Source organism: Globicephala melas, chromosome 2 (assembly GCF_963455315.2).
Source record: "Globicephala melas chromosome 2, mGloMel1.2, whole genome shotgun sequence".
NCBI lineage: Eukaryota > Metazoa > Chordata > Mammalia > Artiodactyla > Delphinidae > Globicephala > Globicephala melas.
In genome coordinates this window covers 29,642-90,589 of record NC_083315.2, presented here as the reverse complement: position 1 = coordinate 90,589, position 60,948 = coordinate 29,642, and the positions used below count along the sequence as shown (strand labels likewise).

The window sequence follows — 60,948 nt, the reverse complement described above, 5'->3', positions numbered from 1 at the left end:
GCGAGCCCAGACTCTTGCATCTTCCCATGAATAGAAAAGTGCTGAATTTTAACTTGAGATGTCTTGTTGTCTTTAATTGATGGTCATCCTTTGAAGTTCCAACTACCTGGTCTTTGTTGCAAAACCTCCTATATATCCTGGCTCTTCCCTTACCTCTTGAGAGTGGTCCCTCGGAGCTATGGGAGAGTCCTGTCTCCCAGGCTTGAAGTCCTCAGACTATCCATCAAATAAAACAACTCTCAACTTTTAGATTGTGCTTTTATTTTTCCAGTCAACAGCTTCTAGGAGAACACAGGGAGACAATTTTGTTTTTTGTTTTTTGTTTTTGTGGTACGCGGGCCTCTCACTGTTGTGGCCTCTCCCGTTGCTGAGCACAGGCTCCGGACGTGCAGGCTCAGCGGCCATGGTTCACGAGCCCAGCCGCTCCGCGGCATGTGGGATCTTCCCGGACCGGGGCACGAACCCGTGTCCCCTGCATCGGCAGGCGGACTCTCAACCACTGCGCCACCAGGGAAGCCCTAGGGAGACAGTTATTTTAAGAGTCACTATGAACTTAGAAATAGCACAGATCAAGAGGGACAAGAATGTCACCGGATGAAACTGATTTGCTTAAGTTCATCAGCTTTTTAGCATTTTAATCCTTGTCTATCTTTGAAATATGCACTGCTTTTCTTATAACTGAATGTTTCTTTTCTCATCTTCAATCTATTTTTTAAGACAGCAAAAATTTTATTGTTGCTGGCAGATGCGGCTTCAGTGAACAGTAAGTTTCTTGGGACCACATAAACCAAACCAAGAATCAATCAATCTCTCTCTCCTCTTTCTCTCTCTCTCTCTTTTTCTCTCCCTCTTTCACACACACACACACACACACACACACACACACACACACACACACATTTTATTGTGAACCATTACCTACATCTAAAATGTACATGTATATTTTAACAAATACTTAAAAACCATATGCCGGTGCAACCATCACGCAGGGAAACAGAAATGTTCTAACACAGCAGCAACCCACCTGTGTAGTCTTTCCCATCCCCAACCCCTCCTTTCCATGAGAGGACACCATTTATCCAGACTTTTATGCTAATCATCTCCTGCTTTCTGTTATATTGTTATCGTACATGAATGCATCCATAAATAATGTTTACTTTTGCTTGTTTTTAAATTTCTTAAGTGGGATGATATATTTTGTCTTGCTCTTTTCTTAATTTTTAAAATAAGATGCACCTATATTGTGTGCAGCTGTAATTCATCCCATTTCATTGCTATGAATATTTTACTTCATAAAATCCCACAATTTCTTACTCCTTTCTCTCAGTGATGACCATTTGTATTGTTTCCAGTTTGGGGTAATTTTATGAACACTGTTGTGAACATTCTTGAATATGTATCCAGGACATAGCTAGGAGTGAAATTTCTGAGTCATACCTGGTAGGCATATCCTGACCCTAACCATACAGCGTTAAACCATCTCCCAAATTGTTGTACCGGTTTAAACACTCCTTCATTCTACGTGTGAGTTCTTGTAGGTCCACAGCCTTGCCAACTCTTGGTATTGTGAGACTAAAAAATTTTCAGTCATGTAGCAACTTATATATTGCAGCCAGGAGGTTCAAGGAAAAACAAAGTTGGAAGGGAAGGGTACCATTCTAGCAACTTTTCTGGAAATTCAAAGTTTTTATCAAAAAGCTGTCTATGCTCAATCCCAGCTCACATGTTCAACCAGTGGAGCTCCACATACCATGTGTCTAGATACTTAAAAGGGATAAGTCCATTTTTAGGGCTTTCTGTCCTTTTCTCTTGGTAGAAGTTCTCTAAATGTTCTGAATACTAGTTCTTGGTCAGTTGTATCGTTTTTAAAAAGTCTTCTCCCACACTGTGGCTTGTTTTTCACTTCTTCTATTTTTTATTTTAATGAAATTCTTAATTTCAATATAATTGAACTTATAAATATTTTACTTTAGGTGCTTTGTTGTTATTTCTCATGTTTAAGAAATTCTTCCCTAGATAAATAACAAGGTTCTACTGTATAGCACAGGGAACTATATTTGATATCTTGTAATAACCTATAATGGAAAAGAATCTGAAAAAGAGTATCTATATATCTATATATATCACTTTGCTGTATGCCAAAAACAAACACAACATTGTAAATCAACTATATGTCAATTAAAAAATTTAAAATTAAACAATAACAACAAAAAAAGAAATTCTTCCCTTTCCTGAGGCAGTGCAGACAGTCTCCTTTACTGTCTTCTAAAACTATAGTTTTACCTTTCCCATTTTGGTCTTAATCAGATTGAGTTCAATTTTAGTATATGATGTGAGGTTAGAGATTCAGCTTCATTTCATTCTATTCCATATGGATATCCAATTACCTCAGCACTTTCACTGAAAGAACTTTCCTTTCCTTCTATTCTGCCTACCACTTTCATACAGCAAGGTCCACATATGCATAGGACTGTCCACGAGCTCTCTATTTTGATTCAATTACTATTCATCTATTGCTGCACTAATAGCAGGCTTCTTAACTAGTAGAGCTTTGGAAATGGTCCTGATATCTAGCAGAGGAAATCCTGACACCTTACACTTCTACTGCAAGAATATTTGGCTACTTTTGGCCTTTTAAAATTTCATATACATTTTAAGTTTAGGCTTTTTTCTTTTTTGTGTAAATTTTGGAATCAACTTGTCAAGTTTCACAGACACACACACACAACAACCTGTTGGAACTTTTCATGATATTTCACTGAAAAAAATATTATTGAGTTTGTTTTGAATCTACAAATCAATTTGTGAACATTAAAATTTTTGCATTATTGAATCTTTTAATCCATGAACATGGTACTTCTCTTCATTCATTTAAATCTATAAATGTCTCTTAACTTTTTCATTTCTTCCTCTAAAGGTTTTGTATATCCTTAGTGAGATTTATTCCTAGATAATTGACTTTGTTTGATGCTATTGTAAATCATGATTTTAAGAATTTGCTGCTTTATGGAAATACAATTGGAGTTTGTGTATTGATTTTAAATAGAGCTACCTTGCTAAACTCTCTTATTAACTCTAATATTTTATTTGCTTATTATATTGTTTTATCTACAAACACAACCATGTCATATGTGAATTATGCCAATTTTATTTCTTCCTTTCCAACCATCAGACTTTTGTGTCTTTCCCTTGCTTTATTGCCTGCCTAGGAGCACTACTAAAATGCTGAACTGAAGAGGTGATAATGAACATCCTTGTCTTTTCTTGAACTCAAGGGAAACTTCCAGTGACTGACCATTATATCTGAAGCTTATGGAAAGTTTTTGGGTCTACAAATAATTTTCCTTCTATTCCACAATTGCTGGGAGTTTTGAATCATAAATGGAAATGAATTTTATCAAATACATTTTTCTGGATCTGTTGAGGTTATTATAGGATTTCTTTCATTTGTCAGTTAATTACATTTATAGATTTTTTTTTTTTTTTTTTTTTTTTGTGGTACGCGGGCCTCTCACTGTTGCGGCCTCTCCCGTTGCGGAGCACAGGCTCCGGACGCGCAGGCTCAGCGGCCATGGCTCACGGGCCCAGCCGCTCCGCGGCACGTGGGGTCTTCCCGGACCGCGGCATGAACCCGTGTCCCCTGCATCGGCAGGTGGACTCTCAACCACTGCGCCACCAGGGAAGCCCTATTGATTTTCTGATGTTAAATTTGTCCCTTCCATATAAACCCTCCTTGGTAATGATGGATTATCCTTTTTACGTGTTACTCAATTTGATTTGCATGTGACTTTGCTTTCCTGTATTACCCACGTGAGGCTTTAGTATCAAAGTTAGGCTACTCTCACAAAAATCAGTCTTCCCTTTTCTTATTCCTGTTATCTGGAACATTTTGTGCAGATTGGTGTTCTTCCTTCCTTTAATTCTCGGTAGTCCTCACCAGTGACATCACAGGGGCCCAGAGTGTTGTGCTTTGTAACTATTTGACTGATATGATTTCTTGGATTTTAAAAATTGTTTATTTGATGATTATTAAAGTTTTCTCTTCCTTTTTGAGTTTGTTTTAAGGTTTGTTTGTTTGTTTTAGGAATTTGTCCATTGTTTTCCTATGTTTTTGGCATGATGTATATTTTGTTTTGTTTTATAATATCTTTTAATCTATTTCATTTCTGTAAATCTGGGAGGTGTTTCATTTCCATTCTTGATCACTGATAACTTTTCTTCTTTTCTTCAGTTGGTGTTCCCATAAATTTATCAAATTTATATCTTTTTAAAAAGAGTCAACTTTGGTTTTTTAAAATCCCCTCTGTTCTGTTGATTACCCATTTTATTTTTTTTTCTTACTTCTCCTTGATTAGATTTATTTCAATGGTCTTTTTCTGTTTTCTTCTGATGGAGCCTTATTTCACTGGTTTTCAGCATTCCTTCTTCTCTATTATATTCCTTAAGGCAAAGTATTTCCTTGAAGGCTACTTTAGTTGTATCCCATTATATTAATGCCTCACGTGAGTTGTCATGACAGTTTAGAATCCCAAGGAGCCTTATCCACAGATCAGGTCTGCACCCACCTGTCAACTCTATCCCACGGGCTTTCACTGAATATGCAGAGGTGGTAATCCAAAGCCTGAGAGCTGAAACTTCTGAATGTTTCGTTCAGTGCAAGGCATGGCCTGGCAGCTTCCTATGGCTAAGGGAAGTCAGAGGGCTGAGACAAATCCCCTACTGAGTGCACTTTCCAAAGCCTGAGGGTAGGCTGCAGAGAGACCTCGTGAGGCCCTGATTGGGGTCATAGTTGAAAAGCAAAGAGAATTTCCCATGGACACAAAAAGCTGGCAGCTAGAGAGAGATCTCCCAAGCAGAGAGATATCTCCCATGGTTTAGCAAGTTGGTAACTTGTCTATAGAACATAAAGAGATCTGTAGGGTCCCAAGCTCTGCTAAAGGGAAAATGCTAGTTCTTCCCTCAAAAAATTTAAAGCTAGTGATGACCTGAATCTAACAAACCGGCAACAAAGTCCACACTCATCCCAACTACAGATTAGATGAGCTCAGTCCCCTACGCCAAGAGCCTGACTGAAGAACTGAAATGCACTTTTCTGGGAATAAATATTATTTAATTTCCTCTCCATTTATCTTTTCTACACAATATCTCATCTAATTGCAAAAATTATGACATATTTAAAGAAGCAAGAAAATATGAGCTAGGGTTGAAAACAAGGAAACAGTCAATAAAAGCAGATCCAGAGAAGACCCAGATGTTGGGCTTATCAGACAGGGACTTTATGTAACTACAATAAACATGTTAAAGGCGCTAGTGGGTAGAAAATGCACACTGCACAAGTAGATGGGCAAAATCCACAGAGAGCCGGAAGTTGTAAGAAAGAAACAAATAGAAAATATCTAACAGGTATGGGAATCATTCGGTGAACTTAGCAGACTGGACACAGCAGAGAAAACAATCATTGAGCTTGTACACAAGTCAGTTAAAACGGTCCAAAACTAAACTAAACAGAGGTTAAAAATAGATGGAATCTGAGTTCTGCCAGACAATAACAATAATAGCCTAACATTGTACATGTAATTGAAGTCCAAGGAGAGGAGAGAGAGTGACACACAGGAAAAATTTGAAGAAATAATGGTTGAGAAATTTCTTCAATTGATTATGATATCAATCCACAGATTCAAGAATCTCAGTGGACTCCAAGTGGGGTAAACACAAAGAAAACTGCTCCTAGACGCATCAGAGTCAAACTTTGCTAAAAAACAAAGACAAAGAGCAGATCTTAAGAGCACCCAGATGGGGAAAATCTTTACTTTCAGGGAAACAATGATAAGAATGATGGCTGAATTCTCTCAGAACCATGCAGACCAGAAAACACTAGAACCACATCTTTAAAGTCCTGAAAGGAGAATTAGGAAAAAAGAGCACCGGCAAGCTAAAATATTATGTCCACTGGAAACACCCTTCAAAAATGAAGGCAAGGGGGCTTCCCTGGTGGCGCAGTGGTTGAGTCCGCCTGCCCATGCAGGGGACGCAGGTTCGCGCCCTGGTCCGGGAAGATCCCACATGCCGCGGAGCGACTGGGCCCGTGAGCCACGACAGCTGAGCCTGCGCGTCCGGAGCCTGTGCTCTGCAGCAGAAGAGGCCACAGCAGTGAGAGGCCCGCGTACCGCAAAAAAAAAAAAAAAAAAAAAATGAAGGCAAGGTAAAGGCATTCCAGAGTAACGCTGAGAGAACTCACAGCCAACGGTCACTGCAGAAAACGTTAACAGGTTTTAGGTTGAAGGGAAATGATACCAAGTGGAAGCAAGAATCTTAGGACAAATGAAGAGACCAAAAGCTAAATATGTAGCTTTAGACTCACTCGGCGTAGAAGCTTGGCTTTGAAACCCATGTCACTGTCACCAACACTCTGCCCTAAGGGAAGGGGGGCTTCTCCACCCAGAGTGTGGGCTCTCCACCTGCAGTAGAGGTGGCCACCGTCTCCAGCTCTCCGGTGACATTTGGGAAAGCCTCCCCCCTACAAATGTTGTTCTTGGGGCTCTTTATCTCTTTCCTCTTGACTACACTCTTTAAAAAAAAATCATTTTATATTGAAACAGATCACTCCCTGCCAGCAGTGTGCCAGAAGTTTTATGTATCAGAAGTCTAGACAGATACGGAAAGAAAAGAGAGGCTTGGCAGGGCTGGGAGTGGGTAAGTGGAGTCGCTCTGACCAGCTTACAACAGAGCTCATACACAGAAGCCCAGCGGCTGAATGCCTCTTTGGTGTTTCCGTCCAAGAGAATTCCTTGTTCTAGGCAGGCCATTGAGGAGAGTCAATGTCTTTTTCCTTATTGCTGTTATCCCTGCTGCTTTAGTGTAGAATTCACAGCACATGGAGCCCCAGAATGTGTCCCTTAGACCACCCCCAGTGACACAATACTTGTCAGTGTACTTGCCTTTCAGCTTTGTAAACAGCTATTTTCCCCCTTTCCAGCACTTTTTCCAGCTGTTGGCCTTTTGTGTATCTTCTCGGGTATTTTAATGAGAAAGTTAGAGAGGTCACATCAGGTAAGTCTAGCCTGTTTTTTGACAACTTTTTATTACTTAAATTTTCATATATACAGGAAAGTTGAAAGAATTTTACGGGGAATGTCCATACAGCTTCCACCTAGATTCAATAACTAAAGTATGGATTTTGCTTATTAATGATAAATTTTCATTTTGAGACACACAAAAAATAGAGTTTAATTTAAGCAGATTGTTATTATGCACATTCTCAGGATGTATGAGCATTAAATATGCTTTATAATATTAATAATAAAAATATTTAACCAGAGGAATAAAAACTGGACTATAAATAATTTTTTTCTATAAATGATATGTCAGCATTACATTAATAAATGGAGAATTTAAGTAATCATTTTAACAGCTAATGTTTTAAAAATTTTTGTGAGAGTCACTTGAATAGTTTTTTACAACTATCCACCTCATTCTGTAGATTAAAGTTGGTTGAATGAAGGGAAAGTAGAAATAAGTGAGCTTGATGCCAATTTGGGCCTATGTTGTCCCAAGTAAAAATTTACCTACACTATAAATCAATTTAGAATTCAAGAAATCTCCTTTCGTAGCTAATTTTTAAGAGGTTATTATGTAGTCATGTAGTTTCTCACCAGATTATGGGAACAAGACTGAGAAGACTGCTCACCTTTGTGATTCATCACCTTCCAGCACTTTCCTGATTTGGGAGCAAACAGCGGCAGTAACTGGGCTGGCTTCTTGAGAAGCTAAAGGATGGCCTCAAAGTCCTTGAAAAGGAGTTCTAAACTCCAGTCTTCTATAAAGGCTATGCTTTATACCAAAACTTTGTTGTAATATTCTTCCACTTTACATTTTTCTCCTTGTAATATAGCATTTTAAATATCCCAGCCACAGGACCATAAAGCAGTCTTAGCTCTTACATAACAATTCCCTGCATATTATTATTATTTTTAAAATTGCATTTCTCTGGCACACATTACAAAGAAGTTTTCCTACAGATCAAAACCAAAGGCTTGGACTGAGCCCATGTTTGTTTCAACTTGAATCACCACCCATCTGGGCCTGACTCAGGCTGGCAGTCCAAAGGGAAAATACTGCCTCAGTGTATTATAACCTCTGGATCTGTTCCCCTGCTCAGGAGCACAGAAACAGATTAACTGGGGGAGGTGACAGGGCAAATCTGACTGGAGGTGAATTCCGGGAGGCAGCAGTGTTGAGGGCAGCCCAGCCATTTGGCGAAGAGTAAGCAGAAATGACTTCTGAGAGGAACAGTTTGAGAAAGAACAAAGTTGCCCATGATTCCTAAGCCAGAGTTTGCTGAAGCGTTTTTTAGCTAGAGATGCTTTCAGGACAAGACTTTTCCTTCTGGAGAAGCTTAAGACCTGAAAGTCAGCCATCTTTGGCTATTACAAAACTTCACAGTGTATAAAATTTTAAAACAAAGACTTGTGTTCAAGAATTCACTTAAAAAGCAACTAGAATTGATCTGTTCTTTGCTTCTAGAGGTCCCTTCCAACTCTAGACTTTTATTTATTCTAAAAATAGAATCCTTCTTCAAGTTAACTTTCAGGAAAAGGAAGGGGAGTTTTATTAGATAATCATTGTTCTTTCCTTTTCCCCATCGACCAGGGTTTGCCCGGTGAGTAAACAGTGTCAGTCGGCTGAGTCTTTCCAGCTTTAAATACCTGTAGTTCTCTAAGCCTCCAGGATATCGCTTATCAAGGACAGGCATTGACTACTCTCTACCAAAGGGTCTAGCAGCGTGGTTGGTCTCCTGAAAAGCTGGCGAGGGGGAGGCGTTATATGTCTTATTCGGGGTTAGTCAAGAGTCCAGAAGCCTGGGAGGCCATACTGGCTGCTCTTGGAGGTTTTATGGATGTGACTGGAGAAATACGATAGTGTTTCCAGCTGCTCCATTTAGTGGCCAGATAGAATGGGACAAGTTACTTAATCTCTAAGGCCCGTTTCCTCACCTGTAAAATGGGGCTATTGGTAACACCTACATCACTGCACTGTTTTTTGGATTAAACGATATAGAAACAGCACAGAGTAAATGTTAAACATATGGTAGTCATAACTATCAGACATCTGTGTGTGTGTTTGACTCATGTAGCTGCACCAAGACCAGATTTATTTGTGCCAGTAGGACTGCATTGTCAGCTTTAGTCAGATATATCGTGTTTTTAAACTTCTTTCATGATTGTGAAAAGATCACCAAGAGGAAGCAGTGAGCTGACAGCGGAGGCAGAGGGAGAGTTGGAATTCCTGGAATGTTTGTTCCCAACCTCCTTTCCAGCTCTCATCACCAGTGAAAGCTACTTTTTTGGACCAAGAGAAAGCACTCTTGGGAGCCTCTATGGAGCAGGCTTTGTGTGTGTGTGTGTTTTTAAGTTCTTCAATAAATACATGGGTCCACAAAGAAAAACCAGTAGAAAGAAACATTGTGGATGTAAAAAACATCGTTGAGACCGCACTAATGCTTGGGTACTTTTGCTGCTTATATTTATGAAGAGACCCTTGAAATTACCCAGAAAAGTGACCCAAATAGTCACAATGTGACCGTGCTTTTAATTTCACTAGTGTTCATGTGGCTACAGCTTAGTTTCAGATAAATTCGCAATAAATGAAATTACAGAATGCAGTTTGTCTCCCCAAGGGATGGTTTTATTCCTTTTGCATCCATTTTGCTAAGTATGTTTTCAAAGTAGAGGCCTGTATACCTAGTCATAGTAAATAAAATCATTGGATATTAGGAAATAGGCATCACTGAAAGATATTCAGATTCTTGGAAATTTTAGTTTTTTCTTTCATATCTTCTATTTTCTAAAAAAAAAAAAATGTAATTAGTTTTTTGCTTCTATTGCCGGAGAAGCACAGGAGAACTCTATTTCCTTCCCATTTGAAAGATGTAATATCACAATCTCGATTCTGACTCCTGTTCAGACATTCTGAGCCACAGGGGAACCTGCCCACATTCAAATTCACAATGTGGGTGCTGATATCATCGGGAATTATCTTATTGTTCCATTTCCAATAATAGAGAAAAAAGTCAGAAATTCAATATGACTCTACTAAATAGTAACAACATCTCTCAGCATTTATAACACATTATATTCTGGTATCACCCAAGGTGCTGAAAGAAAAGATTTTTTTCCTAGCTTACATAAATTCTTGATTTTCATCTTCTGAGATGTTGCAATGCATGCAGATGTCTCATAATATTATAGGTATCTTAATTTTATACACAGACAGTGACATGAAACTGAAAGAATTTAGTCCAACCACTGTTGTGAATGTATTTCCATATAAATCCCCAATCTAGTGTTAGACTAATTTCTGCCATAATGTAGACACTTCAGGGAAATGATAAAACCAGGGACACGTGACTTTGAAAGTCTAATTGGTGAAAGAGCATTAGTTTCTTAAAACTGGAAATGCTCTACTTTCTTTTAGACATATTTTACCTGGAGCAATTTATAACATTAACACATTTCCTAATCATGCTCTACAACAAGAAGTCAGTGCCTTACAATATTCATGGAATAGTGAATCTTTTACAATTAAGGGGCCAAAGTTACAGCGGATTGTCAATTGAGGACGTTAACATCAAGTAAAACCCAACATCATTTCATCTCAAACATAACATGTCCAAAAGCAAGACTCTTGATCCCTTCCTGCCAACACAAATCCATTTCTCTAGTGTTGTCCAGCTTAGTAAGTGGCACCCCCATTCGCCCAAAATATTTGCTCAAGCCAAAGGCTTGGGGGTTATTCCTAACCCCTTTATTTCTCTCATACTCAAAATCCAGTTTAGCAGCAAATTCCTTTGGCTCTACCTTCTCCAATTATCCCAGGTCCAATCACTTCTTACCACCTTGATCTCCAGCACCCTGGTCTAAGCCGCCATAGTTTCTAGCCTGACCTACAGCAACAGCTGCCTAGCTAGCCTCTGCTTCCACTCTCACACCCGATAATTAGTCTATTCTCCACACAACTGCCAGGGTAACCCTCTTAAAATATTGATTAGATTATTTCACTCCTCTTTGCTCACAATCCTCCTATGGTTTCCATCACGCTAGAAGAAACCCATATTCCTTCCATGGCTTACAGGGTTCTAACTGGTCTGGCTCTTGTCTTTCCGAGTGAATGCTATTTTCATTCTTCCCCTCACTCTACTCCACCCCAGCTAACCTCCTTCCCACGCCTCACCAGGACCTGGCCCGTGTGGTCCATCTACCTGGATGGAAGCTCGAGATGTTCTTTTGGTTCACTGTCTCTCTTCATTCAGATCCCTCCCCACATGACCTTGTCAAAGAGGAGAGAACACTCACCTAAAATAGCATCTTATGTCACTCTCTAACCTAGTGGTCCTCAGCTCTGGCTGTGCATTAGAACTTCCTGAGCAACTTAAACTTTGTGATGCCCAAGCTGCACTTCCAGGTAACTGAAATAGAGTCTCTGCAGGTGGGACTAAGGCTTCAGCATTTTTTAAAGTGCTCAGTTGTTTCCAGTGTTGAGCCAAGGTTGAGCCCCACTGCTTCAACTCATGACCCTGCTTCATTTTTCTTCATAGCACTTATTACCACTGATATAACATTATATGTTTGTTTTCTAGAATTTGCTCTATGTGTTTAGAGACTTTCTATGTTTTGCTCACTGCTAATTCCTTAAGACCTAGAACACTTTGCAAATTATAGGGATTCTTAATTAATTTCTTAAGAGGAAGGACATTCCTTCCCCAAAAAACAGAAGAAAAAGATAGTTTCAGAAAGAAGAGATGGTCCTTTCAAAGAAAGAAAAATTGACTTTACACTGATTTATTTTTTAACTTTGAATAAAAAAATTGTATTGATATATTACATTGTGTGTTGTGTGATGACTTTCCATTAGATATGGGTTTTTTAATGTTGTTTCTTATAGCTATCTTTTTTCTTCCAGTTTTATTGAGAGATATTTGATATACAGCACTGTATGAGTTCACAGTGTACAGCATGATGATTTGACTTACATACATCATGAGGTGATTACCACAATAAGTTTAGCGACCATCCATCATCTCATGTAGACACAAAATAAAAGAAGTAGAAAAACATTATTTTTCCTTGTGGTAAAAACTCTTAGGATTTGCTCCCTTAACAACTTTTATATGTAACATACAGCAGTGTTAATTATAGTTATCCCATTGTACCTCACGTCCCTAGTACCTATTTATCTTATAACTGGAAGTTTGTGCCTTTTGATGCCTTCAACCAATTCCTCCCCCCACCCAACACCCCTTTCCTGCCTTTGGTAACCACAAGTCTGATCTCTTTCTCTATGCTCAGTGCTAGTCAATTGTTCGAGTCTACCAATTTGTTTAATTTGTCCCTTGTTAAAGAATATCTATATTATATTGTTTCCAGGCTCCAGGCTTTCACTATTATAAAGAATGTTGCATTTCTTATATAATCCTCAAACTCTATGAGAGGGGAACAGTTTAATCCCATTTTACAGATGAAGACTAGAGAGAGGGATAGGGAAATGAAGTAATTTGCATAATCTCATGCATGTAGTAAGTGGAAAATGTACAATTCTAATCCAGAGCCTGCATTCTTTACTACCTTCCATTGTCTTCCTGCCAACAAGGGGAACTGTATTAGTATTTATCTACCATGTTAAGTAAGGTATTGGAGGCATGCTGCAGAGTGTACAGACTGGGGCTTCAGGAGTGTTTGTAATATGTTATTTCCTTAGCTTAGGTCATGGATTCGCACGTATCTATTTTTGTGGTTTGTTTTTGAAACATAAAGCATTTGTTTATTTTTGTGTTTCTTAATTTACGTCAATGTCACATATGAACTTTCATATGTATCATCTATTACACAATTAAAACTGTTAAAAATCCCAATACTGGTAAAAAGTTGTGTGGGTAAAATCTAAGGACAAGTTCTTCAGATTGCTTTAAAATTTCTGACCTATTCTTACATGGCTGGGGAAAGGAGAGATTGCAATGGTGATTTAGGAACCCATGGAGAGCAAATCTCAAATCTGGTCACATAGCGACCACCACGGCAATTATTCATCTGACATCCCTTTTCTAGGAACTATTCTTTTCCCAGTATTCATGGTTATGGTGGGAGACATAATGATCCTACTTCCTGGATACAGTTGATTGGACCAAGAGAGGACCCTTGGGACAAGATATTGTTTCTCTGGTAATTCATTTCCTGGCCTGAGTCAGCTGGTCTATAAGCAGTCACATGACTCAGGCTAAGCCAATCAGTGTCCTTTACCTAGAATTTTAGAACCAGAACTGGGAAACTATTAAGATTCAAACTCAAATCTGCTAGTAGACTTTTTTTAAAAAAATTTTTTGGCTGTGTTGGGTCTTCATTGTTTCATGCAGGCTTTCTCTAGTTGTGGCGAGTGGGGGCTACTCTTCATTTCAGTGCATGGGTTTCTCATTGCGGTGGCTTCTCTTGTTGCGGAGCTCTGGCTCTAGGTGCGTGGGCTTCAGTAGTTGTGGCGCACGGGCTCAGTAGTTGTGGCTCACGGGCTTAGTTGCTCTGTGGCGTGTGGGATCTTCTCAGACCAGGGATCGAACCCGTGTCCCCTGCATTGGCAGGTGGATTCTTAACCACTGCGCCACCAGGAAAGTCTCTCTGCTAGTAGACTTTTGGAGAAAATTTCATTTGCATTAAAAAGAAGGAATAAAAGGCAGACAAAAAAACAAAAAACAAAAAAACCGACAAGCCACAGGGAGTCTTGATGGCATTCAAGGCTTGATTCCAGATGTTCCTGAGGCCCAGCTACACCCAAGACCTTCCAGAGCTAAGTTGTTTTGTAAGAGTCCCACAGTATCCATTTAATAAATTACTTTTTTTCTAAAGTACTTTAAAAAAAAAGTTTCTGTTTTACCTGAGAGAGTTCTAATTTCCTTAGGTCAATTAATCAGCAGGTGGTGCTGCAAAGGTATAAGCAGACAGCTATCAGGACAATAAGGACTTCCTGTGCTAGCCACTGAGAGTTTAATTGGTTATAGACCCACAACAGGTATTTATACTGAACAGCCAAAAGAAAATACAGTTAGCAAACAAAGAAGTATACCCTACTGGTCATGACAAAAAAAACCAGGCAAAAGTAAAATCACCAGAGTTGCAGAGCTTCCTTTGCCAAAAAAAAAAAAAAGAAGTTTTAAAAACTAAAAAACAATTGAGAGGCAAAGTAGGAATAATGGATCCCAATCAACAGGAATAAACCATAGAAATTCTTCTGTGCAAATGCATCAGTTTTGTGTAAAATAAAGGAGGTGGACCAGATAACTGTCTACCTCCTTATTACCTCTAAAATTCTTTAGCTCTGATGTTAAAAACATTAATAGCAATTTACAACTTTTGTAAAGTCCTGAAAATATGACAAAAATTATTTCACATTGAACATCACTGTCAAAAATGGAGGTCTTAGCTGACTTAATACCAATGATAAAATCAGACCAAGTGGTTCAGAATATGCTTTATTGGCTAGTTAACAAGTTTGGGTGACTTGTGAAGTATCAGATATAGCCCATGCTCTGTAGATGCTAAAAATATATAGAAATGTTGTGTAAAGATCCAAGAAGGCAAAATCCAATCCCTATCATTTTATTTCTCCGTGGGTTTTAAATTAAAATCACTACTCAAGATCCAGCTCGTATTTATTTCCATTTCAAAGTCTAGTTTATTTTTCCTTTCACACCAATGATTCACTTTATCAAGAATAGTTTCTTTATTGTGACTTAGTACTATATATATATGTATATATAATTAGAGTAACGATTACAGAATATTTTTGACAAGTATGGAAAAATAGTAGTTAATGTTTTCCATCTGTTTGCTGCATGCTATGTCACCAAAAGAACCACTGAGCCTACAGAATCAGGAAACGCCTATGCAAGTACATGACAGAAATATAAATGTCTAATGAATTAATTTTGATCACTTACACATTTTTGTAAATGTTACCATATGTTGTTTAAATTACCCATTATCAAAATTAGTGCACAAATGTTGTCTCTTCCAGAGCTTCACTCTGGGAAGTTTTAAAAATTATTTAAATTTATTTGTGTAAAATGTATTGTCATTTACTTCTAGATATCTATTTTCTAAAATTAAAGTTCAAGTTCTGAAATCTTCCTCATAAGAGCTTTAGTGGTGCTGTCGCAAGTCTTCTGTTTGGTAGATTTAAGTTCTCCAAAAAGTAAAAACAAAGAACTATATCTAATGACCTCAAATTCAAACTACATCTTGCAGAAAGGGAATGCAGAATGTGTTACAATTTCAATCTGCAGGCTTGGAAGGCATTGCAGATTGTTCGTGTTCTAGGAAGTCACCATAGCTTGGTTTCATGTTGGGACCCGTCCGTCCCCATCCCACCCCATCCTTCTGAGGGATTGTGCTGGAGGAAGAGACCTCAGTCAGAGCAACACAGAGAAGTCTAAGAAACCCTTTCTGGATGAATCTATTTCACCAACCTGGCACAAAAATGGAGGTCAGAAAGCCTTCCCATAACCAAAACAACTGTTCTAAATATTATAAATATTGGCTTAGTAATTTGTTGTTTGTTGAACAACGATTGAGCAATTATAAAGCCAGCACGTCCTAAACTCCTTGGAGGCAGGTGCTCTAATTATGCCCACTTGACTCGCCCAAGGTTACACAACTAAGAAGTTGCCCCGCTGGGGGTGAACACAGGTGTGTCTGACTATGGAGCTGGTGCCCTGACCGGTCCATAATGCTCCCTCCAAATAACCAAGTGTAAATGGCCAGATTTATTGGTACAAATGACACAAACATAACTTCCCGCCTTCTTGTCCTACGCTATGTTATCAGGGATGTAACTAAGCAGACTTTCTGGTCTGAGATTTTTAGTCTTATATTAATGTTTACAGAATGTGGTTTATCCCAATTAGTACTGCACATGCAAATTCCACACAGTGAAAATTTAAAGAAAAAGTAGGCCTGAAATCACACGGCTCTCCCACTTGCAGTACTGGCAGAATAGGAATCAAAGAATCTGCACTGCTCTCCATTCACCAAACTGCTGAGTCAAGGTTAAGTCCAGGGGATAAGTTTTGGAAACACGAAAAACCTTGAATACATGCACACATGTACACTGTGCCTGAGGAGAGGTCACATATTGGATATTCGCATCCCAAAACATGAAGAACCATTGCACTAAAATCTTTTAAATTGTAAAATTGTGATTTCCCACATAACTTATATAGCAAGAATGTTAATCCATAAAAGAAAACCTGGCCTGTTTGTTATATTTCTCATGATAAAGTAATAAATTAGTATTGTGATTTACTCAAAAACAAAGTTAGAGAAAAACTAAAAATGGTTGCACTAAGGTTTACAATGCACATATGATACAACTGTGTTAAAAGAAGCAACACTAGATTGGTGTAACGTGAATTGTTTCATCATGAACACATGTCTTAGAGTCTCCGAGAAATCTTTCCTTCACTCAATCCTGACAGTCAGAACATAAAAGGTGACTGTTCATTAAAGAAAACCAGACATCTCAAGTTAAGGAATTTAGTGCTTTTCTGTGTATGGGAAGATGCAGGAGCCTGGGCTCACTGAAATCATCCCTTTGACGTGCACCTCAGTGATCTGGGGTCAGTACCCTGCTCTTCTCCATCCTGAACCCCCTCAGGGTGCACAGCTGGGGGCAGCTGCAGTGGCTGCGGGCCTGGTGGCAGCAACATCCTTGGTTTTCTGACAGGGCAGGCGACATTCTTTGTCCACAACAGTCTAGGACTGTCAGGCACAAACTGAAGCTGCTGTGCTCAGGCAGAATTTCTTCTTCAGGGAAGACTTAGCTCTGCTCTAAAGATCTTTCAAATAACTGATTCAGGCCCATCAGATTATCTAGGATAATCCCTTTTCCTTAAAGTCAACTGGTTGTGGACTTCAATCACATCTACAAAATGCCTTCACAATAACACCTAGATAAGCGTTTGACTGAATAACTGGGGACTACAGCCTGGCCAAGGTGACACACAAAACTGACCATTACAACAATCACATGTATACGAATGTATATATACATCTGTATTATGATCCAGATGCACTGTTGCACTATGTGTGTGTAGACAGACAAATGGAGCATTCAGGAGGGATGCACACTAAAATGATAACAATGGAAGAGAGTGTATGTGGGGAGATGAAAAGGGGAGTGGTGTAGGGCAAAGAGGAGATTAACTTTTTACTCTTTATAGTTCTGGTGGGTGATGTTGATACTGGGGAGAGAATGCATGTGTGGGACCAGGGAGTATTTGGGAAATCACTGTACTTTCTGTCCAATTTTTCTGTGAACCTAAAACTACTCTGAAAAATAAAGTCTATTTTTAAAAAAATGACAGATTACCTACAAATAAACAGCAATCGGGTTGGTAGCAGAGCTCTCATCAGCAAAAATAAAAGCGGAAAAATATCTTTTATGTACCCAAAGTAAAGAACGCTGAACCTAGAATTCAATACATAATAAATTATCATTCAAGAAGGAAGATAATTCAATATGTATTCAAATAGGATATACAATGGAATATTAGCCATAAAATGGAACGAAATTGAGTTATTTGTAGTGAGGTGGATGGACCTAGAATCTGTCATACAGAGTGAAGTAAGACAAAAAGAGAAAAACAAATACCGTATCCTAATGCATATATATGGGATTTTAAAAAGCGGTACTGATGAACCTAGTGTCAGGGCAGGAATAAAAGACACAGACATAGAGAATGAACTTGAGGGCACGGCGGGGTGGGGGGGGAAGGGGAATGTAGGATGAAGTGAGAGAGGAGCATTGACATATTATGGGGAAGGAAGCACACCTCTGTGACTGTATTAAAAGTCATTAAAATGTACACTTTCAAATGGCTAATTTGTATGGCATGTGAATTATATCTTAATGAAGTTGTTAGAAACAAAAACAAATATGAAAATATAATAGTTTACTCCTCACTGACATTTGTGAAGAAACTACTGAAGAATATGTATCAAAGAGGTAGGAGGGAAATGCAATGGTGAGCAAATCCATTTGGATAACATATTGCTAAACTAAATTAAGTACTGAGTTTGAAAAAAAACACAATAATTTTCATGGATGTGTTTAAAAATCAGAATGAAAATTCTGGATAACAATACTATGGAAGTTGATGGTGAAGTGTTTCAGCATGAAATAAAAAAATTATAAATATTTTGTTGCTTTTGGAAGAGAACAGAGTTAATAATTAACCTTAGAATATGTTAAAGAAATGTGAAGCTAACACACATGTTAAAAATGTAAGAGTACCTTTTAAAGAAAACCACAGAAGTTAAGAAAAACATACTAATCCAACAAAAGGAGCAAAGGAAAACAAGAGACAAGGCAAATGGGGATAAAAGCATGGTAAACAGATGACACAAAATAGGATAACTTCCAAGGAAGTTAGTACATTTTTGAAAATTTATCTTTAGAACACTACTCATCAAAACCTGTCAAATAGTTAATCCAATACTTAAGTGAAAATGTGTAGTTTTAAATGTGTTTATTATAAAACAAGAAGCAGTGGAGCCTAAGAAATCAGAAGAACGACGAAAATTGGAGGAAGTAAAGAGAAGCACAGGTAGAATTACAGAAAGAGAAAGATCAAAGAATTTTAAAATAGAGCTAAATTGGAAATCAAAACCTGTTTCTCTTAAAAGAGTAGCAAATAGAGAAAGTCTGCTTAAGGAAAAAAGAGAGTACATGCAAATTAACATTAGGAATGGAGGAAGGCCGGTAAGTACAGATAAAGAACAGATTTTTTTAACCTTCAAAAACACATGACAATGTTACGACAATTAATTTTAAAACAAGTGACATTAACACATTTTTAGAAAAATAAAAATGTCCACCTCTTAAAGGAACTAGACCCAGATATTTCACAGAAGAGATTTAGCAACCTCCAAGACACAAGTTATTTCTCTCTTACAGAAACTCTTGCAGGGAATAGAAAAAGAGAGAAAGCTATCCAACTTTTTAAGGGGCTAACATAACATTGTTACCCAAATCGGACAATAAAAGAAAATTATAGGCCCATCTAAACTATAAACATGAATGCAGAAATGCTCTATAAACTATCAATAAATTGAACCCACATTATATTCTGAAATTTAGGGGTTTCTAGCATTTTTCAAAATTAGAAAAATATAATAACACTGTTTTCCTGTACATACATTGAAGAAAAGAAGCCATATGATCTTGCCAATGAAATAACAAATGTGATTTGACAAAACTTTAACTCATTCATTTAACAAAAAAGAACAAAATAACATTGTAGCAAAATGTCCTTACCTTGATAAGGTATCAAACTACAAACAAAAACCAAGAAACCACTCAGTGGTCAAAGTATTTCAAATAATAATGGCTCGTATTGAATTTCATATTTTAAATAATTTTGCGTATATTAAATAATTTAATCCTCATAAGAACTACATGAGCTAGGTATTATTTTCTCCATTTGATAGATGGAAAAAGTGTTGCAGAGAGAGGTTAAGTAACTTGCCCCAAATCACACAGGTAGTAAGAGCTAGAGCTGGGATTTGAACCCTGGCACATTAGCCTCAAAGTCTTACTTTAGGATGCCATAATGCCTTGAAAAAGATCCAAAACCTCTTAATTTCTGTTGCCCACATGGACCATGCATTCTTGGATTGAGTGTGGATTCTGTCTAGTTCTATTTAAGCAGAATTTATGTAGATCCTAGAACTTGTGTCTCAGGGGCACTTTCCCCTAAGGTCCCAACATCTGTTTCAGATTTAGAATCATCCTCAGCAGATTCCTGAAGAGAACCTATTATTTGTCCTTCTGAAGTCTGTACCCTCTGGGGCCTAGTGAGGATCAATGCCCCTGCCATGTTCTCTCCCCCCAAAATCTAACTTTTTTTCAACCTTTGGATATTTTCCATGCCCTAAGTAACTTACTTCACTTCAATGGACTGCAGATGGCCTTCCCTTTGCCACAGTGCCTTCTGTGGTGGAGACCCACGACACATGACACAGACTGGGACTCTTTCTGGCTACATCTCACCTGCTTCTTTCAGGAAGGTTCCCTTAGGTTTATATTTCTTATCCTGACCCTTACATTGATCCCTTGCCTTCTTGAAAACCCTGTAAACCAGCCCTGTTTGCTAGGACTGAGTGCTCTCCCTTGATTACAATCCGGATCCGTGGGTGAGATCCTCTATTCCACCAACCGATTTTCGATCCTCAGTCGGTTGACTCGAACCATGCAGAACCGAGGATGTGGAGGGTTGACTGTACTGGCTAGGTCATATAAAAGACTTGAACATCCACGGAGTTTGGTATCTGCAGGGGGTACTGGAACCAATCTCCCTCGGATACCAAAGGACTATTGTAATTTCCCTTGATTTGGGGCTCAGATATTTGTTTTCTAACATAGTCCTCTCATCTTGATGTGGAAGGTCTAGCATAGGCAGAAATATGAAGTCAATGAGTTACTGAATTATCAGACCGTTCATTGTTTAGCTAAAGCTTGCCCATTTTCACCTCCTTGACTCGGATAAACTCATCTAGGTTGCCCTCTCCCAATCACCCCATCATGTACTTCATGAGGGGGGTCAATCGCTTTTGTCTTCCTTGGTTCCTTTTAGCGTTTCTCCTCTTCTCTGTGCTTCTTTCTTTTTTAAAAAATACGTTTTCTTTTCTAATTAATTAATTTATTTATTTATTTTTGGCTGTGTTGGGTCTTTGTCGCTGTGCACGGGCATTCTCTAGTTTCGATGAGCGGGGGCTACTCTTCGTTGCGGTGCGTGGCTTCTCACTGCAGTGGCTTCTCTTGCTGCGGAGCATGGGCTGTAGGTGCAGGGGCTTCAGTAGCTGTGGCACGTGGGTTCAGTAGTTGTGCCTTGTGGGCTGTAGAGCACAGGCTCAGTAGTTGTGGTGCATGGGCTTAGTTGCTCCGCGGCATGTGGGATCTTCCCGGACCAGGGCTCGAACCCGTGTCCCCTGCATTGGCAGGCAGATTCTTAAACACTGCTCCACCAGGGAAGTCCTGTGCTTCTTTTTTGAGAAGACTTAACTCTAGAAGTTCTTGGTCCCCTAGGGCTCAGGAAATACATTGGCAGTGGGCAGGGTGCTCGCTGAATAAAATGAAGTGTGCTCAGACACAAGTGCTTAGGGACAGCTATCTCATCACTGGATTCTTTAGTGAAGCCATACTGGCCACTTTAATAAATAAGTCCCAACATTTTAGTGGTTTACCACAATGAAAGTGTGTTTCTCACTCATGTAACAGTCACTGTACATGTTCCTGGTGAGTGAGTACTTATCCTGACCATGGTGATTCAGGGACCCAGGTTCCTGCCAACTTATGGTGTCACAGTCCAAATGGCCTCTTTTGTTGCCTGTGTCTAGATGGCAGATGGGACAGAGAACTTCTTAAAGGTCTTGGCCTATAGGTGAAACACATCACTTCCATGCATATTTTGTAGTCGACTACTGATCTCATTGTCACATGTGTAAGTCAAAGGAATTAGAAAATGTAGTCCTTGATAGGGCAGTCATGTTTCAATTAAATTCCATATTACGGAAAGGTAGCACGATGTTGGTTGAAGCAAGCACTCAATGTCACTTCTTTACATTACATTAAAATAAATTTCCAGATGGATCAATATTTAAATGCACATTTTCTCCTCTTCAGCAAGTGGTATTGGGAAAGCTGGACAGCCACTGTAAATCAGGGAAGTTAAAACACACCCTCTGGGCTTCCCTGGTGGCGCAGTGGTTGAGAGTCCGCCTGCCGATGCAGGGGACACGGGTTCGTGCCCCGGTCCGGGAAGATCCCACATGCCGCGGAGCGGCTGGGCCCGTGAGCCATGGCCGCTGAGCCTGTGTGTCCGGAGCCTGTGCTCCGCAACGGGAGAGGCCACAACAGTGAGAGGCCTGCGTACTGCCAAAAAAAAAAAAGGGGGGGATATCCTTTGGCCCAGTAAATCCCTTTCTACAAAAACATCTCACAAATATAGTTCTTGTGCTCTAAGTAAAAGACATTCATTCACTTAGCACTGTTTATATCAGCAAAACACTCTAAAAGACCCACAGATCTATCAATAGGGTTATGGCTCATTAATTTATGTTTCACCCATACACTGGAAAATTATAAAGCAATTCAAAAGAGTAAGATAACTCTACATGCAGTCATGTTAAGATCCTTTGACATATTTGGTGAACAATGTAATCTGCATACACAGTGCAATAATACTCATGGAAAAGATATACCTGCATATATTTTGATATGCCTGCAAATGCAAAGAAAACGGTTTGAAAGGATAAACACGCACTTTTTAACACTTCCGTTAAGAGGAGGAATGGGACAGAAGGAAGTTTTAGGGCTGGCTTCTGGGTTATTTTCTTCTTTTCCACTTTTCATTCTATGCATTTACTTCTAACTTTTTACAAGGAGAATGTTATGTCTGTAGTTAAAGAATAAAAACAACTAAATTAGGTGTACCAGGTTCACCAAAGCCTTACCCTGAGAACCATGCTTCTGGATGATCCGCCCAAAGGTAAAAGCTGCCACTTAGAACACATGACATATCTGTGCCATTTGTGTGTGTGTGTGTGTGTGTGTGTGTGTGTGCGCGCGCGCGCGCGCGTGCGGGGGGGGGCGACCGTGAACCAGCCAAATTCTGCCAATAAATTGTGAGTCCTGTAGGACAGGCACGATTCCATTCGCCTGTAACACGTCTTTCTTGTATTCACTGAATCGTGAGAGGCTGGGCGCAGGGACACATTTGGGGCTGGTTAGGCTACCATGTGGCCGCCAGCAAAGCTCCAGCCTCCCGGCGCGAGCAGCCTGGGCTCAAACAGACTCCCTCAGAATTGCTCCAGGAAACCGTCGGGTGGGTGGAGATGGGCGCTCCGTCCAGCAGCGCCCTTCCGATCTGCTGTCCTGTTTGAGAACGTCGCCTTTCCTTCCCGGAAATGAGCCTTAATGCAGCTAAGGTTGCGCCAGAGGCGGTGCCCGGGCGGGAGGCGGGGCAGGAACCGGGGCCCGTAGCGCAGGGGCCGGAGGCGGGGCCGGGGCCGGACTCGGAGAGCTGGCCACAGCCGCCGGCCAGGGCCCGGCTCCGAGCCTCTCCCGGCTGCAGAGCCCGAGCCGGAGCCGGTCTCGGCGTCGGGTCCGGGACGGGAGCTCGAGCTGGGCTGGGCTGCGGGGCAGCGCGCAGGGGCCCCGCCGGAGTCGCAGCCTCTGCCGGCGTCGGAGTCTGAGAACGGAGTGTCCGAGAGGCCCCGCTGCCACACCGACTGCCTGGAGGTGCCGCTCTCCCGGGCCTTCGGGCGGCTGGGATGGGAGGTGGGCTCGCACCCCTGGATCTTCTTTCTGCTGCCCATGGTTTTAACGGCCGTCCTCGGCGCTGGCCTGATTCACCTGCCCAAGGAAGAAGAAGACGTCGAGGAGCAGTACACCCCGATAGGGAGCCCCGCCAAGGCTGAGCGACGCTTCGTGCAGGGACATTTCACCGCCAACGACTCCAATCTCTTCTCCATCGCCAGGAAGAGCACCGGGGTCAATTATGCTTCCATTCTAGTGGTCTCCAACACCAACTCGCTGCTGGAACAAGAAATCTTATCAGAAATTAGTGAAGTGGACGACGCGGTTCAGGCTTTGACTGTGACACAGGCAAACGGAACCCAGATCCTCTACAATGAGGTGTACTCGAAGAACCAGGGCTACTGTGTACCCTTCCACCCACTCTTGTTCGCCTGGAAAACGAACAGTGTCCTCAACCTGAAAAACATCACCTTCCCCATCTACAGCCTAGCCGGCCAGGTCGTGTACCTGGCCAACATCCTTGGAGGAACTGTGTTAGGCAAGAGCATGGGACTGAGCCAGTTACTCCTGGAGGCCAAAGCCATGCGGCTGCAGTACTACCTGAAGACTGGCGAAGGAGAGGACAGCGAACGCAGCAAGGCGTGGCTGATCCACTTCCTGAACCAAGTTGGCAACCTTGAAAAGAGTCTGGCCTTGAAGAAGATCCAGGTACCTAGCGGCTGGGGCTTTACAGGGAGGCCAGGAGAAGGTGGGAGGGATAAGAAGACTTTTCCAACAGCACTCCCTAATTACTTGATGGAGCCCTTGACTTGAAGCTGGGTGTGTTCTGCTGTATTTGGTCCTTAATCCAACTTTCTTAACATAGCGCACTGAAGAATGCCACAAAAGAATCTAAAAGAGTGGATATATGCCTATGTATAACTGATTCACTTTGCTGTACACCTGAAACTAACACATAATTGTAAATCAACTATACAACAAAATTTTTTAAAAATAAAATAAAAAAGAGAGCTAAGACGTAAAAAAAAAAAAAAAAAAAAAAAGCCAGAAATCTTAAATCCTTGGTAACATTTTGCTGAAAAACACAAATTGTACATCCTCAAGGTTGTTCTGTTCAGTACAGACATTGATCTTAAGGTTTAGTTTGGTTTTCTGGTCAAATTACTTTGAAATTTTTACTTTTAGTTAAAGTCTTTGCTGTTTCTGGGAGCCAGAAACAAATTCTAAAATTTGTTTAGAGTTCAGTGGAATAAAAAAAAAATCTATAAGCAAAAGTTCCATGGTTTTGTTGAAAAAGAATGCTGAGCATTTTAAAAGTAAATTATAGCATAGTGCCAGGCACATGTTAGCTGTTCAGTAATTGCTGGGCTGGCAAACCTAATACTCTGAACAAAACTGGTGAAAGTGAGACACCTTCTGGAAAAAGCCTTTGAATACCCAGTCCTTAATGAAATGATATTTGTGCAGTTAAAATAGTAAAAGATAACAACCTAATAAAAATTTAGAAAAGCCAAAATGTCTATAGTTATCAATGATTTTTTTATATAAGATTCAGATTTCATATATTCAGGAGTTTTAAACTTTAGATTTTTGAAATAAACTTTGGAAAGCATGCCAGAGATTTGTGGGAAGAAGCAAATCTTTATTACCTTCTTTATTCTAAAATCATAATCCACATAGTTTGATTCTTTACTGAATTTTAACGTTTCAGTCAATAAGCTATAGTGTTTCAATATCATTTGTAACACACACAATATCGGAATTAAAAGTTACTTATCTGAGTATCGTTTTGTGGCAGATGGTCTACTTTACATCACTTTCTAGACAACTGGAATTTGAGCCAACTTCTATGACAGTGATCCCCTTGTTTCACTTGGCATACCTTCTAATCATATTATTTGCAATCACATCATGCTACAGATAAAAGAATTTTATTAGTTTTTTAAACACTAACTTTAAAAAATATTTTATTGTGGTAATATATATGTATATAATGTATACACAATATATGTAACATAAAATGTACCATTTTAAAAACCATTAAAAAACAGTTATTTATTTAATTATTTGGCTATGCCAGGTCTTAGTTGTGGCACATGGGATCTTTATTTGCAGCATGTGGGCTCTTAGTTGTGGCATGCAGGCTCTTAGTTGTGGCATGCGGGATCTAGTTTCCTGACCAGGGATCCAACCTGGGCCCCGTGCACTGGGAGCATGGAATCTTGACCACTGGACCACCAGGGAAGTCCCTAAAAACCATTTTTAAGTGTACAATTTAGTGGCATTAATTACATTCACACTGTTGTGCAACCATCACAACTATCTCTTTATAAATATGTTCCATCATCCCAAACAGAAACTGTAACCATTAAGCAATAACTCCCCATTGTCTCCCCCAAGTCTTGGTTACTTTTTAATCTACTTTCTGTTTCCATGATTTTGCCTATTGTAGAGATTTCATATAAGTGGAATCATACAATATTTGTCCTTTTGTGACTGGCTTATTTCACTTAGCATAATGTTTTCAAGGTTTATCCATGTTGTAGCATGAATTCCTTTTTATGGCTGAATAATATTCCATTTTATGTATATACCACATTTTATCTACTTATCTGTTTATGGGCCCTTGGAATATTTCCGTCTTCTGACTATAGTGAATAATGCTGCAATGAACGTTGGTGTACAAATCTCTGTTTGAACTTGTTTTCAATTCTTTTCAGCATATACCTAGGAGTAGAATTAGTGGGTTGTATGATAATTCTCTGGTTAGCTTTTTGAAGAACCACCAAACTATTTTTCACAGAAGCTACACCATTTTATATCCCACCAGCAATGTGTAGGTTTTCCAATTTCTCCACATCCTCACCAACACTTATTTTCTGTTTTATTGATTATAGCCATCCTTGTAGGTATAAAGTGACATCTCATTGTGGTTTTGATTTGCATTTCCCTAGTAACTAATGATGTTAAGTATCTTTTTTATGTGTTTACTGGTCATTTGTATATCTTCTTTGGAGAAATGTCTATTCAGGTCCTTTGCCCTTTTTTTTTTTTTTTGGTCTGTGCCACACAGCTTGCAGGATCTTAGTTTCCTGACCAGGGATTGAACTCAGGCCCTTGGCAGTGAGAGCGTGGAGTCCTAACCACTGGACTGCCAGGAAATTCCCACATTTGCCTATTTTTAATGAAATTGTTTGTCCTTTTGTTGTGTTGAGTCCTATTTTTGATGAGTACTTTATATATTTTAGATATTAAATCCTTATCAAGATATATGATTTGCAAATATTTTCTCCCACTCTGTAGATTATCTTTTTACTTTCTTGATAATGTCCTTTAATGCACAAAAGTTTTAATTTTGATGAAATTCAACATATTTATTTTTCTTTTTGCTACTTGTGTTTTGGTGTTATATCTAAGAATCCATTGACAAGTCCAAGGTCATGCACATTTACCCTGTGTTTCCTTCAAGAGTTTTATGGTTTTAGCTCTGAAATTTAGGTGATTGCAATTTTTAATTCATAGTTGTATGTGATGTGGAGTAGGGGTCCAACTTAATTCTTGTACATGTGGAAATTCAGTTGTCCAAGTACCATTTGTTGAAGAGACTCTTCTTTGCCAGTTGAATGGACTTGGCATCCTTGTCAAAAAACAATGGGCTGTAGATGTATGGGTTTATTTCCAGACGCTCAGTTCTAGTCCATTGGTCTATATGTCAATCCATATACTAGTACCACTCTGTTTTAATTATTGTAGCTTTTTTATAAGTTTTGAAATCTGGAAATCTCAGCTGTCCATTTTTTTTTCATCTTAAGGTTATTTTGGATATCCAGGGCTCCTTGTGAATTTGAGTGTTGACCTTTCCATTTCTGGAAGAAAACGCCATTGGAATTTTGATAGAGATTGTGTTGAATCTGTAGATTGCTTAGGTGAGATTGTCATTTTGACAATATTAAGTCTTCCTCCCCATGAACTAAGAATGTCTTTCCATTAATTTAGGTCTTCTTTAGTTTTCATCAATGTTTTGTAGTCTTCAGCATACACGTCTTTCACTTCTTTGGTTAAATGCATTCCTAAGTATTTCATTATTTAAAACACTAAATGGAATTACTTCTTTAAGTTCATTTTGAGATTGTTCATTGTGCATGGATAGAAACCGCTGAATTCTGTGTGTTTATCTTATAACCTGCAGATTTACTGAATTTGTTTACTAACGTTAGTAGTTTTCTTGTGGAGTCTTTGGATTTTTCATATATATAATCATATAATCTGTGCAAAGAGATAGTTACAATTCTTCCTTTCCAATTTGAATTCCTTTTATTTCGATTTCTTGTCTAATTGCTCTGGCTAGCACTTCCAGTACAATATTGAATATCATTGGTGAAAGTGGGCATCCTTATCTTGTTCCTGATCTTAGGTGGAAAGCTTTCCATTTTTCACCATTGAGTATGATGTTAGCTATGCAGTTTTCATTATTGACTTTATAACTCTGAGGAACTTTCCTTCCATTCCTTGTTTTCGAGTGTTTTTATCATGAGAAGATATTGGAATTTGTCAAATGCCTTTTCTGCATCTTTTGAGATGATCATGTGGTTTTTATCCTTTGTTCCATTAGTGTGGTGTTGGGAGCCAAGAAGTTTTCGCCATTAGAAGATGGCCGACACCCTGCTTCTCTTCCTGATTTATGAGATAGAAGTTCGCGCCTAAAATGAAAGCCCGTGCACGCAGCACCAATGATGATTAGCCAAGTACTTCCCTCATTCTGAATCCCGCCCCCCTTTCTCTGCAGTGTATAAATACAGCTACCGCAGCAATAAAAGTTTGAGGCTTGATCAGGATTTTGTCTTGCCTCCATTCTTTCGCGTCTCCTGCCCTTCCCCCTTTTTTCAACCCCCACAGGTTCCTCCTCAGACTCACAAGGATTTGTCCTGCTGGTCGGGACTCCCGGGGACGCCCGGGGCCGTACACAGTGTGGCGTATTACATTGATTGATTTTCCCATGTTGAACCACTCTTGCATTCCTGGGGTAAATCCCATATGGTCATGATGTATAATCCTTTCAATATGCTATTGAATTGTGTTTGCTAGAATTTTGTTGAGGATTTTTGTATCTATATTTATAAGAGGTATTATCTGTAGCTTTCTTGTGATACCTTTGTGTGGAATTGATATCAATGTAATGATGGCCTCATCATATGAGTTAGGAAGTGTTCCCTTCCTTTCAACTTTTTGGAAGGGTTTGAAAAGGATTGGTATTAATTCTTCTTTACATGTTTGGTAAAATTCACTAGTGAAGCCATCTGGTCCTGGACTTTTTTTGTTGGGAGGTTTTTGATTACTGATTCAATCCTTTTACTTGTTACATGTCTGTTGAAATGTTCTATTTCATCTTGAGTCAGTTTAGGTCTTTGTGTATTTCTAGGAATTTGTGCGTTTTATCTAGGTTATCCAGTTTGTTGGCATAAGTTGTTAATAGTAGTCTCTTATAATCCTTTACATTTCTGTAAGTTCAGTAGTAATGTCCTCACTTTCATATCTGATTTAGTTATTTGTATCTTTTTTATTTTCTCCTTAGTCACTCTAGATAAATGTTTGTCAATTTTGTTGATCTTTTTCAATAACCACTTTTGGTTTTGTTGGTTTTGTCTATTGTTTTTCTATTCTCAATTTCTATTCTCAATTTATCACTGTTCTAGTTTTTATTATTTTCTTCCTTCTGTTAGCTTTGTGTTAGGTTCTCTCTTCTTTTTCTGGTTCCACAAGATGTCTAAATCCACAAAGTGGTTTGAGATCTTTTCTCTTTTTTAATGTAGCTATAAATTTACCTCTGGGCACTGGTGTCACTACATCTCATAAGTTATGGTATTTTGTATGTTTGTTTTCATTTTCCTTATAAATTATCTGCCTAGATGTTTATCCATTATTGAAAGTGATGTATTGAATTTGCCAACTATTACTGTAGAGCTATATATTTCTCTCTACAATTCTGTTAATATTTGCTTCATATATTTTGGGTCTCTGTTTTGTGGTTAATTTATGTTTATAGTTGTTATATCTTCCTGATTCATTGACCTTTTTATCAATATATAGTGTCCCTCTGTCTCTTTTAACAGTTTTTGAAATAAAGTCCATTTTTGTCTGATATCAGTATAGCCACCCCTGATCTCTTTTGGTTACTATTCATATGGAGTATCTTTTTAAATCCTCTAACTTTCAATCTATTCATGTCTTTGGATATAAAGTGAGTCTCTTGTACACAGCATATAGTTGAATCATGCTGTTTTATCCATTCTGACAATATCTGCCTTTTGATTGGAAAGTTTAATTTATTTAGATTTAAAATAATCGCTGACAAGGAAGGACTTGCTCCTGCTGTTTTGCTGTTTGTATTCTGTATATATTATAGCTTATTGTTCTTCATTTCATCCACTTATGCCTTTTTTTTTTTTTTTGGCCATGCTGCACAGCTTGTGGGATGTTTTCTTTAATACTCATCTTTTTTTTTTTTTTAAATTTTATTTTTTTTTGCTGCTCCACGGCATGTGGGATCTTCCCGGACGGGGGCACGAACCCGTGTCCTCTGCATAGGCAGGCGGACTCTCAACCACTGCACCACCAGGGAAGCCCAGCTTGTGGGATCTTAATTCTCCGACCAGGGATTGAACCCAGGCCCAGGCAGTGAAAGCTCCAAGTCTTAACCACTGGACCAGTGAATTCCTGATTTATGCCTTCTTTTATGTTTAGTTTCTATTTTTCTAGTGAGCTGTTTTGATTCTTTTTTCATTTCCTTTTGTGATGGTTTTTAGAGACTTTCTTTGTGGCTACCATGGAGATTCATATAACATCTTAAATTTAAAATGATCTATATTAAATTAATACCTACTTAACTTTTAACTATGCTGCTTCTATACATCTCTGTCCTCCCTCCCTTATGTTGTTGTCATAAATTGTATGCACTATAACATAGATTTATAGTTATTTTTATGTCATTGTCTTTTAAATTCTGTAGGAAGTAAAAGGTAGAGTTACAAACCAAAAATACAATAATACTTGTTTTTGTATTTGCCCATGTATTTACCTTTACTGGAGATCTGTATTTCTTCATGACTTCGGTTACTTTTTCTTTTTCCTTCATTTCAATCTGAAGGAGTTCCTTCAGCATTTCTTATAAGACAGGCCTAGTGATAACAAATTCCCTCAGCTCTTCTTTATCTGTAAATGTCTTAATTTCTCCTTCATATTTGAAGGAGAGTTTTCTGGACACTGCCTTGAAGTTGATCGGTTTTTCTTTTAACACTTTCAATATCATCCATTGTCCCTTGGCCTCCATGGTTTCTGATGAGAAATCAACCTTGATACTTATTAAGTATCCTTTGTACGTGATCAGTTGCTTCTTTCTTGCTGCTTCCAAGACTGTCTTTGTCTTCATCTTTCAATAGTTTGATTATAATATCTCTTGGTGTGGATCATTTTGAGTTTATCCTACTTGAAATTTGTTAAGTTTCTTGGATTTGTAGCTTCATGTCTTCTATCAAATTTGGGAAGTTTTCAGTCATTTTTCTTTAAATAGTCTTTCTGCCTTTTTTCCCCTCTCTTCTTTTTCAGGGACACCCATTATATGTATGTGGGTTTGCTTGCTGGAATCTAACAGGTCAGTGAGGTACTTTTCACTTCTTATTTCTTTCAGCCTCTCAGACTCAGTAATTTCAATTGACCTGTCTTCAAGTTCACTGGTTCTTTATTATGCCTGCTAAATCTGTTATTGAACATCTCTAGTGTTTTGTTTTTTATTTCAGTTGTACTTTTCAGCTCTAGACTTTTAGTTCCTTTTAAGTTTTTTTTCCTATCTCTTTATTTAAATGATCACTTTGTTCATACATTATTTTCCTTATATCCTTGTCAGTGCTCACCTTTAGTTCTCTAAGCTTATTTAGGACAGCATTTTATAGTCTTTATCTACTAGGTCCTGTCTCTGTCTTTCCTGTCAATTTATTTTGTTCCTTTGCCTGATCAATACTTTCCTATTTATTTGTTTGCCTTGGGATTTTGTTGTTGTTGTTGTTGTTGAAAACTTGGCATTTGACTATTATAATGTGGTAACTGGAAATCAGATTTCCTACCTCCCCAGGGTTTCCTGATGTTTGTTTGCTTGTTTGTTTAATACTGTAGTAGTTGATCTTCTTAGTGACTTTCCCAAACTATTATCGCAAAGATTGTATTCCTTGTTTATGTTGTCACTGAAGTGCCGTTCCTTAGCTTGTGTTCAGCTAGTGTTTTGACAGAAATTTCCTTGCATTCCAGGAGCTCTCGCAGTCTTTTCAAAATGGTTGTGTGCCTGGACTCTCCTTCAACACTTACCCAGGGTTATGCCATGACTGGGGATTAGCCATAGGTGAAAAGCTTAGTGTCTTAAGTCCTTTTTGAGCATTATATCTTGCCTTGGGTGACTTTCTAAATTCCCCAGTATATACAGGCACTTGTGAATATTCTAAACTCCCAGAGAAATGCTCCCCAGCTTCTGCCTTAGGCAGTCTTTTGTATGTTTGGGCTGTAATCTTTTGCCCTATGCATGTGAAGTTTGTTTATTCAGTTTGTGGTGTTTCCACCTTTCTCAACCTGAGTTTTGTGTTAGACAAAACAGAGGCGTGCCTTGCATCAGTCCTTCAGGTAGTCCCTAGGCAGTTTAGAACTGATATATAAAATATTACGTGAATAAGGTCTGCTCTGCTCCTTCCAGAAATAAGGACATAGTCCCACACTGGTAACATGGGCCGTTGATGCTTTAAGACTGCTGTTGCTTTAAGACTTAGCTTTAAGACTCTTGTCACTTTAAGACTATGACCAGTTTAACACATCTGCCACTTTATTGTCACTGCCACTTTAAAACTTCTATCCCACCAGAGAGGGAGGTGAAGTAGGGCATATAAACTCACTACAAACTTTCCTACTGTTTTAAAGGCCCCCTGCCTTTTTTTTTTCAGCCCTCTGTAAACTTTTGACTGTTTTCCAGAGATCACAGAGTTGGTTCTGACAACTTCTGCTTGTTTTTCTATGTATCGGTTGGGAGGCCAGAAGTGGAAAATTCTTACTCTACATTTTTCTGATGTCTAGCAGTAAACTCTTATTTTTTAAACCTAATGACTTAAAACAAATTTTGCCCATTAGCAATAGTATGCAATCAAATGGAATAGTAACAAGAACTTTTGGCTGGTTTTGTTTGTTTCGTATATGTTTATTACCTTACATGTTTGCCAGTTATGATTAGTTGTGTCATTTGGAGGCAGATATGCTGATAGAGCTAAGAAACAAGTCTTTATTTCTATTATAAATTTGAACTAGTACTTTTAACTATACAAAAAAGTAAGCTCTAATTTAATTGACACGGGCATCTCCATTGTTCTGGTGTGGAGTTTACTTTGTTAAGCACTTGTTATCTAGGCATTAGGGTTAGTTTGAGCTCTTATGGCCGGAAAGCTAAAATATGAAAAATATAAGCCAAAAACAAAGTAGAATTTAGATGTAGAAAGAACCTCACAAATAATATTATTCTAATGATTCTCACATCAGAGTCACAGAGAGAGCCCTAAAACCACATATTCTGAGGCCCTGCCCTATTGAATCAAGTATCTGGAGGCTAAGTCTGAAAATCTATATTTCAAAAATTTCTCCAACTTATTCTCATAAGTACATAAGTTTGGGGGAAAATGATATAATTTAACTCTCTAGTTTAAGGTGGAGAAAGATGTGAGGCTCCAATAGGTAAAGGGACGTAACCACACCGGGTGCATCTGTAGAGTCAGTAAGCTAATTTATTACTTTGTTATTCTGGAGAGGAAGATCACATCCCTTAGAAAATAAAGAAATGAAAAAAGAAGGAAGAAAAAAGGAGGAAGAAGGGAAAGAAGGAAGGGAGGAAGGGAGGGAGGGGGGAGGAAAGAAAGCAAAATTCAGCCGTGTTAAAGTTAGTAGGATAAATAATTTTTTAAATTAGTACGGAATCTATAAGGTACCAAGAACTAGTTTGACAAAAGTCTTCTACTGGATAGTTGGTTCTGAATATACAAAGTTATGTCAATTCTTGCTTATCTGTAGCAAATAATTGTGAACAGTAATGCAGAAAATCTTACATTGAAGGCAGTTAGAAAATGACTTACATTTGTCTTTGAAGACTTTTTATGCTTACATAACCAACATATTGGACACACAGGACACATGAGGTGTAAACATAAAGCAACTTTATTTTCATCTCCCTCTGTTCCCTTTAGGTTTTGTAGGTAGAGCAAGTTCTTCCTCTGCCCCATAAAAACTGAGGCAGGCCCTGTGACTTTCATTGTCATTCTTAGGTAAGACAGAGTCCTCCAATCAGAATTAAAATGTCCATGTCCATGTAATAAACAAAAAGTGGTAACTTGATTTGAAGCTGAGGTTTCCCCCTCTCTTAGCTGGAGCACACTGCATGGGAAAGCCTTTTATGGGGAAAAAAGGGCTTCCCTGCCCTCTTCTATCACTTCTTATCTTGCTGTACTAGTTCCTGGGTTGGAACATGCCCAAGGAGAAGAGGAAAGGGAAGAGGAAGATTCTCAAGCCACACATGCTGAGTGATGGTCTAATAGATGCTTTTTCTGGGTTTGAATATACAACTGATTTTCCTGTGAGAGCTTTTGTAAGTTCCTTGACATCTCTCACTCCCAGTTCTCTGTTATCACTGAGAATCTTATCTCTGTTCTGGGTGGGGCCTCCTAGACAGTCCCTAAGATATCCCCATCCTGCCTGTCTCACACACTTATATATGAAAGTTATTCCTTGCCTACATGCATTTACCTCATACAGAACCATTATTCAAACACATTTTGTGGTTCCATATTTACTGTCTTGCAGTGAAGTCATTTAAACAGTAGTAAGACTTTCTCAAAAGGTATACTCCAAATTGAACTTCATTCTATAGTAAGTACTGGTATGTTGAGCTTCCAGACTATTTCAAAATTGTCTGACATTTTGGAAATGACAAAACTTACACCAAATGTGAGATCAATTTCAGAAAAAAATCCGGAGAATCTTTCGGATTCAAATACACTGTAAACTATTCTTTAGTCTTGATAGACATCATCATCTTTCAAGGAAGATGTGGATCCCTCACCAAGCGTATACATAGATTGTATTCTAAGTGGGATGATTTCTAATTTAGCCTCCCCTTAAATGAATAGAAAATTCAGAAAATTGGCCATTTTGCTGCCAGTGATGCCTAACTGCCTGAGCATTGGAATCATATGAAGACATTTTTAGACACTTGGATTCTGCAGCTTCTCTACAAACCTATTGATCAGAATCTGCAGAGCTGTGTTCCAGGACTGTAGGAATCTAAAGTTCTAAGACTCTCCTAAGTCATTCTGATAAACTGCTTAACCAAGGTCCTTCTTGGGGACTAGAAAATCTGCAAGTGTGTTCACCAAACAGTGCTCTACATTCACATCTTCCCTCCATTGCCTATTGAACATTAAAATAAAGGTCATTTAGAAAAAGTCAACACAGCAACTAGTCAAAGTCAAGTCACTCTAGCCAATAACATACCTCACTCCCCCATCCTCTGAAAAATTTACACCAACAAAATCCAGAAACCTGAAAGAGGGAATGGGGATAAACATGTCACATGTAGCTTTTATCCTCATTAATCTTTCTGATTTCACAGTTCATCTGTGTTACTTTCTTATCTTAAACTCCTATAAACCAGTATTGTTACTTTAAGAAGTGTTTGTTATAATCAAAGTTTGTCATAACGAAGACATTTACTTTTGCTCTGGAGTGAGACTGTGTGAGTGTGTGTGTGTGTGTTGTGTGTGTGTATTTTTGGGCCCTGAGTTTAACTGACAACATCAGCAGTTTGAGAAAAAGTGAGATACAGGCACAGTGTAGGTTCTTTTTTTTTTTTTGGTAGTAATAAGAAAGTTTAGCTATTTTAATGTGGTCCTGCCTGAATAAGGTCTTTAGTTATATTCTTGCTGTTTTGGAATCAGTAGCTCCATTGGCTTAGTTGACTCTCCCAGTTTTCAAACCAGACTTAGTTTCTCTCTCCTGCTAAAAATATCTAGAGGCAGGTATCAGTCATTTGTTTTGGAGCAGTTAGCAAATGAGTAAAGTAGAAAACCAGAGGCTGTTGTCAGTATTTTAAAATGTAAAGTCATGAGTATTGGGAGGAAAAGTGTTAAACCCATTCCTTAATTGCTGTGTATGTATCCCCATTTCTGTTGGTCCAACCAAGAAACAGGCATAGCTTGTGTTACTCAAAATGGAGTACATATCACATATTTTTTGCAATTAGTAGCCACTTCTCTAGAGCCCACTTCTCCATCAGAGGAGAGTATGAAAATCTTTTAGAAGGAGGCTTTACTTTTTTTTTTAATTTTTATTTTTTTTAAACAGCAGGTTCTTATTAGTCATCAGTTTTACACACATCAGTGTATACATGTCAGTCCCAATCTCCCAATTCATCACACCACCACCACCACCACCCCACTGCTTTCTCCCCTTGGTGTCCATACGTTTGTTCTCTACATTTGTGTCTCTATTTCTGCCCTGCAAACTGGATCATCTGTACCATTTTTCTAGGTTCCACATATATGCATTAATATACGGTGTTTATTTTTCTCTTTCTGACTTACTTCACTCCGTATGCCAGTCTCTAGATCCATCCACATCTCTACAAATGACTTGATTTCATTCTTTTTATGGCTGAGTAATATTCCAATGTATATATGTACCACATCTTCTTTATCCATTCATCTGTTGATAGGCATTTAGGTTGCTTCCGTGACCTGGCTATTGTAAATAGTGCTGCAATGAACATTGCGGTGCATGTGTCATTTTGAATTGTAGTTTTCTCTGGGTATATGCCCAGTAGTGGGATTGCTGGATCATATGGTAATTCTATTTTTAGTTTTTTAAGGAACCTCCATACTGTTCTCCATAGTGGCTGTATCAGTTTACATTCCCACCAACAGTGCAAGAAGGTTCCCTTTTCTCCACACCCTCTCCAACATATGTTGTTTGTAGATTTTCTGATGACGCCCATTCTAACTGGTGTGAGGTGATACCTCATTGTAGTTTTGAGTTGTATTTCTCTAATAATTAGTGATGTTGAGCAGCTTTTCATGTGCCTCTTGGCCATCTGTATGTCTTCTTGGGAGAAATGTCTATTTAGGTCTTCTGCCCATTTTTGGATTGGGTGGTTTGTTTCTTTAGTATCGAGCTGCATGAGCTGTTTATATATTTTGGAGATTAATCCTTTGTCCGTTGATTCGTTTGTGAATATTTTCTCCCATTCTGAGGGTTGTCTTTTCGTCTTGTTTATGGTTTCCTTTGCTGTGCAAAAGCTTTTAAGTTTCATTAGGTCCCATTTGTTTATTTTTATTTTTATTTCCATTTCTCTAGGAGGTGGGTCAAAAAGGATCTTGCTTTGATTTATGTCATAGAGTGTTCTGACTTTGTTTTCCTCTAAGAGTTTGATAGTGTCTGGCCTTACATCTAGGTCTTTAATCCATTTTGAGCTTATTTTTGTGTGTGGTGTTAGGGAGTGATCTAATCTCATACTTTTAAATGTACCTGTCCAGTTTTCCCAGCACCACTTATTGAAGAGGCTGTCCTTTCTCCACTGTACATTCCTGCCTCCGTTATCAAAGATAAGGTGACTGTATGTGTGTGGGTTTATCTCTGGGCTTTCTATCCTGTTCCATTGATCTATTTTTCTGTTTTTGTGCCAGTACCATATTGTCTTGATTACTGTAGCTTTGTAGTATAGTCTGAAGTCTGAGAGCCTGATACCTCCAGCCTCGTTTTTTCCCCTCAAGATTGCTTTGGCTATTTGGGGTCTTTTGTGTCTCCATACAAATTTTAAGATTTTTTGTTCTAGTTCTGTAAAAATTGCCATTGGTAATTTGATAGGGATTGCATTGAATCTGTAGATCGCTTTGGGTAGTAGAGTCATTTTCAGTATATTGATTCTTCCAATCCAAGAACATGGCATATCTCTCCATCTGTTTGTTTTATCTTTAATTTCTTTATCAGTGTCTTATAGTTTTCTGCATACCAGTCTTTTGTCTCCCTAGGTAGGTTTATTCCTAGGTATTTTATTCTTTTTGTTGCATTGGTAAATGGGAGTGTTTCCTTAATTTCTCTTTCAGATTTTTCATCATTAGTGTATAGGAATGCAAGAGATTTCTGTGCATTAATTTTGTATCCTGCAACTTTACCAAATTCATTGCTTAGCTCTAGTAATTTTCTGGTGGCATCTTTAGGATTCTCTATGTATAGTATAATGTCATCTGCAAACAGTGAGAGTTTTACTTCTTCTTTTCCAATTTGTATTCCTTTTATTTCTTTTTCTTCTTTGATTGCTGTGGCTAGGACTTCCAAAACTATGTTGAATAATAGTGGTGAGAGTGGACATCCTTGTCTTGCTCCTGATCTTAGAGGAAATGCTTTCAGTTTTTCACCATTGAGAATGATGTTTGCTGTGGCCTTTATTATGTTGAGGTAGGTTCCCTCTATGCCAACTTTCTGGAGAGTTTTTATCATAAATGGGTGTTGGATTTTGTCAAAAGATTTTTCTGCATCTATTGAGATGATCATATGATTTTTCTTCTTCAATTTGTTAATATGGTGTATCACATTGATTGATTTGCATATATTGAAGAATCCTTGCATCCCTGGGATAAATCCCACTTGATCATGGTGTATGCTCCTTTTAATGTGTTGTTGGATTCTGTTTGCGAGTATTTTGTTGAGGATTTTTGCATTTATATTCATCTGTGATATCGGCCTGTAATTTTCTTTTTTTGTAGTATCTTTGTCTGGTTTTGGTATCAGGGTGATGGTGGCCTCATAGAATGAGTTTGGGAGTGTTCCTTCCTCTGCAATTTTTTGGAAGAGTTTGAGAAGGATGGGTGTTAGCTCTTCTCTAAATGTTTGATACAATTCACCTGTAAAGCCATCTGGTCCTGTACTTTTGTTTGTTGGAAGATTTTTTTTTTTTTTTTTTTGCAGTACACGGACCTCTCACTGTTGTGGCCTCTCCCGTTGTGGAGCACAGGCTCCGGACGCGCAGGCTCAGCGGCCATGGCTCACGGGCCCAGCTGCTCCGTGGCATGTGGGATCTTCCTAGACCGGGGCACGAACCCATGTCCCCTGCATCGGCAGGCGGACTCTCAACCACTGCGCCACCAGGGAAGCCCCTGTTGGAAGGTTTTTAATCACAGTTTCAATTTCATTACTTGTGATTGGTCTGTTCATATTTTCTATTTGTTCCTGGTTCAGTCTTGGAAGGTTATACCTTTCTAAGAATTTGTCCATTTCTTCCAGGTTGTCCATTTTATTGACATAGAGTTGCTTGTAGTAGTCTCTTAGGATGCTTTGTATTTCTGCAGTGTGTGTTGTAACTTCTCCTTTTTCATTTCTAATTTTATTGATTTGAGTCCTCTCCCTCTTTTTCTTGATGAGTCTGGCTAATGGTTTATCAATTTTATTTACCTTCTCAAAGAACCAGCTTTTAGTTTTATTGATCCTTGCTATTGTTTTCTTTGTTTCTATTTCATTTATTTCTGCTCTGATCTTTATGATTTCTTTCCTTCTGCTAACTTTGGGTTTTGTTTGTTCTTCTTTCTCTAGTTCCTTTATGTGTAAGGTTAGATTATTTGAGATTTTTCTTATTTCTTGAGGTAGGCTTGTATAGGTATAAACTTCCCTCTTAGAACTGCTTTTGCTGTATCCCATAGCTTTTGGATTGTCATGTTTTAATTGTCATTTGTGTCTAGGTATTTTTTGATTTCTTCAGTGATCTCTTGGTTATTTAGTAACATAGTGTTTAGCCTCCATGCATTTGTGTTTTTTACATTTTTCCCCTGTAATTCATTTCTAATCTCATAGCATTGTGGTCAGAAAAGATGCTTGATGTGATTTCAATTTTCTTAAATTTACTGAGACTTGATTTGTGACCCAAGATGTGATCTATCCTGGAGAGTGTTCCGTGCACACTTGAGAAGAAAGTGTAATCTGATGTTTTTGGATGGAATGTCCTATAAATATCAATTAAATCTATCTGGTCTGTTGTGTCATTTAAAGCTTGTGTTTCCTTATTAATTTTCATCTTGGATGATATGTCCATTGGTGTAAGTGAGGTGTTAAAGTCCCCCACTATTATTGTGTTAGTGTCGATATCTTCTTTTAGAGCTGTTAACAGGTGCCTTATGCATTGAGGTGCTCCTATGTTGGGTGCATATATATTTATAATTGTTATATCTTCTTCTTGGATTGATCCCTTGATCATTATGTAGTGTCCTTCCTTGTCTCTTGTAACATTCTTTATTTTAAAGGCTATTTTATCTGATATGCATATTGCTACTCCAGCTTTCTTTTGATTTCCATTTGCATGGACTATCTTTTTCCGTCCCCTCACTTGCAGTCTGTATGTGTCCCTAGGTCTGAAGTGGGTCTCTTGTCGACAGCATGTATATGGGTCTTGTTTTTGTATCCATTCAGCCAGTCTGTGTCTTTTGGTTGGAGCATTTAATCCATTGATGTTTAAGGTAATTATCGATACGTATATTCCTATTACCATTTTCTTAATTGTTTTGGGTTTGTTATTGTAGGTTTTTTCCTTCTCTTGTGTTTCCTGCCTAGAGAAGTTCCTTTAGCATTTGTTATAAAGCTGGTTTGGTGGTGCTGAATTCTTTTAACTTTTGCTTGTGTGTAAAGGTTTTAATTTTCCATCGAATCTGAATGAGATCCTTGCTGGGTAGAGTCATCTTGGCTGTAGATTCTTCCCTTTCATCACTTTAAGTATATCATGCCATTCCATTCTGGCTTGTAGAGTTTCTGCTGAGAAATCAGCTGTTAACCTTATGGGAGTTCCCTTGTATATTATTTGTCATTTTTCCCTTGCTGCTTTCAATAATTTTTCTTTGTCTTTAATTTTTGCCAATTTGATTAGTATGTGTCTCACAGTGTTTCTCCTGTATGGGACTTGCTGCACTTCCTGGACTTGGGTGGTATTTCATTTCCCATGTTAGGGAAGTTTTCGAGTATAATCCCTTCAAATATTTTCTTGAGTCGTTTCTCTCTCTCTTCTCCTTCTGGGACCCTTATAATGCGAATGTTGTTGCGTTTAATGTTTTCCCAAAGGTCTCTTAAGCTGTCTTCATTTCTTTTCATTCTTTTTTCTTTATTCTGTTCTGTGGCAGTGAATTCCACCATTCTGTCTTCCAGGTCACTTATCCGTTCTTCTGCCTCAGTTATTCTGCTATTGATTCCTTCTGGTGTAGTTTTCATTTCAGTTATTGTATTGTTCATCTCTGTTTGTTTGTTGTTTAATTATTCTAGGTCTTTGTTAAACATTTCTTGCATCTTCTTGATGTTTGCCTCCGTTGTTATTCCAAGGTCCTGGATCATCTTCACTATCATTATTCTGAATTCTTTTTCTGGAAGGTTGCCTACCCCCACTTCATTTAGTTGTTTTTCTGGGGTTTTATCTTGTTCCTTCATCTGGTACATAGCCCTCTGCCTTTTCATCTTGTCTATCTTTCTGTGAATGTGGTTTTTGTTCCACAGGCTGTAGTTCTTTTTGCTTCTAGAAGGAGGCTTTCATACTTTTTGTTAGCCAGATACATATTGAACCAGCTTTGAAATACAGGAGCTATTTAGGATCATGTTTAGGGCTAACTGGAGTCACAGGTGGGTGAGAAGACAACTGGATATAGGTACTTCCATTTGCTGTTGCGTTCCATTCACACTCCTTTGAAGATCAGAGTGGAATTAACCATCTGCAGTGTTTTAGTATATCTTTGTGGTCCTGAAATGCCAGTCAGTGGATTTGTGCTTGGCTAGATGTGTAAGAATCAACCAGTATAGTTTGATAAAAGTACAGATTCCCAAATTTTCTGTCTCCAAACTCCCTTTTTTTTTTTCAGCCGGTCTGGGCTAGTGCCTGGAAATTAAACTTCTCCAGCAGACAGGTATGAGAATTATTGCCCAAGAGGGCTCTGTATAGGTGTCCAATTCAAGAATGTTATGAATTGCTGGAATTTCAGTATGGAAGCTACCACTACAAGTTCCATGATTTTTCCCTCCAAATTTACAGGTGTGACTGTATACGAAACAAAATGTGGGTTGCAGCCTTTGGAGTGATTTCTGCTGCCTTGGCACTGGTGAGTGGCTTTGGCCTGATGTTGTACATTGGGGTGCCATTTGTGATCATAGTTGCAAATTCACCATTTCTTATTCTAGGTGAGGCTGCACATTGTGTGTGTGGGTGTGTGGGGTGGATAATGGAAGGGGATTGTGTTACATTAAGCAGAATAAGTATATTTAGGTGGCTCTACAGGTCCAAAATGGGGCATCAGGAAAGAAGAAAATCAGATGGAATTCTGAGTCTTTAGAGTTAGAAAAATCTAGTACCCCAAATGGAAAAACACAGACCAGGGACATGAACAGGCAGTACACACACACACACACACACACACACACACACACACACACACACACACACACACACCCAAACACACAAAATCCAAAATACTAGTCGCTGAAAATATAAGAAAAAATATTTGACCTTTCAGTAAATCAAGGGATACAAGTTAAAACAAAAGTGAGACACCTTTGTTTTCTTTTCTTATTAATGAATATTAGCAAGATTAAAGGTTTGGGGAATGTTGTATGCAAATGAACACTCATGTTCTGCTGGGGGAAGTTTGTAAATTGGTGCACTTTTAAAATACAACTTTGCAACAGATCAAAAGAGTTAAAAATTTAAAAGGGAATACCTTTGACCTGCCAACTCCACTTCTAGGAGTTTGTCCTAATTATTGGACAAGTGCTCACAAAGTAGAACGTGTATTTCATTTCAGTGTGATTTAGAATAGGAAAAAACAAGAACAACCTAATCCCATATCGACATGGGATCGGTCCACTCAAACATAGCATATTAAAGTTTTGGAATCCTATTCACTCTTTAAAAAGAGGTAGATATAAAGTGTTAAATGAAAAATGCTAGCTATGAAACAAGATGTTTAAAATAGATATACAAATATATGTGTATGTTTATATAGAGCAAATTCTGGATGGCTATACTTAAAATATTAGCAAGGATTATCCCCGAAGGGTGGAATTACAGTTGTTTAAATTTTTTCTTTGCATTTTCCTGTACTTTCAGGATTTATTTTACAATAAGCATGAGAAGATAAATATGTTTATATTTTGGAAAGTAGGCAACTTGGAAGAAATAATATTTGATTTCTTAGGGGAGACAGTGGAGGAAACCTTCCTAGTACACACTCACACTTAAAATATAAGAAAGCTCTCAGTGTTCCCACAGTCATACATAACTATAGTTAAAATCTATGCAACCGATTTAATATAAAGCATCTTCATACTGTCTGTGTATACATTGAAGTATGAGTGTAGGGGTGTGTGTGTGTATGAGTGTGTGTGTGTGGGGGTTGTGATTTCAGTAACTCAAGAAATATACGAGGACAATTTTTGAACAAGGTTCTATAAAGAAAAAACTGGTTTTTAAATACCTAATAAATATCAATGAGTTTATTCGTCGTCCTTAGTACCTCTGATTCTTCCCTTTTGTTCAGCTGAATACAACTGAAATCCACAAAGCTGGCAGCAGGGGGAGTGTCGGGATGCAGTTTATGACACACTACGTAAACCTGTGTCAGTGTAGGCCCTCGTACCGCATGTTAGTTCCAAGTACTGATTTTGTATCAGTGTACACAGAAACAGAGGTGTACATGAATGAAAGCAGTAGAAAGCTTGAGGCAGACGAAATTTGTCTGCAACATGCTCATGCTGTCCTTTGTAATCCCATTTCTTTTCTGTGGTCCTCCTCTCCTAGCCTTCATTGATGGTTTCAAAGTCCTCAGATGTTCTCCTGTCCTCTTTATTCCAAACCAATCAGGAAACGTCATTGTGGAAAAGACTGATTACCTTAGTAGGCATTTAATATGTAAAGGATTCTTAATATTTACTTTGGTGCATATTTCTGATCTCAAGAGAGCCTGCATTTTATTGTGATAATGCCTTAACCTGGGCAAGTGAAGTTTGAATGATAGCCTTCTGGGTATCAAAAACAGACTAGCAGGAAAACTGCATTTGTGTGTGTGTGTGTGTGTGTGTGTGTGTGTGTGTGTGTGTCTATAAACTATGGGGTGCCTCTACAATCAGCACATTGATAGCTAGATGCTAACTGTAGAACAGATAAATCCAGCTCATATTTTAAGCAACAGTATGTTGGCTCAACATTAGTGCACTAGAATAAAATGGTTTATGGGAGAAAATGGTCTCTCAAGTATTCTAATGGAGTCAAGGATACATTGCTAATCCCACTTCACCTAACACCCAGCAGCCAGGTTTCCTGACTCATCATTGAAACACCCTAAATGATGACTAGGAGTAGAGTATACTGTGCTCTGTGCAAATAGGAGTACGTGCAAAGCACAGAGCTACTACAGAGCAAGGAGCGATAAGTTCTGTTGTGGATTCAGAGGCAACCAGAGAAAGCATCACAGAAAGAAGTATCAAAACACAGATTGAGGAAGAAAAATAAGACCTTAAGAGATGGACAAAGAAATGGTGTGAACTGATCTGTTTAATGTTTAATGGATGTTCATATGTATGAAGATTCTGTTTCTTTTTTTAACAGGCGTTGGGGTCGATGACATGTTTATCATGATTTCTGCCTGGCAGAAGACCAACCTCATGGATAGCATAAAAGAACGGATGTCCAATGTCTATTCAAAAGTGGCAGTGTCCGTTACAATCACCACCATCACCAACATCCTGGCCTTCTATACAGGAATTATGACCTCTTTCAGGTCCGTACAATACTTCTGCATCTATACAGGAACAACCCTTCTCTTTTGTTATTTTTATAACATCACCTGTTTTGGAGCATTTATGGCCCTGGATGGTAATAGAGAAGTAGTTTGTCTATGCTGGTTGAAGAAACCAGAAACTCCTGACCAAAAGTGTTCCTCGTTAAAAAAGCCCTGCGGCCTCCCATGTAATTCTCTCCGAGACAAACATAAAGCTGATATCCGCCCAATGAATTTGTTCTTTAGAGACTATTTTGGTCCTTTTCTCACAAGCACTGAGTCCAAGTTTTTGTAGTGCTTATATACATTTTGTACATCATAAGTAGTATATATGGGTGTTTCCAAGTGCAGAAAGGTTTAGACCTCTGAAATTTGGCAAGTGATGACTCCTACATCACACCGTATTTTAATGTAGAAGAAGAACATTTTTCAACTTATGGTCCCAGGGTTATGCTTATTGTTACTGAAGCTCTTGACTGTTGGGAAGGAGATGCTAGGCAAAAATTGGAAAAATGTCTTGTAGATTTTGAAAACAGTGACTATGTAGATTAAAATCTTACAGAGTTTTGATTACGAGAATATGTGAAATATATGGAAAACCACCATCACGATGTAAATGATAACTTTTGTAAAAAATATTCCCAATTTTGTAATAGATTCTCCACTTTTTATGTATGATATTAACATTACATCATCACAGGAAATCATCTGTTCCCGGGCCTTCATTCAGACCATGGGTGTTTCTTCTTCAACCAATAAGAAGCTGATGTTACTCCAGTTCCGAGACATGGCCGAAAAGTGTGAAATTCCCCTAATGGTGTATAACCAGGCGTTCATATATTTTGATCAGTATTCTGCAATAGTAGAAAACACTGTTTGAAATGTAATTGTTGCCTCAACACCTATGTTCATTGTTTCCTTACTGTTAATCCCTCACCTGCTGTGTTCTTTGTGGGTAACTTTTGCTATCGCTTCTGTGATTTTGGGAGTAACGGGTTTCATGGCATTCTGGAACATCAATCTTGATTCCATATCCATGATTAATCTTGTCATTTGTATAGGGTTTTCTTTTGATTTTTCTGCCCACATTTCCTATGTATTTGTTTCCAGTTCAAAGCCCTCAGTAAACCAAAAAACCATCGAGGCATTGTATCTGCTAGGCTACCCTGTGTTGCAAAGTGCAATTTCAACAATAATAGGAGTGTGTGTCTTATCTGCAGCTAAAGCATACATCTTCAGGACATTTTTTAAGATTATGTTTCTTGTTATGGTATTTGGAGTTGCTCATGGCCTAATTTTTATTCCGGTATTCTTAACCTTTTTTTGAAAGTTTGACTAGTCACTAACCAATCAAAGACCAATTATAGAATTCCTGATTGCCCCAATCCAATCTGATAAAAATGTGCTATTAAGAATAGTCAATAAACTAAAAACAAAGGGATGTTTCCTTGGTGTGGAGATCCCATTTTAAAATGTTATTTAAAATATCCTGAGAAAAATTAATTAGTCTTACATTAAAATATCTTTGCTAAATTAGGAAGTGTTGTCATCTTTATTATGGTCTATACAATCAAGCATAAGTATAACTTTCCAGTTACTTTTTCCTTTTATTTCATCATTAGTAGTTTATGCCTGGAATTCAGATATTTTATGTATTATGCTATAAATGGAATATTATTTTCATTGTACTTCCCATATGCATTATTAGGTAAAAGTGCAACTGATTATTATTTATTCTCCTAGCCTGGGGTTTTTCTATGCATGTTCTTAGTGCTGTATTTTGCTGAACTGAAGTTTTTAAGTTTTGGAATCCAATTTATCATTTTTTTAATGGTTAGTGTTTTCTGTGTCCTCTCTAAGAAATTTTTGCCTAATCCAAGATTACAAAAAATTCATCTATGTTTTCTTCTCAAAGCTAGTAGTTTCATTTTTACATTTAGGTCTATAATTCATAGACCCATGTTTGTTGGGAAGTACGGATAGAGGTTCATTGTCTTCCCATTATAGTTATCCAGTTGTCCCAGCAGCATTAGTGAAAAGACTGTCCTTTCACCATAGGGATTAATTTGGCACCTCTGTCAGAGAATCAATTGACAGTTTATGTGTGGCTCTGTTTTTGTGCATTGATCTGTTTTTCTGTCATACCACACTGCATTGATTACTGAAGCTTTCTATTAATTATTGAAATTAGGTAAGGTATCCAACATTTTTCCTCTTTTCCAAATTGTTTTGGCTATTCTAGTTTCTTTGCATTTAGATACTAATTTTAGAGGTCCCCAACCTTTTTGGCACCAGGGACCAATTTCATGGGAGACAAATTTTCCATGGGCCAGGGAGGGTGGGGGATGGTTTTGGGATGATTCAGGCAAATTACATTTATTGTGCACTTTATTTCTATTATTATTACATTGTGATATATAATGAAATAATTATACAACTCACCATAATGCAGAATCAATGGGAGCCCTGAGCTTGTTTTCACTTGCCACTCACCGATAGGGTTTTGTTATGAGTCTGCAAGCAATTGATTTATGATGGTCTCTGTGCAGTCAAACCTCTCTGCTAATGATGACCTGTATCTGCAGCCGCTCCCCAGCGCTAGCATCACCGCCTCAGCTCCACCTCAGGTCATCAGGCATTAGATTCTCATAAGGAGCACGCAACCTAGATCCCTTGCATGTGCAGTTCACAGTAGGGTTCGCGCTTCTATGAGCATCTAATGCCACTGTTGATCTGACAGAAGGTGGAGCTCGGGCGGTAATGGGAGCAATGGGGGGCGGCTGTAAACACAGATGAAGCTTCACTCGCTCACCCGCTGCTGACCTCCTGCTGTGCGGCCCGGTTCCTAACAGGCCACGGACCTGTACTGGTCCGTGGCCCGGGCATTGGGGACCCCTGGTTTAACTGGATATAGAATTCTAGGTTGAGAAGATGTTTTTCTTTCAGCCCTTTAAAAATGTCATTGCATTGTCTTCTTGATGCAATGCTTTGATTAGAATTCATCCTTCACTGTTATTTTTGTTAATTAATTTTTATTGGAGTATAGTTGCTTTACAATGTTGTGTTAGTTTCTACTGTACAGCAAAGTGAATCAGCTATATGTATACATGTATCCCCTCTTTTCTGGATTTCCTTCCCATTTAGGTCACCACAGAGAACTGAGTAGAGTTCCCTGAGCTATACAATAGGTTCTCATTAGTTATGTATTTTATACATAGTATCAGCGGTGTATATATGTCAATCCCAATCTCCAATTCATCCCACCCCCTTCCCTGTTTGGTGTCCATATGTTTGTTCTCTATGTCCGTGTCTCTATTTCTGTTTTGCAGATAAGATCATCGACACCATTTTTCTAGATTCCACATATGTCTGTTAACATACAGTATTTGTTTTTCTCTTTCTGACTTAACTTCACTTTGTATGACAATCTCTATCTAGGTCCATCCATGTCTCTACAAATGACCCAACTTCATTCCTTTTTATGGCTGAGTAATAGTCCATTGTATATATGTACCACAATTTCTTTTTCCATTCCTCTGTTGATAGACACTTAGGTTGCTTCCATGTCTTGGCTATTGTAAATAGTGCTGCAATGAACATTGTGGTACATGCATCTTTTTGAATTACGGTTTTCTCTGGGTAAATGCCCAGCAGCGGGATTGCTTCGTCACATGGTAGTTCTATTTTTAGTTTTTTAAGGAACCTCCATACTGTTCTCCATAGTGGCTGTATCAATTTACGTTCCCACAAACACTGCAAGAGGGTTCCCTTTTCTCCACACCCTCTCCAGCATTTTTGTACTTTTTTTTTAATTATGGCCATTCTGACCAGTGTGAGGTGATACCTCACCGTAGTTCTGATTTGCATTTCTCTAATGATTAGTGATGTTGAGCATCCTTTCATGTGTTTGTTGGCACTCTGTGTGTATTCTTTGGAGAAATGTCTATCTAGGTCTTTCATCCATTTTTGGATTGGGTTGTTTTTTTCTGATATTGAGCTTCATGAGCTGTTTGTATGTTTTGGAGATTAATCCTTTGTTAGTTGCTTCATTTGCAAATATTTTCTCCCCTTCAGTGTTATATTGATCTTCTTTATGGAATGTGCCTTTTTTTCTTCTAGCTTCATTTAAGCTTTTTTTATTATTCGTTTTCAGCCATTTGACTATGATGAGATTGTATATGGTGTTTTTTCTATTCAATCTTCTTAGGTATCTTTAAGCACTGAGGACCTGTGGCTTGATAGTTTCTGTCATATTTGGAAATATTTTAGCATTTATTTCTTCAAATGTTTTCCTGCCACATTGTCTTTCCCTCTCCTTCAGCGACTTTAATTACAAATATGTTCTCATGATTTTTAGTTGGTTCTTAAAATTGTAATTGTCTCCAAGGTTGCATTTTATTATTAATAAATTGAAATTTATTGATACCTTTGATAAACTCTTCTCTGTAGCCCATATTTTGTTGGAAAAATACTCTTTCTACTTACGGTGAGATTCTTGGTAAGCTCAGGAAAATTCTGCTCAGTAAATGTACTTAATTATGCTTTTATGTATGGAAATATTTAAATATTTTGGTCCAAATATTTTCATCATACTGTCCATTTTTATTTCATTGAGACTGTCATTCTTAGACAAATATTTTTTAACACAAAACTCATCAACTATGTTGTCTCTATTTCTAATTATCTTGAATATTTTGCCAAACAAAATAGAGATATCACAAAATAATAGAGCTTTTCAATTTTTCTATTCATTCCAGAATGTAAATTTATCCCCCAAATGGAAGCTCAGCCAAAACTTTTTCTCACAAGTTATGAGATTACAAAGCATAATTATAAAATGTCCGTCAGGTACACTGTTTGAACTCCCTTATTTGATTTGGTCTTTTTCTTCCTCACTTTTGTAGTGACAGATTCAATGACTTCCTATTTATACACCATGTTTTCGAGAATTCCAATTTGCTAAAGGCTTCAAAACTTTAAGTTCCACTCACTGAACACTTTGATTAAAGACTCACAAGTGATTTTGAGCAAATTGCAACAAAAAATAATAGAAGACTAGTTCACAAACTAGTTGAATAACTTTGTAGGGCACTAGATTGCTTTTCAAAGTAGTTCCTCAAAGAATCAAACATTTGTAAAATCTGTGTAATATTGGGCAGCTAAGAGGGACAAGTGTGTACTGTAATGCTTGAATATTTTTAATTCAACCTCAACTTAAATGGCAAATAATTGTTCACTAACTTTAGGTATTTTATTAGCTCATCACCTCCTTCTTCATGTATCCCTCTGGAGGAATCTTTGGTTACCCATTCATATTTACAAATGAAGCCTATTTTGCTCAGGTCATTGATAAATCCATATGCAATTGTTAATTCTGTGTCTAGTAGCTAAAACTGGTTTCTACTGCTGTTCTGGTATACCACCTATTTTAAGTTTGTCCTGGACGTCTTGTTTTAAATGAAGTATTATTATTAAGAGATGAATTGAAATAAGCCTGGATTGGTTTGATATACCTCTGCTTTTTACTTTCAGATTCTTCCATGGTCTAGTCTAGTGATGTGGATGACACAAGTGCCCTGAATAGAATTTTCACTTTAACATGTAGTTAACTGTGAAAGTCATCCACTGATAAACTGCCTCCCTTCCAGATCCTTTACAAATACTATGTAACTAACATTTCCCTTTCATTGGCAGTGAGCAGAGTGTTCAATGAATAAAACGAAGTGTGGTCAGACTCAAGTGCTTAGGGACAGCTATCTCCTCATTGGATTCTTTATTGGTGAAGCCATACTGGCCACTTTAATAAATAAGCCCCAACATTTCAGTGGCTACATTTCCCTGTCTCCTTTCAGGAAAATTCCCTTAGGTTTATACTTCTTATCCTGACCCTTACATTGATCCCTTTCCTTCTTGAAAAACCTGTAAACCAGCCCTGTTTGCTAGGACTGAGTGCTCTCCCTTGATTACAATCCATATCCGTGGGTGAGATCCTCTATTCCACCAACCGATTTTCGATCCTCAGTCGGTTGACTCGAACCATGCAGAACCGAGGATGTGGAGGGTTGACTGTACTGGCTAGGTCATATAAAAGACTTGAACATCCACGGAGTTTGGTATCTGCAGGGGGTACTGGAACCAATCTCCCTCGGATACCAAAGGACTATTGTAATTTCCCTTGATTTGGGGCTCAGATATTTGTTTTCTAACATAGTCCTCTCATCTTGATGTGGAAGGTCTAGCATAGGCAGAAATAATGAAGTCAATGAGTTACTGAATTATCAGACCGTTCATTGTTTAGCTAAAGCTTGCCCATTTTCACCTCCTTGACTCGGATAAACTCATCTAGGTTGCCCTCTCCCAATCACCCCATCATGTACTTCATGAGGGGGGTCAATCGCTTTTGTCTTCCTTGGTTGCTTTTTGTGTTTCTCCTCTTCTGTGTGCTTCTTTTTTGAGAAGACTTAACTCTAGAAGTTCTTGGTCCCCTAGGGCTCAGGAAATACATTGGCAGTGGGCAGGGTGGTTGCTGAATAAAATGAAGTGTGCTCAGACACAAGTGCTTAGGGACAGCTATCTCATCACTGGATTCTTTAGTGGTGAAGCAAAACTGGCCACTCTAATAAGTAAGTTCCAACACTTTAGTGGTTTACCACAATGGAAGTGTATTTCTCACTCATGTAACAGTCACTGTACATGTTCCTGGTGAGTGAGTACCTATCCTGACCATGGTGATTCAGGGACCCAGGTTCCTGCCAACTTATGGTGTCACAGTCCAAATGGCCTCTTTTGTTGCCTGTGTCTAGATGGCAGATGGGACAGAGAACTTCTTAAAGGTCTTGGCCTATAGATGAAACACATCACTTCCATGCATATTTTGACCATATTCTACTGGTTACATGGCCACACGTATAAATCAAAGGAATTAGAAAATGTAGTCCTTGATTGGGCAGCCATGTTTCAGTTAAATTCTGTATTATGGGAAGGTAGCACAATTTTTGATTGAAGAAAGCACTCGATGTCATTGTTTCTTAACCTGTTTACATTTCACTAAAATAAATTTCCAGATGGCTCAATATTTAAATATAAAAAAAGGGACTTTCCTGATGGCACAGTGGTTAAGAGTCTGCCTGCCAGTGCAGGGGACACAGAATCTAATGCCACTGACCTGACAGGAGGTGGAGCTCAGGCGGTGACGCAAGTGATGGGGAGCGGCTGTAAATACAGATGGAGCTTCGCTCACTTGCCAGCCGCTCACCTCGTGCTGTGCGGTACTGGTCCATGGCCCTGGGTTGAGGACCCCAGGTGTATCACATTGATTGATTTATGTATATTAAAGAATCCTTGCATCCCTGGGAGAAGTCCTACTTGATCACTGTGTATGATCATTTTAATGTGTTGCTGGATTCTGTTTGCTAGTATTTTGGTGAGGATTTTTCTATGTTCATCAGTGATATTGGACTGTAATTTTCTTTTTTTTCTTTTCTTTTTTTTTTTTGCGGTACACAGGCCTCTCACCGCTGCGGCCTCTCCCGCTGTGGAGCACAGGCTCCAGACGCGCAGGCCCAGTGGCCATGGCTCACAGGCCCAGCCACTCCGCAGCATGTGGGATCCTCCTGGACTGGGGCATGAACCTGAGTCCCCTGCATCGGCAGGCAGACTCTCAACCACTGCGCCACCAGGGAAGCCCTTCATTTCTAATTTTATTGATTTGAATCCTCTCCCTTTTTTTTCTTGATGAGTCTGGCTAAAGGTTTATCAATTTTGTTTATCTTCTCAAAGAACCAACGTTTAGTTTTATTGATCTTTGCTATTGTTTTCTTCATTTCTATTTCATTTATTTCTGCTCTGATCTTTATGATTTCTTTCCTTCTACTAACTTTGGGGACTTTTTGTTCTTCTTTGTCTAGTTGCTTTAGGTGTACACTTAGATTCTTTGAGATTTTTCTTGTTTCTTGAGGTGAGACTGAATTGCTATAAACTTCCCTCTTAGAACTGCTTTTGCTGCATCCCATAAGTTTTGGGTCACCGTGGTTTCATTGTCATTTATTTCTATGTATTTTTTAAATTTCCTCTTTGATTTCTGCAGTGATCTCTTGGTTATTAGCAGCATAATGTTTAGCCTACATGTGTTTGTGTTTTTTACAGTGTTTTGTTTTTTTCTTCCTGTAGTTGATTTCTAATCTCACAGTGTTGTGGTTAGGGTTAGGGGTTAGGGTTAGGGTTAGGGTTAGGGATAGGATAGGAACCCCTTATCATATATATATATATATTTTTTTCCATTTTTTAAAATTTATTTTTTAATGCCTGACATTGGAAGTTCTACATCTTGAGTTTTGGGTGGTTGTTTTATTATTTTTTTTTTATTGGACTACAGTTTATCATCATCATTTAACATATTTCAAACACACACAACACACAGTGTTGCATTGTATAGATGTACTGGAACTTGGTGTGTAGTGGGTAGCTATCAACACACACACTTCTTTCCCCCCTGTTATTGTGGTAAGTCACACTGAAATCCATGTCATCGTGACCGCAAGTGCATTTTCCACAGTGTCCCCCACACACCAATTTGTTGTCTTTGGACTTTGTCACGGTCTATGGAGAGAGAGATTTTTATTTCCACTTGTATCGGTTTGAGCGTATCAGCCTTTCCTTTCCAGCTTCTGGGCTTTCCCTGTACATTTGAAAGACTTCCTCCGTTCGAAAGTATGGAATGAAAACCGAGGCATGCATTGTTGTTCTTTGAGCACTTGCTTGGTTTCGGTTTGCCAGTCCACGGCTTCCCTCCTTCGCAGGAGCCAGGATCTCGCTCTTGCACTCTGGGCAGCCCTTGCTGGCCACCAGGCCCCGCTGGCGTCTCCGTGGAATTTTAACCACCTGGAAATCGCGTGGCTAGTGTGTCTCCAAGGCGGCAGATGCCCGCCAATATCTTCCCAGCCTCCTCTCCCCACCCCCGCTCCCCCTGTCTGCTGCCGGGGTCGGTCGTGCCGTGCTATGCCATGCGAAACCGGGAGCTAAGTGCCACGAGGATGCCTCAGGGCCGGGGCGGACGCCCTCCACCCGCCCCGGGACAAGCTCTGGCTTTGGGGCGGCCAGCGCTGCGTCCTCGCTCCCGGGCGCTCGGGGTCTGTCCCGCTTACGCTCGCGCCGGTTGTCGGCCGCCCTCTGGCGGCCTCTTTTATATCGCCTCTTCCGTCTGGAGCTCTGGCGCCCTTGGCGATGGATGGGACGCGGCCTCCGAGCGTGAAGCGGAGTCCCGGGCGCCCGGCGAAGCTGGCGGAACCTCTCCGGGTCACGCAGGGGCGTGGGCGCGGCATTCGCTCGCCGCGTTCTGGGCGCGCAGGCTCACTGGGGGTGGTCGCGCCGCGCTTCCGCCCGGACGTGCAGCCGCCTGGCCCGGCGTACCGGTACCCACCAGCGCCCCTTGGGCTGCATCAGCCACCCCGCGATGGCCCGGCGCTGCGGGGAGGAAAGGGAGGGCGTCGTGCACCCACGCAGACGCCCGTGGCGCGGGTGTTCTTTGCCGACCTTATTAATTTCCCCACTCCCTCTACACTTGCTGCTCCAGAGGAGAAGGCCGACCGGTACGTGCTGAGGCCCGTGGAGTGTGGAATGGACGCAGTGGCGGGCACGCTTGAGTCCCAGTGGTTGGATTCTTTCTGATAGAGTTTTCGGAGTCGCACGCAGGAGGTGGGGACCGCCCCGGGCCATGAGAGGTAACCTGGGTAGGGTGGCACGGGTGTGGGTGTTGTCCCTCTTAGGGCCCAGTCGTCGGAGGTGCGTCTGCAGAATTTTCCCCAAGTCGCCGTCGAGAGACATTGACGGACCGGTACCTGCCAGCTTGGGCGAATTGGAGAGGGCATGCCCCGCCCACTCTGCCCCTCATTCCTGGCACTCCTCCCCCCCGCCCCCCTTTGCTGCCACGCTACCCCTGAGATGGCCGTGAGAGCTCAGGGGCTGGCAGTGATGGGGTAGTGCTGGGGACCGGTGGCTGGACTGAGCTGCCGGGGGACCCCTGTAATTTGTGAACAGCCAGCCCCCATTGCTGGGTGTGGGAAGTTTTTCACCTAATGTTGGCGGTTTTTTTTTGCTGCTAGAGAGGTGTGGTTTTCTTCAGTGCGTGTTGCCAGGGACATTGGGCTTCTGGACGTGCATAGTGCTCTGGGTTTGACCACAACTTTGCACCTGGCTCTCCCCTTGCTTCTTGAGCTGCCTGCCTGGGCGTGTGCATTGGCTCTTAGGTGTGTGTCCAGCTGACCCAATCCTACATCATACTCCATCTCTGGCCCCTGGCAACCCGAGGGCAGTGAGGCCATGCAGTGTGGGTCCTCTAGTCTCTTGTGGCTGTGATAACGTCATCTCACAGGTGTCATGTCACGTGTGAGATGTAATATTCCCAGAATTGTTGGGCACTGTCACCTGAGAAGAGGTGGCTGGTGAGGCTGAAGCAGGGCCTGCTGGTGACGGTCTCCCTGGGTCTCCCCTTTGGGGATTCCATGCACATGGATTGGTGGTTATGTCATGCTCTCCAGGGCTGGGGCTAAGTTGAACAAGATGAGGGCTGGAAGTTCAAAGCAAATGGGGCCACTCTGGTCCTGCCCTTGGGGCCCTTGCCTCTTCCCCCCTGCCTATTGGTGGTGTGTGGAACTCAGGAGTGGTGACTCTATCCCGACCTTAGTCTCTTGTCCTTTGCTTCAGGGCATCAGTGTGGCTGTGGTCCTCTGATGCAACAGATGCTTTTTTTATCTTAGGAGGCATGCAGCAGACTGGTGGGATGGTTCTCCCCAGGGCACGGAGGGCCACTTGCAAGACCCATCCCCCGCTCTGCAGCATGCCTCCTTGGTGTGTGAGCATATGTCACCTACTGTCTGTGGTGCCTCTGGAGTTGTACAGGTTGTCCCTCAGGTGCTGAAAATCAGGCAGTGCTGTTTCCTATTCCCAGCAAACCCCTTGTGTCACCACTGTGGTGGTGTGTCCTGTGCATAGCATTCTTGGGCGCCTTGATGGTAAGGTGGCACACCTGTCGCACTTTCGGGGCAAGTACCTCATTGTGGTCATGGTTACTGTGCTAGAGGGACTGAGGTTGCCAGGTGAATGCCATGAATACCTTTTTGCCAGGACTTGTGTGCAATAGTGGGAGGCTGGGCAGCACAGAGAGGGGCTCAGTCAGACTTCAGGGTTAGGATTAGGGTGAGGGTGAGGGTTAGGGTTAAGGTGAGGGACAGTTTCAGGAACTTGGTAGGACATGGGTGAGGATATTAGCTCAGGATAATGTCAGGACTTTAGATATTGACGGCCGCAGGGCCTTAGAGACAGTGTCAGGGCCTGACTTAGGACGAGCATCAGAGCGTTTGTTAGGTACAGTGTCAGGGACTGAGTTAGGTGTATTGTCAGGGCCTGAGTTAGGACAAGCCTCCAGGCCTCAGTTAGGGACAGGGTCACGGCCTCGGGACTAATTTCAGGGCCTTAGTTAGGGACAGCATCAGGGCTTACTTTGCAACAGTTTCAGGACCTTAGTAAGACATGGATGTGGATATTAGCTCAGGATAATGTCAGGACTTTAGATATTGATGACAACAGGGCCTTAGTTAGACACAGTGTCAGGCCTGCGTTAGGACTAGCATCTGGGCCTCTGTTAGGAATGTCAGGGCCTGAGTTAGGAATAGTGTTAGGGCATTAGTTAGGGACACTTCTGGGCCGGATTTAGGACGAGCATCTAGGCCTTAGTTAGGGACAGTGTCATGGCCTTGGGAATAAATTCAGGGCCTGAGTTAGGCACAGCATAAGAGCTTCAGTTAGCATAGAGTCAGGACAGTTGCTAGGGACAGGGTTAGGGGAAAGTTGAGGGATCGTGTCAGGAAATGACCTAGCGATAGTGTCAAAACCTTAGTAACTGATGGTATCACGGCCTTATTTAGAATCAGTATCAAGGATTCAGGTAGGGACAGCATCAGTGCCTGACTTAGGGAGAGCTACAGGGCCTGAGTGAGGCGTAGGGTCAGGCCCTTAGCTGGGGACACTGTCAGGGCATGATGTAGGAGCCGCATCAGGGCCTTTGTTGGATCAGCAATAGGATCTTAGTTAAAGACATGATCAGGGCCTGAGGTAGTGACAGCGTCAAGACCTGTTAGGCATAGCTCCAAGGCCTGAGTTAGGGACAGCCTCAGGTCTTCACTTAGGGACACCAACAGGGCTTTCTTAGGGACAGTGTCAGGACCTTGATTAGAAATGGGTCAGGATATTAGCTTAGGATAGTGTACGGATTTTAGATATTGCTGGTAGTAGGGCCTATATTAGGGACAGATTCCGGGCCTTCGTTAGAGACAGTGTCAGGGTCTTAGTTAGGACTAATCTGGGCCTTAGGGACAGTTCTGGGCCGGATTTAGGACGAGCATCGAGGCCTTAGTTAGGGACAGTGTCATGGACTTGGGACTAAATTCAGGGTCTGTGTTAGGCACAGTGTAAGAGCTTCAGTTAGCATAAGAGGCAGGACATTTGCTAGGGACAGGGTTAGGGTAAAGTTTAGGGATCGTGTCAGGAAATGAGCTAGGGATAGTGTCAAGACCTTAGTCACTGAGAATATCAGGGCCTTAATTAGAACCAGTATCAAGGATTCAGGTAGGGAGAGCGTCAGTGCCTGACTGAGGGAGAGCAACAGGGCCTGAGTGAGGCCTAGCGTCAGGCCCTTAGCTGGGGACATTGTCACGGCATGATGTAGGAGCTGCATCAGGGCCTTTGTTGGGTCAGCAATAGGGTCTTAGTTAAAGACATGATCAGGTCCTCTTTTAGGGACAGCCTCAAGGCCTCACTTAGGGACAGCATCAGGGCTTACTTTGGGACAGTTTCAGGACCTTAGTAAGACATGGGTGAGGGTATTAGCTCAGGATAATGTAAGGACATTAGATATTGACAGCAGCACGGCCTTGGAGACAATAGATATTGACGGCAGCAGGGTCTTAGAGACAGTGTCAGGGCCTGACTTAGGACGAGCATCAGAGCCTTTGTTAGGTACAGTGTCAGGGACTGAGTTAGGTGTTGTGTCAGGGCCTGAATTAGGACGAGCCTCCAGGCCTGAGTTAGGGACAGGGTCACGACCTCGGTACTAATTTCAGGGCCTTAGTTAGGGACAGCATCAGGGATTTAGTTAGCATAAGAGACTCGACATTAGTTAAAGATATGGTTAGGTTAAGGTCTAGGGATAGTGTCAAGACATGACCTAGGGATAGTGCCAAGACCTTAGTTACTTAGAGCATCAGGGCCTAATTTAGGACCAGTGTTAGGGCTTCAGATAGGGACACTGTCAGAGCCGGACTTAGGGAGAGTGACAGGGCTTTAGTGAGCCCTAGCGTCAGGGCCTTAGCTAGGGACAGTGTCAGGGCAGGACTTAGGAGCAGCATAAAGGCCTCGGCAGGATCAGCCTCAGGGGCTTTGCTAAAGCCAATATCAGGGCCTCTGTTAGGGACAGCCTCAGGGCCTCATGGACAGCGTCATGGCTTACTTGGGGACAGTTTCAGGACCTTGGTAAGAGATGGGTGAGGAAATTAGTTCAGGATAGTGTCAGGACATTATCTACACACACAGCTGGGTGAGACATAAGGCTGGACACCTGGGGCTGAGAGGACTGATGAGGTTCGGGCAGCAATAGAGACGCTTTGAAGCAATACTGCATGCTACACATTCAGTGGGTCTCAACTCAACAGCAGGGCCTTAGTTAGGGACACTGTCAACGCCTTAGTTAGGACTAGCATCAGAGCCTCTGTTAGGTACCGTGTCAGGGCCTGAGTTAGGAATAGTGTCAGGGCATTAGTTAGGGACAGTTCTGGGCCGCATTTAGGACGAGCATCTAGGCCTTAGTTAGGGACAGTGTCATGGACGTGGGCCTAAATTCAGTGTCTGTGTTAGGCACAGTGTAAGGGCTTCAGTTAGCCATAGCTTCTGGGCCTGAGTTAGGCACATCCTAATGCCTTCACTTAGGGACAGCGACAGGACTTTCTTAGGGATAGTGTCAGGACCTTGGTTAGAAATGGGTCAGGATATTAGCTCAGGATAGTGTCCGGATTTTAGTTATTGCCGGTAGCAGGGCCTATATTAGGGACAGATTCCGGGCCTTAGTTAGAGACAGTGTCAGGGCCTTACTTAGGACTAGTCAGGGCCTTAGTTAGGGAGAGCATTAGGGCATCAGTGAGGATAAGAGGCGGGAAATTAACTCGGGACAGAGTCAGCTTCCAGGCCAGGGGCAGTGTCAGGAAATGAGCTAGGGGTAGTGTGAAGACCTTAGTTATTGAGAACGTCAGGGCTTTAATCAGGACCAGTGCCAGGGCTTTAATCAGGACCAGTGTCAGGGCTTTAATCAGGACCAGTGTCAGGGCTTGATACCGGGACAGCGTCAGAGCCTAACTGAGGTTCGGCAACAGGGCCTAAGTCAGGCCTATCTTTAGGGCCTGAGTGAGGGACAGTGTCAGCGCATGACCTAGGAGTAGTATGATGGCCTCTGTAGGATCAGAATCAGGATCTTGGTTAAAGACATGCTCAGGGCCTCTTTTAGGGACAGCCTCAGGGCCTCACTTAGGGACAGCGTCAGGGCTTACTTTGGGACAGTTTCAGGACCTTACTAAGACATGGGTGAGGATATTAGCTCAGGATAATGTCAGGACATTAGATATTGACGGCAGCACGGCCTTAGAGACAGTGTCAGGGCCTGACTTAGGACGAGCATCAGAGCCTTTGTTAGGTACAGTGTCAGGGACTGAGTTAGGTGTTGTGTCAGGGCCTGAATTAGGACGAGCCTCCAGGCCTGAGTTAGGGACAGGGTCACGGCCTCGGGACTAATTTCAGGGCCTTAGTTAGGGACAGCATCAGGGATTTATTTAGCATAAGAGCCGCGACATTAGTTAAAGACATGGTTAGGTTAAGGTCTAGGGATAGTGTCAAGACATGACCTAGGGATAGTGCCAAGACCTTAGTTACTTAGAGCATCAGGGCCTAATTTAGGACCAGTGTTAGGGCTTCAGATAGGGACACTGTCAGAGCCGGACTTAGGGAGAGTGACAGGGCTTGAATGAGGCCTAGCGTCAGGGCCTTAACTAGGGACAGTGTCAGGGCAGGACTTAGGAGTAGCAGAAGGGCCTCGGTAAGATCAGCCTCAGGGGCTTTGCTAAAGGCATTTTCAGGGCCTTTGTTAGGGACAGCCTCATGGCCTCATTTAGGGACAGCGTCATGGCTTACTTAGGGACAGTTTCAGGACCTTGGTAAGAGATGGGTGAGGAAATGAGCTGAGGGTAGTGTCAGGACATTAGATATTGACGGCAGGAGGGTCTTAGTTAGGGACACTGTCAAGGCCTTAGTTAGGACAAGCATCTGGGCCTCTTTTAGGTACAGTGTTAGGGCCTGAGTTTAGAATAGTGTTAGGGACTGAGTTAGGGACAGTGTCAGGGCCAGATTTAGGACGAGCATCAAGGCCTTAGTTAGGGACAGTGTCACGGCCTTGGGACTAAATTCAGGGCCTGAGGTATTCACAGCATAAGGGCTTCAGTTAGCATAAGAGGCAGGACAGTTGCTAGGGACAGGGTTAGAGTAATGTTTAGGGATCGTGTCAGGAAATGACCTAGAGATAGTGTCAAGACCTTAGTCACTGAGAGTTTCCGGGCCTTATTTAGAACCAGTATCAAGGCTTCAGGTAGGGACAGCATCAGTGCCTGACGTAGTGAGATGGTCAGTGCCTGACTGAGGGAGAGCCTCAGGGCCTGAGTGAGCCTAGCGTCAGGCCCTTAGCTGGGGACACTGTCAGGGCATGATGTAGGAGCCGCATCAGGGCCTTTGTTGGATCAGCAATAGGGTCTTAGTTAAAGACATGATCAGGGCCTGAGGTAGTCACAGCGTCAAGGCCTCAGTTAGGCATAGCCTCAGGGCCTGAATTAGGCACAGCCTTCCGCCTTCACTTATGGACAGCGACAGGGCTTTCTTAGGGACAGTGTCAGGATCTTGGTTAGAAATGTGTCAGAATATTAGCTCAGGATAGTGTGAGGATTTCAATTATTGCCGGCATCAGGGCCTATATTAGGTTCAGATTCCGGGCCTCAGTTAGAGACAGTGTCAGGGCCTTAGTTAGGACTAGTCTGGGCCTTTGGTAGAGAGAGCATTAGGGCTTCAGTGAGAATAAGAGGCAGGACATTAGCTCAGAACAGAGTCAGCTTCCAGGCCAGGTGTAGTGTGAGGAAATGAGCTAGGGATAGCGTGAAGACCTTAGTGATTGAGAGTATCAAGGCCTTAGTTCGGACCAGTGTCAGGGTCTTAATCAGGACCAGTGTCAGGGCTTGATACCGGGACAGCGTCAGAGCCTAACTGACGTACGGCAACAGGGCCTAAGTGAGGCCTCTCTCTGGGGCCTGAGTTAGGGACAGTGTCAGGGCATGACCTAGGAGTAGTATGATGGCCTCTGTAGGATCAGCATCAGGGTCTTGGTTAAAGACATGCTCAGGGCCTCTTTTAGGGACAGCCTCAGGGCCTCACTTAGGGACAGCATCAGGGCCTACTTTGGGACAGTTTCAGGACCTTGGTAAGACATGGGTCAGGATATTAGCTCAGGATAATGTCAGGACTTTTGATATTGACGGCAGCAGGGCCTTGGAGAGATAGATATTGACGGTAGCAGGGCCTTAGAGACAGTGTCAGGGCCTGACTTAGGACGAGCATCAGAGCCTTTGTTAGGTACAGTGTCAGGGACTGA

At 40.4% G+C, this 60,948-nt stretch overlaps 1 protein-coding gene across 1 annotated transcript; it reads left to right on the top strand.

Moving 5' to 3' along the window:
- Positions 1-22,830: 22,830 nt before the first annotated feature.
- Positions 22,831-44,698, top strand: LOC115850278 (patched domain-containing protein 3). Its single transcript, XM_060293674.2, is given in 5 exon segments — positions 22,831-23,141; positions 23,143-24,066; positions 25,157-25,272; positions 41,474-41,625; positions 44,048-44,698. Coding segments are annotated over 5 exon segments (1,794 nt in total). The 5' UTR covers positions 22,831-23,006; the 3' UTR covers positions 44,515-44,698.
- Positions 44,699-60,948: the final 16,250 nt, after the last annotated feature.